Source organism: Mangifera indica, chromosome 10 (genome assembly GCF_011075055.1).
Source record: "Mangifera indica cultivar Alphonso chromosome 10, CATAS_Mindica_2.1, whole genome shotgun sequence".
Classification (NCBI taxonomy): Eukaryota; Viridiplantae; Streptophyta; class Magnoliopsida; order Sapindales; family Anacardiaceae; genus Mangifera; species Mangifera indica.
In genome coordinates this window covers 1,704,170-1,764,487 of record NC_058146.1, presented here as the reverse complement: position 1 = coordinate 1,764,487, position 60,318 = coordinate 1,704,170, and the positions used below count along the sequence as shown (strand labels likewise).

At 35.3% G+C, this 60,318-nt stretch overlaps 13 protein-coding genes and 1 pseudogene across 18 annotated transcripts; 7 read left to right on the top strand and 7 right to left on the bottom strand.

Moving 5' to 3' along the window:
• The first annotated feature begins 3,280 nt into the window (after nucleotides 1-3,280).
• On the top strand, nucleotides 3,281-8,486 carry LOC123227057 (glycerol-3-phosphate acyltransferase 9). The gene is made up of 12 exons (XM_044651682.1): nucleotides 3,281-3,501; nucleotides 3,627-3,684; nucleotides 4,051-4,169; nucleotides 4,733-4,832; nucleotides 5,795-5,890; nucleotides 6,009-6,105; nucleotides 6,953-7,040; nucleotides 7,124-7,220; nucleotides 7,314-7,399; nucleotides 7,737-7,856; nucleotides 7,951-8,049; nucleotides 8,234-8,486. The coding sequence occupies exons 1-12, from the start codon at nucleotides 3,383-3,385 to the stop codon at nucleotides 8,280-8,282; spliced, it is 1,128 nt and encodes a 375-aa protein (XP_044507617.1). The 5' UTR covers nucleotides 3,281-3,382; the 3' UTR covers nucleotides 8,283-8,486.
• Nucleotides 8,487-9,087: 601 nt separating this feature from the next.
• LOC123228383 (protein DETOXIFICATION 45, chloroplastic-like) lies at nucleotides 9,088-14,629 on the top strand. Of its 6 annotated transcripts, none has more exons than XM_044653765.1 (16): nucleotides 9,088-9,245; nucleotides 9,729-10,079; nucleotides 10,336-10,508; nucleotides 10,736-10,879; nucleotides 10,987-11,147; nucleotides 11,389-11,524; nucleotides 12,054-12,150; nucleotides 12,222-12,322; nucleotides 12,473-12,636; nucleotides 12,864-12,935; nucleotides 13,072-13,188; nucleotides 13,315-13,410; nucleotides 13,510-13,631; nucleotides 13,764-13,821; nucleotides 14,293-14,310; nucleotides 14,390-14,629. In XM_044653765.1, the coding sequence occupies exons 2-15, from the start codon at nucleotides 9,748-9,750 to the stop codon at nucleotides 14,299-14,301; spliced, it is 1,782 nt and encodes a 593-aa protein (XP_044509700.1). In that variant the 5' UTR covers nucleotides 9,088-9,245; nucleotides 9,729-9,747; the 3' UTR covers nucleotides 14,302-14,310; nucleotides 14,390-14,629. The 6 variants fall into 6 exon arrangements, 5 of the variants coding, with proteins under 5 accessions (XP_044509700.1, XP_044509699.1, XP_044509701.1 ...); XR_006504675.1 differs by having other exon boundaries at nucleotides 14,194-14,310; XM_044653764.1 differs by lacking the exon at nucleotides 14,293-14,310.
• Nucleotides 14,630-14,699: 70 nt separating this feature from the next.
• LOC123228384 (probable flavin-containing monooxygenase 1) lies at nucleotides 14,700-16,754 on the bottom strand. Its single transcript, XM_044653768.1, has 5 exons — nucleotides 16,294-16,754; nucleotides 15,966-16,203; nucleotides 15,707-15,882; nucleotides 15,258-15,616; nucleotides 14,700-15,170 (listed from the first exon to the last, which is right to left on the bottom strand). Exons 1-5 carry the CDS (start codon nucleotides 16,729-16,731, stop codon nucleotides 14,825-14,827), a joined length of 1,557 nt encoding a protein of 518 aa, XP_044509703.1. The 5' UTR covers nucleotides 16,732-16,754; the 3' UTR covers nucleotides 14,700-14,824.
• Nucleotides 16,755-18,143: 1,389 nt separating this feature from the next.
• Nucleotides 18,144-20,936, bottom strand: LOC123228102 (SEC1 family transport protein SLY1-like). Its single transcript, XM_044653322.1, has 2 exons — nucleotides 20,775-20,936; nucleotides 18,144-20,312 (listed from the first exon to the last, which is right to left on the bottom strand). Exons 1-2 carry the CDS (start codon nucleotides 20,803-20,805, stop codon nucleotides 18,487-18,489), a joined length of 1,857 nt encoding a protein of 618 aa, XP_044509257.1. The 5' UTR covers nucleotides 20,806-20,936; the 3' UTR covers nucleotides 18,144-18,486.
• A 361-nt stretch (nucleotides 20,937-21,297) lies between these two features.
• On the bottom strand, nucleotides 21,298-23,639 carry LOC123227271 (probable cysteine protease RD21B). The gene is given in 7 exon segments (XM_044652006.1): nucleotides 21,298-21,644; nucleotides 21,738-21,938; nucleotides 21,941-22,195; nucleotides 22,285-22,425; nucleotides 22,521-22,756; nucleotides 22,941-23,064; nucleotides 23,067-23,639. Coding segments are annotated over 7 exon segments (1,428 nt in total). The 5' UTR covers nucleotides 23,436-23,639; the 3' UTR covers nucleotides 21,298-21,542.
• Nucleotides 23,640-24,375: 736 nt separating this feature from the next.
• LOC123227270 (scopoletin glucosyltransferase-like) lies at nucleotides 24,376-26,111 on the bottom strand. The gene has a single exon (XM_044652005.1). The coding sequence runs from the start codon at nucleotides 25,871-25,873 to the stop codon at nucleotides 24,434-24,436; it is 1,440 nt and encodes a 479-aa protein (XP_044507940.1). The 5' UTR covers nucleotides 25,874-26,111; the 3' UTR covers nucleotides 24,376-24,433.
• Nucleotides 26,112-27,211: 1,100 nt separating this feature from the next.
• Nucleotides 27,212-29,568, bottom strand: LOC123227272 (annotated as a pseudogene).
• A 1,676-nt stretch (nucleotides 29,569-31,244) lies between these two features.
• LOC123227416 (uncharacterized protein At4g06744-like) lies at nucleotides 31,245-33,208 on the top strand. The gene has a single exon (XM_044652207.1). It carries the CDS (start codon nucleotides 31,597-31,599, stop codon nucleotides 33,049-33,051), a length of 1,455 nt encoding a protein of 484 aa, XP_044508142.1. The 5' UTR covers nucleotides 31,245-31,596; the 3' UTR covers nucleotides 33,052-33,208.
• Nucleotides 33,209-34,860: 1,652 nt separating this feature from the next.
• Nucleotides 34,861-36,084, top strand: LOC123227766 (uncharacterized protein At4g06744-like). Its single transcript, XM_044652884.1, has one exon. It carries the CDS (start codon nucleotides 34,861-34,863, stop codon nucleotides 36,082-36,084), a length of 1,224 nt encoding a protein of 407 aa, XP_044508819.1.
• Nucleotides 36,085-37,734: 1,650 nt separating this feature from the next.
• LOC123227377 (uncharacterized protein At4g06744-like) lies at nucleotides 37,735-39,173 on the top strand. Its single transcript, XM_044652153.1, has one exon. It carries the CDS (start codon nucleotides 37,857-37,859, stop codon nucleotides 39,087-39,089), a length of 1,233 nt encoding a protein of 410 aa, XP_044508088.1. The 5' UTR covers nucleotides 37,735-37,856; the 3' UTR covers nucleotides 39,090-39,173.
• Nucleotides 39,174-42,272: 3,099 nt separating this feature from the next.
• Nucleotides 42,273-43,528, top strand: LOC123227307 (uncharacterized protein At4g06744-like). Its single transcript, XM_044652052.1, has one exon. The coding sequence runs from the start codon at nucleotides 42,349-42,351 to the stop codon at nucleotides 43,504-43,506; it is 1,158 nt and encodes a 385-aa protein (XP_044507987.1). The 5' UTR covers nucleotides 42,273-42,348; the 3' UTR covers nucleotides 43,507-43,528.
• A 2,554-nt stretch (nucleotides 43,529-46,082) lies between these two features.
• On the bottom strand, nucleotides 46,083-47,359 carry LOC123227244 (protein IRX15-LIKE-like). The gene has a single exon (XM_044651959.1). The coding sequence runs from the start codon at nucleotides 47,200-47,202 to the stop codon at nucleotides 46,255-46,257; it is 948 nt and encodes a 315-aa protein (XP_044507894.1). The 5' UTR covers nucleotides 47,203-47,359; the 3' UTR covers nucleotides 46,083-46,254.
• Nucleotides 47,360-48,941: 1,582 nt separating this feature from the next.
• LOC123227390 (CBS domain-containing protein CBSX1, chloroplastic-like) lies at nucleotides 48,942-53,039 on the bottom strand. The gene is made up of 8 exons (XM_044652169.1): nucleotides 52,736-53,039; nucleotides 51,797-51,884; nucleotides 51,650-51,714; nucleotides 50,900-50,948; nucleotides 50,088-50,140; nucleotides 49,698-49,813; nucleotides 49,319-49,376; nucleotides 48,942-49,204 (listed from the first exon to the last, which is right to left on the bottom strand). Exons 1-8 carry the CDS (start codon nucleotides 52,928-52,930, stop codon nucleotides 49,112-49,114), a joined length of 717 nt encoding a protein of 238 aa, XP_044508104.1. The 5' UTR covers nucleotides 52,931-53,039; the 3' UTR covers nucleotides 48,942-49,111.
• A 696-nt stretch (nucleotides 53,040-53,735) lies between these two features.
• Nucleotides 53,736-59,803, top strand: LOC123227389 (polyadenylate-binding protein 2-like). Its single transcript, XM_044652168.1, has 9 exons — nucleotides 53,736-54,393; nucleotides 56,030-56,148; nucleotides 56,857-57,513; nucleotides 57,592-57,669; nucleotides 57,741-57,830; nucleotides 58,176-58,313; nucleotides 58,480-58,653; nucleotides 58,747-58,950; nucleotides 59,373-59,803. Exons 1-9 carry the CDS (start codon nucleotides 54,159-54,161, stop codon nucleotides 59,589-59,591), a joined length of 1,914 nt encoding a protein of 637 aa, XP_044508103.1. The 5' UTR covers nucleotides 53,736-54,158; the 3' UTR covers nucleotides 59,592-59,803.
• The last annotated feature ends 515 nt before the right edge of the window (nucleotides 59,804-60,318 follow it).

Here is a 60,318-nt window from a genome sequence, read left to right as displayed (position 1 = left end):
ACATGTACACTTACAAAATGGCTTTGCTTCATATGCACATCAGTCTGCTTTGATTTTGGGGAGTTAGAAGCTGCCTTGCCTTGAATTTGGAATCCTGGCATATGCAGGAAGTTGGATTTTCATGAAACTCACCGCTGCCGAGCTTCCCCTTTGGTTCCCCTATAAAACCAATTTGATGAGTTCGAACCTCCCATGTCATGGTGTTTTGATCCATGAACAACCGATTGAAGTTTTTTGCATTTGGACGGATTGTTGGGGTGAACACAAAATGTTGGGAATAATTAAACATGTTAAGATCAAATTCTATGAATTCTGTAAACAGAGATTTACATACCCGGAGTAATTTTCGATAAAGTTTCTTTGAATACGGTACAAAGTATCGACGTTAGTTTATTTCCACGACCTAATTTGTACTACGTATTACTTTTTTAAATTAGGGAGACATGTTCTGTGCCAATATTTGTGTGTTGGGTGGAGAAATCTTTTTGGTAAAAGAAATAACGTATATATTTTTTGGGTAGACAGTTAATACTTTATATAAGAGTTCAAATGTCAATTATTAATCACCAATAACTATCCTTTGATAATTAAGAATACCGGGTCAGGTCGACCTGCCATGGATAAACTCAGATCTAATACAAAATATCTTCTGCAATCAATGAACATGTTTCACTTTGTAGCAACAATGGGTAAAATTCAAAAGAAGGAATGATGGAGGATACCTTCTTCCATGTAGAATTCTAGCAGTGTTGCCTTTATTATTTTTTCTTTTTTGGGTAAGTATCTTATTCGGATATTACACAGACCTACAATCACAAAGATTTTATAAGTGTGATAGAGATTCAAATTCAAATATATTTTTTTTAAATTTTAATATTTTATCAATTTTATTAATTTTTATTATATAATAATTATACTATTACAATTTATAGGATTAAAATTGCATTTACACCCCAATAGTATAAGAAACTATTTTACGCACTAATAATATAAGAAAATTACTTTTTTTACAATAGAGACTTTATATTTCTTTCTTTCTCTCATCTTCCTGTTTCCAAGTTGGGCGACAAATCAAGTTTCAGGCCAAATCAAATTGATTGGAATTTGAAAGCACACAATTACAGTTGGGGTACTCTTATAAGAAAATAAAAAACCTAGAAAATGTCAAACTCTTGTGAAGAACTCCGAAAGTCAACTTCCATGAGTTTATCACCATCAATCCAGCTTCAGATTTAATGAGGCAACATACTTCCGATACTACTCTCCTTGTAGAGAAGTCAGAACAGAGACTTAGGAACAAATCAACTTGAACCCCAATGAGAATATGTCATTATACGAATATGTGTTATCTTATCATTAATTTAAAATCATCTAATCTCACAATAACATATTATAATTTATATACATTTTTAGTACATATAATTTCATTATTTACTGAAATGTAAAGATACGGTACTAAGTTATGTTAGTCATACCTTTACCATTAAAATATAATTATGATTAAAATTGATGGAAATTAATAAATCTCATAAAGGGATAAATTAAATAACTAAAATTTTGGGGTAAAAGACTATTTTCCACCCAAATTTTAATGTAATCTCGAAAGCATATCTGTAACAGTTGAAAATTCAAATACCCACTCATAAGTTATTTTTTGTTAAAAGGAATGGTAAAATCATTATTTTTCCCCTAAACCCTAAAAATTTATAATGATTTCTCTTTTTAATTTGGAAAATTAATATTTTTTTGTTAGAATTAAATTTTAAAAAGTAATATTTTCTCTCCTTTCAAATTTCTCGACAAACGACAACTACTCTCTCTCTCCCGATAATGGCTCTCCCTCCGACATCTTCTCTTCATCTAAATCTCTCTCCCTCTAACTAAATTTTGTTTGGATCGAAATAATCTAAACAAAACCCTTCGTTTAAATAATAAAAGATATCGTCCAAACGAATCGTTATTGTTTGGATGACAACGACGAGTTTAGACCAATGATAGATGCCAGAGATGACGAATCCTTGGTCTAGACAAGTCATCATAGTTAAGATGAAATCCAACTAAGGGAAGAGGGCTTCAAATAGAGAGAAGGTGTTAGAAGGAGAGAGCAATGGTCATTCACCAAGAAATTTGAAAAGGGAGAAATATCACTTTTAAAAACTTAATCTTGGGGGGGAGAGGTGAGAATGTTAGTTTACCAAATTAAGGGGAGAATTTTTACAAATTTTTAAGGTTTAAGAGAAAATAACAATTTTACCACTTTCATCTAATAAAAATTTTGAATAAAAATTAGTTAATAAATAAATATTTATATTTTTTAACTGTCGTAAATGTGTTTATAAAATTACGTTAAATTGGAGGGGAAATAACTCTTTTTCCAAGATTTTGCGGGAAAGAGAATGTTGTTGAGCATGCCCAAATTAGGCCAAACACAACCAAAAATCAGTATTCACATGAAGACGTGGACCACGATTCCCATAGGAATCAAACAAAATAATACCATCCAGATTTTACTAGAAGATGTTTGTATTTTGAATAACTGTCACATCCACATCCACAACCACAATATCCCATTGCTCAAACTTTTCATCCATTAATCGAAGGTTCCAATATTAAATTTTCAATTTTATAATACAATTTTAATTTAATTTTAAAACAAATAAATGGCCAAGACACTATTTTTTACTCAAAGTTTGGTGAAATGACAATTTTTACTTTTAAATTTTAAAAAATTGAATCCTCATCCATTATCAAATTATATTAATGAATCTGTTAAAGTTTTTATTTAGAAATAATTATTAACACTTAATATAAATATTAAATTTTTAGTATATTTTTATCAATTTTAATATTTATCACTTTAATTTTTAAAAAATATATAATTTTAATAATCTTTATAATATTTAATTATTTGATGATATAATTAACATTTTTGAATAACTAAAGAATAGATTAAAATTTTAAAAATTGTAGTTTGTACTCTAAACTTTTAAAAATGAATAATAGAAAAATAAAAAAATAAAAAGAATAAGGAAAAGAAAAGAAAGAACAAGAGAAAAAAAGAAATTAAAAAAATTTATGCAAAATTAACTTCTTGTCTTTTCACTTGGCCAATGGAGATAGATGGAAGATGAAAAGTTGAATTTTTAAAATTTAAAAGTAAAAGTTGTCCTTTCAACAAACTTTGGGTAGGAAATAATGTTTAGCCTAAATAAATTCGATTTCGTGCAAAAAGTTATCCTATATTAAAAAGCTGACCACGAAAATCAAAATGCAAAAATTTTAAAAATTACTTTATTTTACTATAAGAAGAAAACTTGCGCCATCAACACGCCAGCCACCAAGTCTTCCACCCAAAAACGGCGCCAACAACTAGAACAAAACGATGGCGAGTCCAGGCGAGCTCAGGTCCTCCAGCTCCGAACTCGATCTGGATCGACCTAATATAGAGGACTATCTCCCTTCTGGATCTTCCATCCACGAGCCTCATGGCAAGCTTCGTCTGTACGTAACCTAACTTCGATTTCCTTCTTCTCCGTTTCGTCTTTCTGTAGCTTATTGGAGATCAATTATTTCAATTGGATTCGATTAAACGCTGTTTATTATCTCTGTTTGGATTTGATTTTCAGGCGAGATTTACTTGACATTTCGCCTACGCTTACAGAGGCTGCTGGCGCCATTGTAGATGTAAGTTTTTTTTTTTTAAATTTTTTTAGTTACCGTCCGGTAACCTTACTGATAACTTTGTTTTAGATTAAAAACAAATATATATTCCATGTAACCTTACTGAAACAATGTTACATGGAATGTAAAGTTACTCTGCTGGTATTTGAAATGATTGGTTTATCGTTACTAGTTGTTATTTTATGGGATTATGCAATATGAATATAGTAAAATTGAAGGTACAATTTATGAACAGAATATAATCTATTGGCAAATTTTACAATTAGTAGTTGATAATTTCTACTGTTTAGAAGAAATTAAACCTTTCTACTTGGTGATCTTTGTGAGAAGAATATAGACATTGATGTTATTATTATAATGACTGAACAGGACTCGTTTACACGATGTTTCAAATCAAATCCACCGGAACCTTGGAACTGGAATATATATTTGTTTCCTCTGTGGTGTTGTGGTGTGGTCATTCGATATTTCATTCTTTTTCCTGTCAGGTAAGTGTTTCTTGTCTATCATTTGTGAGTTCAACTGTTTTATGTGCTAAGAGTATCTATGCTTTTGATTGGATCATATCTAAATGTTGCGCTGTCATTGTAAAGACTTGTAGTGTTTATCTACTTTGCCACCTTTTTTGAAATATTGGTGGTTTTATGGAAAAAAATGATTACTTTCCTTCTTTGACGTTATATATGTTGATATGAGCCCCCTTACTGTTGTGATTCTGTCTTTTGTTGAGCGTGGATTGAATCATTGTTTCTAGTAAAATTTACTTTTCCCAAATAGACTTTAGGTCATTTGGGTTTTTAGTTGTTATAAAAGAATGCTCTGTCTAATTTAGATATGGTTTATAATTTATAAGTTCTTTTTGACAGTAAGTTGATTAGAACGGTTACAGTGATGAGTTTATATACATTCTGCTTAACCATATTTTCGGAATGCTTTGATTGTGATGATAAGTTGTGTTGAAGTGGAATTTTCTGTTGTTTTACTTTTAATGTTAATAAATTTCCTAATCATTGCATTTCCACCTTTCTGACGAGCATGGTTGAATATGCAGGGTCATAGTATTGACAATAGGATGGATAATCTTCCTTTCATCCTTCATTCCAGTGCATTTTCTGCTGAAAGGACATGATAAGTTGAGGAGAAAGCTAGAGGTATGAGTTTTTGCTTGTTTCTATTTCTTATTTTTAGCCATTTATTGTGGTTTATCTAGTAAAACTTTTCTCTACCATTCCCTTTCTCTTCAGTGTATGTTAATAAGTGAATTGATATCTTTATATTGTAATTTGCAATTATTTTCTGGCCCTGAAAATGAACTTATTGGACTGTTGCATCCCCTGCCTGATTTGTGTGATGCTTTACATGAAGGTGCGTCTTCTTCTTTGCAAATTTGTTGACTTTACTTCTTTTTAATCATGTGTGTTTGTTGGTAAGACATACTCTTACAAGGAATCTAGTCATGTGAAGATATATTTGGTAGTTTTTAGTGGTAGGGTGCATATACAGTTGCCAAGGGGGACCTAAATGTAGACACATATACAAGGACATACATGGACCCCTTGTGATGCTTATATTTTAGCACTGTAAAATATTTGTTACTGAATTTTTTACTAAGGTTATATCTTATCAGAAATCCATTGAATAACTCTCATCCCAAATGGACTGTGAATGTTGATGAAGGCTCTTTGTAGACACATTGAGTGCATGTTCGATTTGTGAGGTCTGATGGCATGTGAAGTAAATGAGAAAATTAATTTGGCCCCTATCCCCTTCATCAGCTTCTTGTTAGATTATAGGATTGACAAGCTTTTGTCTCATTTTATAACGTCATTATCCGATTTTTCATTCACCAAAGTTTATATGGTGTTCTCTGGATTGGACTAAAATAACAGCTGTGGAAGTCAGCAGAAAAGGCAAAAATCCTTGTTTATTGTAATATACATTGGATGAAAGATGGTTGTGTAACAGTTATCATATTATTCTTATCATTATATATGCTGCTCAGTTAATTGTTATGTGTACATGATCTTCATTCTTTTTTGTTTTTTCTACTAGGTAGCATCCTGCTAAGCACATTGCTGTGCCTAACTTTTTTCTTGTTGCTTGTTCCTTTTAGAGGTGTTTGGTTGAGTTAATATGCAGCTTCTTTGTTGCATCATGGACTGGAGTTGTCAAGTACCATGGGCCTAGGCCTAGCATGCGGCCTAAGCAGGTTCATTTGGCTACAAATTTTGCTATTTTAGAATTAATTTTCGGTTTCCTTTTATTTAGTTTTGCTTGTGATAATCATTTGCTTAGATGTTTAGATGAGCTCTTGTTTGGTTGAACAGGTTTTTGTGGCCAATCATACATCCATGATTGATTTCATTGTCTTAGAGCAGATGACTGCATTTGCTGTCATTATGCAGAAGCACCCTGGATGGGTTGGTAAGTTATTAATTCAAAATATATGTTAAGCAACTTACACGGAACTTAGAGCTGCCATGTTCTTGTTAATAGATGTTGGATTCTAGGTGGGGTGTGTTTACAATGAAATCTTCTTATGGCAAAACCCTAGACCCTAAACTAAGCGGCTTATGCATCAATTAAAAACAATTAAAAAATGGTATATTGATATTCTTTTTCCAAAATTTATGTCTAGATGCTTAGCAAATACCTAAATTCTCCAGCCACTTTTAGAACCTTAGATTTGACGTGGAAACATTGTATTCAGCTCGAAGGTGTAAAATTGTTGTGTCTTGCAATCACTAGTGAATGAGTCTAGACAATTTTATGAGCTTTGGGTCTTCTCAACTAAGTAGACTTTGAGTGCAGGACATCTGTATGAAGCCCAAAAGTGAATTTGAGGGTGAGGTAAGCTTGTCTGAAGACTATAGTAGGCAATATTTACCATAATGCACTACACTCTTAAATAAATGCTGTTCTGATATTTTCAGCCTTTTATTTTATTCTCTATTTTCCTTTTTTAACCCTTCTCAACTTCCTATACGCTTACACCTTGAAAATTTTATTTCAGTATTTAGATAAGATAAAACATAGCTTTATGATTTGACAGACAATGCCTTATTGTAAAGAAAACAAAGTTTGTCACTTTGTCGGTGGCTGAGGAATCTCTCATTGTAGACTAGTATTAATGTTGTCAATTGAGATTGTACACATAGTTGTACATGTTTTGAACTTTCCCTTCTAATTTACTTGGTTGTCTATTGCAAATGGCTAAATATAATTTTGATTGGAATTGAAGCATTATAATTTATTTCTGATTTTCCTGTAGGACTGTTGCAAAGCACTATATTAGAGAGTGTAGGGTGTATATGGTTTAACCGTGCAGAAGCAAAGGATCGTGAAGTTGTAGCTAAAAAGTAAGTGAAATATGGAATTTTATGTTAGAAGAAATTTCCAATGACAATGAGCATGTTGTGATAACTGAGTTTGTATAATTCAGGTTAAGAGAGCATGTTCAGCGGGCTGACAGTAACCCTCTTCTTATTTTTCCTGAAGGAACTTGTGTAAATAACCACTATACTGTTATGTTCAAGAAGGTATAACAAATTCTTGTCTGGGACCAGATTTTTGGGCTTTGTCTTCTCTTAAGTTGTTCATACTTATAATAATCTTTTTGTGATGATGAATAGGGTGCTTTTGAACTTGGCTGCACTGTTTGCCCTGTTGCAATCAAGTACAACAAAATTTTTGTTGATGCTTTCTGGAACAGTCGAAAGTAAGGAACCGTTTATACAATTACATAAATTATTTAACTATTACAATAATACACCAAAAGTAAGGAAAGAAATTGTAATTTTTGTTTTTCCAAATACTCCACATCCCATGATGAGTGGATGGAGGTGTCCACAATCAACCATTTGAAACATTTGTAAAAAACATTTGATAGATATTACAGGGTATTAGGATTTGCTGCGTGGTAGGGGATCTGATGTATATTTTTTCTGGTTATGTGACAAGGGGCAATACAATGTTTAAAAAAAATTATATTATTGAGGCTTCGCCTTTGTCAAATTTGAGATATGTGAGTCTAGGATTGATTTTGTTATTTGCAGGCAGTCCTTCACAATGCATCTGCTTCAGTTGATGACATCCTGGGCCGTTGTTTGTGATGTATGGTACTTGGAACCCCAGACCCTAAAGCCAGGAGAGACTCCCATTGAATTTGCAGAGAGGTGAATAATCTTCTTTCTGAGTTGCATTCAGTAAGAGGCCTAAAGATCTACTTCTCGTAAGTTCAAATTCTCACTCTATTTTAATTGTGTGCAGGGTGAGGGACATAATATCTGTTCGAGCAGGTCTTAAAAAGGTTCCTTGGGATGGATATCTGAAGTATTCTCGCCCTAGCCCGAAACATAGAGAGCGAAAGTAAATCAAATGCCTTTAATTTTATTTGATTGAAACTAAATATTTGCCAATTTATGCCTGCAACCAAACATCTGGAGAAGAAAACTTATTTTCTCATATATGTTCTATATTTTTGTTTGCTGAACTTTCAAATGCTTTCTTTAATTACAACTCTCAACTTAATTGGTCAAACTTTTGCTTGCAGGCAACAAAGCTTTGCTGAATCAGTGCTTCGGCGCCTGGAGGAGAAGTAATCGAACATTTGCTTTTCGTTGTGTTTATTGTATTTAACCTGGTGCAAAATAATGCTGGTTGTGCACTTAATTTTTTTTTCTTTTAATAGTTAATAGATGCTGACTTTGACCTTGTTAAAGCTTTGGTCCTGATAGGCCCACTCCAATTTTGTTAGAATTCTATCCAGTTGCATAACCAAATAAAGAAATGTTGTTTGTATTAAATGTTCTTCCATGGAAGGACTCAAAATGAATTATGCTAAAACGTCTCCGTTTTCATCTTGGTCATATGTTGAATGATAGCCAGCGAGGTAAGCTTTGCGATCTTTCTTCATCAAATCATATTCTGGCAACCACACAAGTCAAAACCCAATTACAAGGAATTCGGTGGACAAATAAAACCAAATGTGGTAACTAACTAATCTACTTGGGAAAAAGTCAGCTGGAAATTGTCACTGCAAAATGCAAAGAAAATGGTGATATAGACATATTTAACGCTTGTTTTGCCGTTAAAGGATTTACTTAATCTTATGCGATTGATTAACAGGAAACCTTTGCCCTTGTAGCAAAACTGAACACGATCTGAGGACTCTTTTCCTTTGCAGTTACTTTGGATTGACAACTCTATTGGTTGGATGTTAAAAATACATTTGTTAGCGGTGATTTAGATAAAGAAGCGACTTCAGGGTTTCTAATTGGGCCTACTCAAAATTTTTGTCAGAATTTGGGCCAAGCTAGTCTAGCGTGATAGTTGGTTTAATATGAAACACCCTTAGCTTTGAAAGCCCATCACAATAAATCTGTAAAGCGACTGCAGAAACTTGCGAGTAGAGATTTCGAAGTTGCAAAACACAAAATGAGCATCGTGGGTGGAGTCGAGTTGAGTTGGGATTCAACAGACAAATATTAAACTTAAAACTCCGTACGCCGAAGCTCTCGAACTCAACGACCCAACCCTTGCTTTGTCTATTACTTGGAATCCACGTAACGCCTTCTTCTTCCTCTTCCTTTGTAATTTGTTTCTATTGATCTGTTTTTAAAGTTGTAAACGTTTCAGGTTTTTCTTTCCTTTACTTGGTGTCTCTCATTTTTCACAAGAAACAAACACTCGCTATCCTTTGTCTACTATCTCGTTTTTCATCCATTTTAATTCCTGTTTCACTCTTTAAAAGTCTCTTTATTTATTTTTATTTTTGAGGTTTGTCATGTTTTTTAACTCTGTTTTTTTGTTCTGATTTTGTTATCTTAATAACCCATTACAAAGCCACAGTTTAATTCTGATTTTACTCTCTAGGTATCAACCCATTTGATGGTTATTGAAAAAAAAAAATTTTATTTTTGATGCCAAAATATGGGCAAAGACTAGGGCTTTAATTATGTTTGTAACCGATTCTTGATATGATTATTAACGGTTATAATTCAGTTTTGAAATCTGATGTTTTGCTTTTGCATGTTTTTGGTTTACAGTGCTAGTACATTTTAGACAATGACGACTACACAACTTAATGGTGGTAGACTTTCTAGTGGACTTAGAACTAGAAGTAGACAGCAGAATTCAGTATGCAAAGCAATTGCATCAAGGTTTCAATTGCAACAAGGTGGAGTTCGTGATTCTTGTGTAGCGTTAGATAGATATTGCCGCCTGTCCTTGGAGCATAAAAGTAGTGTGCCATTCTTGGTTACTCGCGGTAGAAATTCTAAATCTCCTGTGGTTTATAATCAACTGAATTCTGATTTGGGTGTGGATTCTGCCGATGTGGAGGAGAGGTTTAATTTGAAAGATGAGAGTGGTTTCAATCATTTGTCCATAAAGCATCCGTAAGACTGAAAACACATCATTTGGTTGTTTTTTTAACCTTAGTTTTGGGTTGCATTGTGGATTTGTATGTGAATAACATGCTTGCAATTTTGTATTATATAAATATTCCTTTTGTGCTTGGCTGATTGAGCGTATTTGCTTACTATTGTTGAGCCAGTTCATTTGTATATGAAAACATTATGATTTATTTTTTAATATTGCTTGATGTGAATTCATATACGGCTGTCTCAATTCTTTTTGTAATTTTGTTTGCAGTGAGTTTGAAAGAATTCCTATCAGTGACTATCTAGATTCCAATCGTGAGGTTGACAAAACGCATTTTGTAGATGTCAAGCGTGAGCTTACAATGCTTACTTTGCCTGCAATTGCTGGACAGGCTTTTGATCCCTTAGCACAGCTGATGGAGACTGCTTATATTGGTAAACTAGGTAGGTTGGATGTTTAATTTGTCACATTTTTGTATCAATGAATATGTAACACATATGCTTGTTTTTCAAATTTATGATGTATTAAAAGCGTTATTGTATTTGATCTATTAACAGCCTTTTTCCCCTCTAATATGTGCTTTGTTCTGATTTATTTTAAAGTTGAGCTGGATTGAGGTTCACTGGTTTTTCCTATTCTTTTCTTATGAAAACCTAATTCTATTGGTTAGGTTCTGTTGAGTTGGCTTCTGCTGGTGTTTCTATATCCATCTTTAATATTATCTCGAAGATATTTAATTTTCCTCTGCTCAGTGTTGCTACTTCTTTTGTTGCTGAGGAAGTTTCAAGTAATGCAGTTAAGGATTCAACATCAGGTCAATATAAACTGTCAATCAATTCCATGATGTTCTTTATTGAATATTTGAAGATTTAGCATTTTCACGTTCACCATATCAAACTCAGGGCTATTCTTTTGTATCAGGAGGCAGTGGTAATAGATTACCTTCAACTGAGATAACTGAAAGAAAGCAGTTAGCCTCAGTGTCAACGGCTTTACTGTTAGCAGTTGGGATTGGAATCTTTGAGGCCTTAGCACTATCTTTGGGTTCTGGACCGTTTCTAAACTTGATGGGTGTAACATCAGTAAGTTTCAATCACTAAGTTCGTGTGTAGTTGCTGATAATCTTTGCTTCTCTGTCTCTAGCTGTGTATTTTGTTATGTGTATGTATATCATTTTCTGCATATTCTTTCTCTTTGTTGGTTTAATCATGCAGCTTGACTTATTACTTGTATTATGCTTGGAAGATTTCATTTGATTGTATTTCTCTACTGAGAATTTCATAGTCTATGCTTCTGCAATTCATTTGTTTTTTTCTTTTACAGGCATCTGAGATGTTTGCTCCAGCTCAAAGATTTCTGATGCTCAGAGCCCTTGGAGCTCCAGCAGTAGTGGTTTCCTTGGCTCTTAATGGCATCTTTCGTGGCTTTAAAGATACAAAGACTCCTTTAATATGTCTAGGCAAGTATTTCCTTTAAATTTTGGATGTATATATAATAAGGGTAAACTGGCTTGAGTTTTTTTACTAAACATTTCCAAATTTGGGGATCACATATTTTTAAAGTCAAGATCTTTCGTTTTCCTATCACTAAAATCTCTAAGCTTGGTTTTGTTACATTTGATACCTTTATACTATTCAGGGTGTTAGAATGATTTCTCAATTAAGAATTTAAAAGCTCAATATGTGTGCTCCTGCGAGCATGAATGCATGTAAGTTTCTGCTTTCTGTTTTTGTAAAAGTTGGATGATTGTGGGGTGTGATTTTGTGTCCAAACTTTCACATTGAATACAGCAAACATTTATACTTAACTATGCTATATACATGTATAAACTTTATTGAATGATTACTAGTGTAAGATTGGTTGGCTTGTTTCCCTTTGTAGTCTTAGTTTTTTCTTCATTTTTTTTAGTTCTCTATAATCTGTAATTATTAGTTCATGTTGGTTTCTTTTCATTCTGTTCTGACTATTTTCAGATGTTCCATATGCAGGTCTTGGTAACTCGTTTGCTGTATTCTTGTTTCCCCTATTTATAAATTATTGTCAGTTGGGTATAAGCGGAGCTGCGATGTCAACTGTGGTGTCTCAGTATGTGTTCTTGTACTTCCATCAATATTTTTTATTTTGAATTATATCTTTAAAAAAACATTATGTGTTAGGTACATCATTGCTGCTGTGATGATCTGGTATTTGAACAAGAAAGTTGTGTTACTGCTTCCAAAGATGGGAGATCTGAAATTTGGAGGCTATATAAAATCTGGTATGTTTCTTCCCTAGCTGTCTTTGTTTTTCATTTAGTATCTTTTCCTTTATTTGTTGAAGAAATACCAACTAATTTATAGACGCAAGTATTGCTATGCTGTTGTGGTAGTTGCTTATACGCTTCTTTTACAATCGTTTGCTTCTGCAGGTGGCTTTCTTTTAGGAAGAACTCTTGCTGTTCTGGTAACAATGACGTTGGGGACGTCCATGGCTGCTCGCCAGGGGTCAGATGCTATGGCTGCACATCAAATATGCATGCAAGTCTGGTTGGCTGTATCTCTTCTAACTGATGCTCTAGCTGCATCTGGTCAGGTGCAAAGATTTTATTGATGCCAGTTACTTTTCCAGGTTTAGCAGAATTATTTTTATCACCTGGTTTACCTTTTATCATAAAATTTTATTCTCAGTGTCAGCTTTCTTCAAAGTCAAGTCAAGTTGAACATTGTTTGATCAGAGCTAATGTTCGAAAATTATACCTGTTCAGATATGCTTTAACTTGAGTTGCTGTTTTTTATTGACCTAAAAAATTGCAAATGTAGGCCCTGATTGCAAGTTATGTATCTAAAGGTGACTTCAAGACTGTCCAACAAGTTACTAGTTTTGTGTTAAAGGTAAGCTTTCTGCACAATTACTCATTTTGTTTTTTGGTGAAATTCCTAGGTTTTAGCCGTAGATTTCTAGGTTCATTATGCTGGATGTGCGGGATGAAATGTTAATTTTAAACTTGATGTGCATTTCCTTTTACAGATAGGAGTAGTCACAGGTGTTTCCTTGGCTGCAATTTTGGGGCTATCTTTTGGATCATTGGCCTCTTTGTTCACCAAAGATCCTAAAGTTTTAGGAATAGTTAGAACTGGAATATTGGTATGTATGGAAATCAACACTCAGCTGTTTCTTTAAACTTTATTCTCCCTTTTTTTGACTGTACTTTATGTATTTTTGTGTGCCGTCTTATATATTTTCTATAAAGATTCATTTACTTTCCTACAGTTTATCAGTGCCACTCAACCGATTACTGCACTGGCTTTTATTTTTGATGGCCTCCATTATGGCATTTCTGACTTTCCATATGCTGCTTGTTCTATGGTAAGCCCTACCGAAAACTCAAAACTTTTGATAGACCTTTTTTTTTTTATTGTGAAAACTTCACATATGGCTTAATGACATTTTTTTTGTTACATTTAGATGTTGGTTGGGTCAATTGCTTCTACATTTCTTCTTTATGCTCCTCGGGTTTTTGGTCTTCCTGGGGTGTGGTTAGGCTTGGCACTCTTTATGGCCTTGCGTATGGTGGCTGGATTTGTCAGGTACTTGGAAACAAACCAACATGGCGTTTCTTTACATGCTAGATAGTGTTGTGCTTATGCAGATATAATATTTGCATATTCTGTCATGTGTTTTAACATTTATATTTTCTGATCATTCTTTTATTTTTTCAGGTTACTATCAAAAACTGGTCCGTGGTGGTTCCTCCACACTGATTTAGAGAAAGCCATGGTTGGTGGATATAAATGATTCTGATTTTAGTTCATGGTTTGCGATTCTTTTACATGCATAACATTATTTTTACTGACTAGCAATTTTTTATTGTTTGCCTAATGTCAATTTAATGATATTTTATTTTTGTGATTGGTTCAAACACAATCCATTCTTGAGTTGTTTTTGTTATTTATTTATGTTATAATAAATTTTTAAATACTATATAAACAAAGTAATAACATAGTTATAAATTTTTATATCTTTATTTTAGTTTGGTTTTTATAACAGGTAAAACCCGATTATCATGCATGTAAAAGTATCAATTAACTTCACAAGGGCATCTGTAAGAATCTGTCATCCGGTTAAAGAGACATTTTTCTATTCATGCAGTTTTGAGTAGGAATATATTGGTGCTTACTACCACATTATTTGACTGCAAGCTCATTACTTTTTTGGTTTTTGTTTTCCTTTATTCACCTTTTGTGACAGTTCTGCTGATTCTATCAGGTTTGATTTCATTTGATCTTGGCGTTTATTTTCTTTCCAGGGTTGATAGATTTTCTGAACTTAATCTGCTTCTTTTCAGCTGGCCTGAAATCAGAGCAATCTGGGAATGAATAGAGGACATCAATTGTTGAGTTAGAATAATCTCAAAGATATCTTTCAGTGGATTAGTTTTTTTTTTTGGTTGTTGATAGATCAATTAATTTACAATGCGCAATTCATTGTAGCCTGTAGATATGTTAGGAAACCTTAAACCACAGGTTTTATTGATTTATGTGATTGAACAAATTACTTCTGAATATTAGTTTTGTCATCCCAATTAGTACTGTGCTCCTAATCTAGATGCTTCAATGTTATCAAGCGTTGAAAGTTCGATTATGTGTGCATTGAGAACAAGTTCTATTAAAATAAGTGTAAAAGAAGAATGAGGTGAAAAAAACTGAGAATAACAATCCAAAACAGTCATGGAGCAGAAAATTTCAAAATGCATACAGCAATGGTGAATGGAAAATTTGCTTCATGAAGATGAAACATAGTCCATTGGGGAATAAGGCTGAAAAAATTCAGCCAAAAATCCTTTCTTTCTCTTCGGGTTCCATCCCATGTCTTTGCAGAGTTGATCATTGTACCAAATTTGTTGGACAGCTAAACATGATCTCCTGTAGTACGGGCCAGAGTATTCCTTCATGCATTTATCCCATTCATTTATATCCTTTTCCATTTCTTTTCTGCTTGGTAGCTTGAATGTGCCAGCAAGCAGCTCTGCTAGCCATCGAGATCCCATCTCTGAGACTAGCAAGTTTGAAACACTTTCTGAGAATCCAATCACTGCTAGTTGAGGAATCTGGGGATGAATCATTTCCCTGATCAAATTTGGAAAAATATAGCTATTAGTTACCTTGATAAGTCTGAAGCCTAAAGAATACTTTAGCATCAAGCTTTTTATGTACCTGTAGAGTGGAAGTTTTTCATTTGGAGAGCCAGCTATGCAGTCCTGGAAAGTCGGGGACACAAAAATGTCTTTGAGCTTTTTATCACCTCTGAATCCTGTAGCAAAAATGACCAAATCTGACTTCAGAGGTGTAGTCTCTCCCTTAACCAGAATGCCCTCTTCACAAAAGCTGAAGCTTTGAGATTTCTTCAAAATGATGCTCCCGGCCTCAACTTTGTCGTAGAACTTCTCGGGCACTATTGAGATCAAACATGAGCTTATATCTTGAAGGAAACGGTGTTTTGGCACCATTCCGTGCTTCCCTAGCCTAAGCTTCTTCTGAATGTGACTTTCAACAAATTTTGCATATGCCCATCTCTGTTTTTTGCATACTCAGTATATTAGACACAAGGAGAGAAGTTTATTTTTACTTGAATGTAGTTAAAAAGAGGAAAAAATATATGATACCACTGGTGAAAGTATTGTTGCCAACAGACTTAGAAAGAATCCTTCTCCTGGTTTAAGCAGCAGTAGTTCTGCGAATCTGTTCATGTAAAAGTATGCTAAAGGCACCCCCCAGGGAAAGTAATCAGGAATATGCCAATGTTCAGTCCTGTATAGAATTGTACATGGATGTTCCACCCCTGAAATTCAATGAAAATGAAATAATATGCAGAAAAATATAGATGATTTTTGAGTATGATAAGAACTATTTAAGTAGTCTCACCATTTGCTGCTGTGCATTCCATTGCAATGTCCATTGCTGATTTCTGGAACCCAACAACAGTAACTCTCTTCCCTTTGACAAAGTTTGCAGCAGCTTCATTATCCATGGTGGCATAGTCCAGGGAGTGTATCACCTTGCCATGAAATGCTTCAGGACCCTTGTTTGGAGGAAATTCCGGGAAATTCGGAACATCACTGAATCGACCCACGCAGAGAACTACAAAGTCAACTTGGTGAACCTGCATATTGATTTAACATTCTTAGCAAAAACCTGAAATTATCCCATAGAAATCACATAAAAAGTTTCTCTAAATGATACTTGTATATACCTCAGTTGATTGTGTTCGTGTATCTTCTGTTATAACCTTCCATTTCCCTTGAGAGCTGAAGGGTTCACCGCTGCCATTCCATAAACTCCAAGATCTAATCTCTTCATCCGAAGCGCCTTCATATGCAATGTTGACAACCCTGGTGCTGAATTTGATGTGCTTAAGCAAGTCAAAGTGATGTGCATAAGATTGAAGATAATCAAGGACTTGATGATGGTTGGGAAATAAATCATTGACAGAAGATGGCCATGGAAAATCTGAGAATTGAAATGCTGGTGTAGGAGATTGTAGCTTAGTAGTCTCTATGGTTTTGGTCCAAACACCTCCAACACTGCTTTGAGCTTCAAAAACAACGGGATGGAAACCTTTTGACAAGACATACTTACAGGCAAGAAGGCCACTGATACCAGCTCCAACTATGGCAATTCTTTTCTCCATTGCCAACAAGGATTTCTGCCTCAAAGCACACCTACCTCATGTAATACTTCACTCCTACCAAAGGTTGGCATTATTTTTATACACAACTCCTCCATAAATGAGTTACCTTTTAGGATAGAAGATAAAAAGAACTTTTAAAGTTTTATCTTTTATCATTTATTAAAAACTAAATTGATTATGCTAAAAATAAAATCTCGAATTTAATAATTAAATTGATAATCATTATATTAAATAAGTTAAAATTTTGATATTAATAAATTATTAATGAATTTCAAACATTTGTTTCCATATTTATGCTTAAACTCTTTTACTTTTGTCATTCAAATATACAGTCGAGGACATTCATTATTTTAGTCTTATAGGATGTTGAGTTTAAAGAGTATTTTATTATCAAAATTGAAAGATTGCTATGAGGATTATTTAATATGAATTATTACTATGTTTGATAAAATTTAATAAAAATATATAGGTATAAATAATTATTGTGTTGAGTTAGAGTTAATAAAAGAATACTGATATAATATTTTACTTAAATATTTTTGGGTATAATTATTATAAAGTATTTTTATATTATTTATTATATTAGTTGAAAATAAAATTATTTTTGTTTTGATAATAATTACAAATAAATATATAGTTATAATGAAATTAATATTATCTTGATAATATTTTAATATTTAAGTTAAAGATAAAAATTAAATTATTTATTATATTATTTGTTATATTATCATTGATAATAAATATTACTGAAATATTTTATACTTATAAATCATACAAAGTAACGTAATCTTTTACCCAAAACGCCCATTATCTCCCCTCCCAAATCTCGCAGCTTTTATCATAATCAAATAAAACAATATTTTAAACAACATGAGAGCTGATTTTTTTAAATTTATTTGTTAGATGTGATGTTTATATATAATATTAATAAAATTATATATATAAATAATATGTGCAATTTTATTTATAAATAATAAGATATTATTATATAATTTAATATTATTTTATTTATAATTTAAAATTATCTAATTATATAATAATATGTTAATATTTATGTATAAAATTATACGAATTATTAATAAAGATACTACCACTCATGTAATATATGCCAATCCCAGCCCTACCTCTTAAGAATATAATATTGTCATATCTGAAAATTATTGGAGCATAGTGGGTGGTTGGAGCATGAATAAAATATTTGCACAAAGACAATCGACATTATTATCACCTGCAATTTGATTTAATTGTGCTAATGTCTCACTTAATGAATTGCCTTTTTCAAAAGTGTGAAGTGAAGTGTCCCACTGTAATTTTATTTAAAAGAAATGGACTGTGGTCACATTTTGAGAATACAGCTTTTAAAGATTTCCAATCAACATAAGCAGGAAAAGAAGAATCACAAGAACATCAACTGAATCTGAATAACACTCATATATTGATGGGGGAAGATGTAACACGTGATTCTCTGAGGACATAATTTCAGAAGCTTTCCAATAGCAAATACCTACTTCCTGTAATAAAAGTAAGATGTTCTATATTGTCAAAAACGAGTAGGTTCAAAGCTCATTTGAAAGATCAAGCAGGAGATATCACAAAAACCAAGCACATAGACCAACCATATCGCTTGCCTTCACACATGTATTCCACTTGAAAACCTGTATTTTCTCAACCAGGTAGTGGCCCCTTTTGATGCATCAACCATCAAAGAAAAGGAGCTTTGAATAGCATATGAGCATATGCAAAAACATAAATGTGTTAATGGGTTGAAGGGGCACCTATGTTGCCCAATCCCATCTTCTGACCCAACAACGCAAGCTGATCAACAAACTCAGCTCCAGTGAGAATCTCTGTTGTTCCATATATAACATGCTTAACAGGCTGCTGTCGCTTTGCAAGCTCTTGTAAACTGCCATACTCCATATAGTTACCACCACCAATCATGAAAACAATAGCTTCTTTAAATGGTCCCTTCAAATGGCTGCTACCAGAGCCTGACTTAGGAGCACGAGGATCAAACATGAGGTAAGGATCGATTTCAGGATTTGGTTTCCCCTCCATCAAAGTTTCCACAGTCCTTGTCAATGCTAGCTGCCTGTCGCCAGATAATAGATTCTTCACACCAGCTGTCACAGCACTAATTGACTGCCCGTATAATTTCTCTGCCCAGTCAACAATGTTATTTCTACTTGCAGAATTTACTGATGCCATTGAGACATTCAATGATTTCATCTTCTTCACATACTGAAATGCACTACTATCAACCTCAGACTCCCTAAGTGCTGCTTCCACAGCCTCTACTTCTAATGGATTGATAGTTTCTGTAGAAATTAGATACAAAATTGCAAACCGCAATTTATCCATCCTACTGCCTTTTCCTTTAAGTACAGCCAGCAATTCACTTCGATCTATGCCTCCTCTGACCAGCATATCATTTTCCTTTTTTGCATAAGAATCAAGAGATCTCTCCTTGATCTCACCCAATAATACGGTTGCAATGTTTGTGTGTTTATCAATCACCTGCTTCCTCTCAGTCAATTCAGGCAGCGAGTTCACTGCATTCATCAGATGCTTTGTGTTTCCAATTAAATCAGTCCCGTCAAACTCAGCTCCACCAGTTCCCCCAGTTCTTTTATTCACTTCATCAACATCCTTCTTATACTTATTCAGTTGAGTCTCAATCTCCACTGCCACTTCAGGAAATTCCAACCACCCATTTGCCACCCAAAATGGATCTGAACTATCTAACTCAAACGACTTCATCCCACCCTTTTCACCCTGCACACTAAATCTGTTAAGCCTCAACCCAAGCACATCATGCACAAGTGGTCTGTATCGAAAATCATGTTGTATTCCAACTGAAAGCTCAAAATTCCTGTCAAAAATACACAAAATCGGACGCTGAAATGAGCTCACAAAGTTCCCACCTTCAGAAAACAAATTGTTCTTAGACAACAAATGATCCCTCAATTTCTGATCCAATGCAGATGCAACCATCTCTGCTGGCCCACCACGTGGACACCTTATAATTGGCACCACCCCTAGTGTAGCCAACACACAGAATAATCCACCAACAATCTTCTCAATAATATCCTCAATTTCTCTGTCCCCAGCTTTTGGATCATTCAATTGAACATAAGAACTCTTCTGAGCCAAAGAAAACAAATTATCCTCCAAAGTTACAAACTCCAAATACTGGTCATGGACTTTTGAGATTCTCTGAATAGAATCTGAATTCAAAGTCCCAGATGCCAAATCTTCAAGCAGTGGACGAGGTATTGAGGCCGAAAAATTCAGGTGAAAATTATCATAAAGTGAAGCTGAAGAATCAGCTATAATTCTTTGTATATTCTGTTGGTTTGCTTGAACAAAATACACTGCAGGCACATCATGAACAGGCTTACGATCTTTATCAATCAGAAAATAAAGGGTCACCCCATGTTTGCGTAGATCTTTAACATGGATCAACGGTGACAAAATGTTTTGACAAAACCTATCATATATCAAGATCTTGTAAACCTCTTCATTTGCCATCCCAGTCGCATTCACAGGTTGATTCAGATTCAACATTCTAGCTATACATTCTGTACAGAAAAAATATCAAATTACCAGATCGGATTCAACAAAATTTTCCAGAAATCAAAAACCCACAATGGGTTTTAATTAAACAACTAAACTTTTGGTATTTATATTAAAAATTTCAGTTCTGCATTAAAAATTAAAAACACCTAAAGAGTTCTGGTTAAATACTGTGAATAATAATATTAATTTAACAGATCAGATTGAAAAACATCTCAATTAAAACAGCCAACCAACAACAATATCAGATCACAGAAACACAATATATAAAAACCAAGCTTCTTTTATTTCCTATTAAAACTTCCAATTATGCATTAAAAACTAAACTTTCAAAAAATTTTCTCGTTAAATAACAAAACTAACATGGGAAAAGAATTAAAAATACCAACCGGGTTCAAGTTAACACAGTTTCATTCGCGATCAGTTTCATGATTAACTAAGAGATCTAAAAAGAACAAGAGAGTTACCCGTTTGTTTTTGGCGAAGACTGAGAGCCATGGCAACTTAAAATCTGAATTTAGTCAAGTTTTTAATTCAGTTTTTGCTGAGAGTAGATGCAGAGGCTCGAGAGGGGCAAAAACGTTGGAGATGTGAATATTGTTTTCGTGCGGTGCGTTTCGCACAATTTTTATTTTTTCCCCTTTTTTTAATAACTAGGGTGACACGTCATCAGTTGATTCACATTACTGCTTACAGGTAAATATCACGGAGACAGCAGAAGAGAAGCTAAAGGCAGAAGCAAGCATGGCAACGACACCGTTTCTTTAAAACAAGTTATTCGGCTTGATTTGTCAGCCTTTTATGCATTAAATCACTATTAAGTGTATTTTTCATCTTCGTTAATCTCATCACTAATAATAATAGTATGATTCGAAAAACAAGTAGATCAGTATTACAGGTAAGATCTGACATCAAATTCATTCAAGTATTCCTTCCATCTAAAAGAATTGGTACACAGAGGCAAGAGTAGAGAAAACATTAGACTTGAAATGAAGTGCTGACAGTTTATTAGATTAATGATTGAAACAATGTAAATGTATTCACAAACTGAGCCAATAAGAAAGTTATTCATGGCTTCCCAGTTCCCATTTGAGAGTTGTTTCTAGCTTTCTATTTGACAATATATATTGAAACTTCTGTACAACAATTATATCACCAAATTCAATACTCTGCTCTTAACAAAGTTTGCACCATTTTTCAGGTTTCCTTCAGTCCCAGAATGTATTCCGGGATTCTCAGTTGCTCTTATTGTTCTTCTTGGCAGCCATGGGATGAGCTTTAATAACTGTAGCAGCAATTTGCTTCATGGATTTCACTGCCAATGGATTTTTGGCACTCTGCATCATAAAACAACAAGGATAATGAGTATAATGTTTATGTTCTCTTTTTAAATGTACTGAGAAAACAAGAAGGGTTGTAATAATTTCTACCATTAGGCAAGTTCCAGCATTGGTGTCACAGACCGGGTAGTCATGGGGGCAGCAGCTCATATGGTCATTGCAGCAGACTGCGGATTCATAAGGGCAGCAGCCCCAGCCGAAGCAGAAGTCGCCATACTGATACAGGCAGCAACAAGTGCTTCCCTCTGGGCACGAGTAGTAGTCGTCACAGACATGAGTGGGGCGGGGGGATTTACAGGAGATGGTGGAGAGGGACCAGGATTTGGGGGATTTTGGCCTTTCTTGGTGGGATAAGAAGCCTCCATTGCTATGCCACACTTGCCGGTTGAAGTGTTAACATTGCGCTCCATCTTGATGTAGCCATCCTCTCCCCAGCTTGACCCCCAGGAGTTCCTCACAAGCCAGTAGTCCTTGCCATTTTCTGTGCCGTAGCCAACAGCAACCACCCCATGATCCAATTGGGTTCCACAGCGTCCAGTGAATACACCCTGTATAAACATTGAAGACGAATTAGAAAATTTTGTTTCTTTGCAACACCCTTGGCTTTCATTGATGAAAATTAATTTAGAAGCTTTACGGATTCGTAGAGTTGGAAAGCCCTGCCACCAGCTTCAATGGCGACGCTAACAGATTGATGTGCCACAGCCTTCTTCAACGATTTCTCATCATTTTCTGGAACATCTTCGTATCCATCAATGGTAACAACACGAGCATTTCTCTGCAAACAGAAGATAATAAAAAATCAGCATCATCGATCTCATGTTTTTCTAGTTTCAACTTGACTGAAGATTCAATTTTGACTCAGACTCTGACCCTGTTAGGATCACAGCTTCTGTCGGTAGCCTTGTAAGGATAATCCTGTTCTGTGTCAATACCGCCATTGTTGATAATAAATTCGAAGGCATAATCCATGAGACCTCCATTGCAACCCTGGTTATATGCTCGGTCACAATCCACTAGCTCCTGCTCTGACAAAGAGATCAAATCTCCTGTCACAATCTGGTTGATTCCTTCTACTGCAGCCACCGTCGAGAAGGCCCAACAACTCCCTGCATTTTCGATTGCCATCCAAAAATTTGATAAAATCATGTCAACCTCATCATAAAAACACATAAACAAGTCAAAACATATATTGGTGAACACGGAAAATTAGCCCTCTAACCCAGTGTCAAGGTCTAAAATTTACCAAATCAGAAACAAACAAAAAGCACAACCAGAAAGAAAATCACTCACCACATGGGCCTTGATCCTTAACAGGAACGACAGCACCTTTCTCCCTCCAATCCACAGACTCCGGCAACTCATCTCCTACTTTATGCAAATACCTATCACTCTTGGCCTTCCTTTCAACCCTCATATTTTCTTGGCCCCCAAATAGATCTTCCTGAATTCATCATTACTCAAATCCGCAAACTTGTTCAACCCCACTTTGTACGTCTTCTCCACGGCGTTATGTTCATCAACAAACCTTAAATTATCCTTAAATATCTCGAAACGCCTATCCATCTCACCCAACGCATTGTACTGCTTCCCATGCTTCATCACCCACCTCTCGTATATCATCCTCATCTCGGCTTCCGATCTGTTGACCGGCTGTCCATGCCTGCGATCGTAGTCAATGATGGACATGTCCAGGGCCAAAGATAACGTAAACACCATGCTCAAAAGAGCAAAACCCATAACTTTTTTGGAGCCAGCCATTGAAAGACCAAGAGTTGAAAGAGACATAAAAGAGAGACTGCTTTGTTCGTTTATATCTAACGATTAATGACTGTCAAACAGCCTCAGGTTGTTATTGAAGGCGTTGAGAGTGGTAAATTTAGAGAAGTGTCTGCTTGTGATTTGACTAAACTTAGAAGATTTGGAAATTTGACAGGAATTATGCAGGATAACAGAAGATTAGATACTAAATTATGGGAAAATGGTTGTACAATTTTGTTTGATTTCTATCAGTTTAACCAGATTTACGTATAATGCCATTATCTTATCAGATTAGGGAAGCTTTTTGAAACCGAGTTGTCCATATTGTTAGATAAGAATTGAACAATTTTCGGTTTTCAATTTTTTTTTTAATTTTTAAGAGAAATTCCTGCCGAATTAGATTGTCTGAATTTCAAATCTCTTCTTTTTGATATAATATTAAAGTGGACATTGCCATACAAGATTCTCAAAGTTCAATGCACCTCAAATCTCTTAAAGTATCTTCTTCTTCTATATTATATTCAATAATCAATCTGTAAAATAATTCATGATCTTCTACCTGTTTAATATTATTGTTTTCATAAGGGTATTGATAAGCAAAATTTACTTCTTAATAAACTTTTTCATGCTTCGAGGCCAAGATATGCATGCTTCGAGGCCAATCTTATCTTGATTTTGATTTGATATAATTCAATTTTATTCTGGTTTGATATAATTTTAATTTTAATTTAATAAAATTTATTATATATTATTTTTTTAATTTCATATAATTATATTTGAGACTATATTATAATATTATATCTTATATAATATTTTATAAATAATATTACAAATTATTCCATATTGAGCAGATATTACATTGAAAATGTGATGCATGCAAGAGACACAACGCAACACCATCCATACTGACTAGGCAGATTTTTAAGGTGGTTTGGTTGTCGAAACAAAACCTACAATTAATCCTTTATCTACGTGCATCAAGGCTAACTTTTTTCTTGCTCATCAATTTCTGGTTGCTGATTATTTTATCCAAAGTTTGCCCTCATTTCTTCCAAGAAATCCCGTATATCAGAGTAAGATGATCCACCTTCTTCAACAGCTCGCCTAGCCATCTCTTTCAGCTCCTTAGCTCGCCTTTTTATCTCTTCACCTTCTTCACCAACCATCAACCGTTTCATAGACTTCTCTATATCTTCCTTCTTCACTGAAATTTTTTTAGCATCAATCGATCTGCTGCATTCCTTTGCACCAACACTCACTCCCGCTTTCAGAATTTGCGTGACTAGCTTTTCGTTATAAAACTGTTCCGCATAGAGTGGCCATATGATCATCGGAACTCCATTGCTGATACTTTCCAGGACAGAGTTCCATCCACAGTGAGTCATAAACCCTCCAACCGCTTCATTTTCAAGAATGAGTACTTGAGGAGCCCACCCTTTTATTATTAAACCCTTTTTGTTTTTCGTTATTCTCTGTTCAAATTCTTCAAGAAGTTCGTCCTTGTCTTCGTTTTTGATTACCCAAATGAAATCCTGTCCGGCTGCTTCCAGACCCTTAGCAATCTCGAGTAGCTGAGCATGGGGAAACTTATACTTGCTTCCGAAACTTATGTAGAGAACCGAGTTTGGCTGCTTTGAGTCTAGCCATTTTAAGCACTCATGTGTGTCAATGGAGGCTGCTTTTCCTCTCAGAGATTTTTCTTCTATTTCTTTGTTGCAGAGAGAAACCGGCCCAACATTCCATGCTTTTCTTCCAAGAACGTTCCTGTAGTGTTCCGAGTAAGCTGGCTCCAGCTCCTTGAAACTATTTCCAAGGACTCCATAGCTAGTCACCTCTGATTGAACTGATAAATCTGCCATCTTCTTTTGTTCATCATCGACTCCGTTGAAATAACTTGGCTGCTGAAGTTTTGTCATCTGTATGTGGTCTGGAAGACCTAGCAGAGTAAAATATTCAGAATCAGAAACTGTATTTTTGTGGGGTTCATAGCGAAGTATACAGAGAAAGGCACAAATAGCAAAGTAACTTGTTCCATGGAAAATCAACCTTGGAATTCCAAACTTGGCGGCAACTTCTGTAGCCCAAGGAAATGCAGTATCCGCGACAAGGCAATTGGGTCGGCATTCTTCCAGGATCTCCTCCAGCGGTTGTTGAAGCAAAGAAAGTGCCTTGAAGAAATTATTGAACATTTGTGGTGAAGTTGTCGAAGCCAGATTTTCACATCCTTCTGGCAACCCTGCCTCGGCTGAAGGGAATTTTATAATCCGAATTCCAATTTCAAGACCAATTTGCTTATCTTTTTCGAGTATTTCAGAGATCAAGGGAGCATTGAGAGGAGAGGAAATGATGGTTACCTTAACACCATGCCTGGCAAATACTCTTGCCATGTCTATGGTTGGAATCATGTGTCCATGAGACAGATGTGGAAAGAACATTATGTGAAGCTGCTGCACCCTTGATTCCATGTCGCTTTTTCCAGGGAAATGGATACAGAAGGGCTACTAGTTTAATTAACTGGAATATGCTCTTATGATTTTGATATTCTTATACTTTAGTTTCTTGCAGACTATCAATGTTTTCTTCAGAAGGAGAAAAGCATGTAAATCATTTTTTTGTCTGTCGGTTATATGAAAATCTTTTCCATTTTTCTTGGGTGCCAAGGAAATTCTCTCATTCTCTATAAAATATTATGACCTGACATTATCTCTCATTCTCTCATCCCATCTGCCACACCTATTATTTTGAATTGTTGGTTTCAGAAGTCGTATTGTAAATTATAATCTTCCAGGCATATATAAAATTCAAAAAAAAATATATTTTTAATTTTTGTTTGACTATGACTTGAATAATTCCTCCCATTTTGCTTGGTGGGCAAGGTTTTCATAGCTAAATCTGGCATGATCTTGTAGTTTTTGACTGGCAATTATTGACTGACTTCGTTATTTTGAATCAAATTACAATATTTTTAAATTATATTTACTCTTGTGGTTGACTGTATGAATGTTTCGACTGATTTACAATAGATGGAAAATACAAAATTCATAGGTTTATATGGCATGGTGAGTTTATGTAACATCTCATTCAGGAAACCAATAGTTATATGTTATAATTTTTGGAGTAAATTTCATTTTCCCTCCCAAGGTTTGACCCAAAGCACTTTTCACCCCTTGATAGTGTACATAACTTTTCTTTTTAACCACAAAATAATCTGATTAATAAAATTACAAATAATTATTTTACATCTTAGACTTTGACATTTTAGATATGAGAATTTAGCTTTTAAAAAAATTTGAGACTCATACATAAGTTCTTAAAATTCTTTGGAAATTTTAACTATTGGTGTCATTTCTTCACCATTATAATGATTTTATTGTTGTCATAAAGTTCAATCTTATTATCTCTTTTTTGTTAAGATTTGATTTATCATCAACAGCATATTAAGCCAAAGTTGTTGTTGATGACAACATGAAATCACCACAATAAAAAGGTGGTGGGGGCCGATAATATGTGCGAGTGAGATGCAAAAAATGGTGGCACAAGTGAGAATGTGGATTGATGGGTTAGTAGTGTGGGATGGATTAGTAAAGAAAGAGAGGTGGTGGGGGTCAGTCGAGAACAAAGGAACGATACTCAACAAAAATGTGATTTACTCAAAATTTTATTATCGGAAAAATAAACAAAAATCACACAAGTTTTTTGAAAAAATATATATATATTTATCAACAAGAACACTCAAGCTGTTTATGACTTGTTTGTATACATTAATGACGATTTCATTAACAAAGTTCAAATTGCTTCTCATTCTACAGGCAATTTACCCTTTGATCTTCTACTAAAGCTTTCAGATCATTGTTTGATGATCCTCCTTCTTCTGTAGCTTTCATTGCCATCGCTTTCAATGCCTTGGCTCGGTTTCTCATTTCTTCTGCTTCTTCACCAACCATTGAACGTCTCACTGCCTTCATTATATCCTCCCTCTTCACTATCTTCTTCTTAGCTTCGAACCATCTCGACCATTCCTGGGCTCCAACTGCCACGTCTATTTTCAGAACATCCGTAACCAGCTTTTCATTGTAAAATTGCTCCGCTGTGAGTGGCCATGTCACCATTGGCAACCCAGCGGTCACACTCTCCAGAGTTGAGTTCCATCCACAGTGAGTCATAAACCCTCCAATGGCTTCATGATCAAGAATCACCATCTGGGGCGCCCATCTCCTTATTATCAAACATTTTCCCTCCATTCTCTTCTCAAATTCTTCAAGACTCCATTCATTCTTTTCTTCATTACTCTTCTTCGCTTCCTCTCTCACAACCCAAATGAACTGCTGTCCCGAAGCTTCAAGCCCCATAGCCATCTCAAGAATTTGTGTTTCTGAAAAGCGTGCCATGCTTCCAAAACATATATAGAGAACTGAGTTGGGCTCTTTCGAGTCCAGCCATTTTAGACATTGTTGTTCACTAATGGAAGCTATTTCTCCTCGCTCCGCTTTGTCTTTGAGGTCTTTGTTGCAAACTGAAACCGGGCCGATGTGCCATGCCTTTCTTCCCATAACCTCCCTGTAGTGGTCTGAGTAAGCTGGTTCAAGCTCATGGAAACTGTTCACCACAATTCCATAGCTTGAAATATCTGCTTGTATACCTTGTTCCACCATCTTTTTCAACAATTCGTTATCTATTTCTTCTTCTACATTAATTAAAAGTTGTTGTCTTGTAAACTTTATCGGGTCTGGAAGACCTGGTACCGTGAAGGGTTCATCGTCAGATGTTATGTTTTTGTAAGGTTGATTCTCATTTAAGCTATAGTAGAGGCATAAAGCGAAAAAACCAGTTCCATGGAAACAAAGCCTTGGAATCCCAAATTTAGACGCAGCCTCTGAAGCCCAAGCTAAGAAGCACGGAAAGAATCCGTAACGTTTCGGTTTCTGAAACGGGTACGAAACGTTTCAGGGCTGTTTCAGTAATTTTAGATAAAAGGGAAACGCATTGCTTTAACAGAAAGAGTTTCCTATACATACCAAGATTATAAAAGTGTATCATAAATGGATTCTGAAAAGATTTTGAAAGTAAATAACAAAAATAGTTTCTTGTGCGTAATAGTCTTTTGGGCATCTTCTCTTCTTTGCTGTCAATCTCCTTTGTCGTCAATCTGTTGGACGTCTTCTTCTTCTGTTGGGCGTCTTCTTCTTTGCTATCTTAGGCGTCTTCTTCTCTTCTTTGCTGTCCTGGGCGTCTTCTTCTTCTCTGAACAGTGGCTGGAAGAAAGAAAACTCTATGAAAAAAGTGTGCGTTTTCTTGCCCTTCTATGATATAAATTAGTTTATATATATTTGAATTTAATGCATCTCTATCCCCAAGATTATAATTCTGCATGCCTCTTCCAGATTTGTTAGCTTTCCAAGACTTTTATTTTATTATAAAACATATATTAAATTATTATATATATACTCCAATAACCTGCATTTTACTCAAAATTTTATTTTCTATTTTAAAAGATGAATATATAAGTATTGATTTAATTTATACATATATGTTTCAAGAATTTGAATTTGTAATTTATTTTTAGTATAAAATTATTTTGTTATATGTTATTTTAAATTGGTTGAAAAAAATCAATTGTTGTATTTTTTTAATTAAAATATAGATTATTGTATTTTTTATAAAAATTTCATATTTATAAAAAAAAAACCCTATATTTTTTATATTTACACATTTCCCCATGTTTGCGTTTCCTACTTTTTTAAGAAAATAAGTTTTCACATTTCCGTTCCCGTTTCCGTGCTACCTAGGGCCCAAGTAAACATCATGTCCACCACGATGCAGTTGGGGTGGCATTCATGAATAAGCTGTTCAAATGGCTGATGGCCATATAGAAATTCATTTCCATTTCAGAAGAAGTGACTGAATTTACATGCTCACATGCTTCTGGCAACCCTGCCTCAACTGAAGGAAATTTGATGGTGCGAATACTGATATCAACTCCTTGTTGCCTCTCTCTCTCGATTGTTTTGGAGAAGAGAGCTGCATTTAAAGGTGTTGTGACAATGGTTGCCTTCACACCTTGCCTGGCAAATAGCCTCGCCATATCCACTGCTGGAATCATGTGGCCTTAAGCCAAGTAAGGAAGGAACATCATATGAAGCTGGCGTGACTCTGAATCCATGTAGCCTTGTGAGGTGCCAAAGGAGAAACTGAATAGTTAATAGGAAGATCTCTGTTTCTCTTTTGTCACCGATTTCGATGTTTATATAGCAACGATTTGAAGAGAACACCTGTCAAAAACGTGTCCTATTTTATTCTCCATCTGTACCGACTGGTCTCTAGTATGGCTGGTTTTCATAAGTCGTAAATGGTTGGCTTCAAAAGCCGTATTGCAATCAAGTCTCTTGTCCTTGAGAAAGTTCAAAGTTGTTACTAGTGTTTTAATGTAGACTGCATAATATTTGGTGCATTGACTGACTCGTTAAGCTGTTCAAATATTACTTGGGCAAAGTTTGTGTGGATTCATTACTAGTTTTTTTAAATATCACATACACATGTTTCAAAACCGGACCACTCCAAGGGTTATACTTTGATGACCAATTGCCTATTTCTTGAAATTTTCGTATGTCGGTTTGACCATCTCCAAACTCACATGCACGTATTTACAAAGCATTTTGCTGCACAAACCAAGTTTTCTGTCAAGTTTTCACATAAAAAAATGCACAAAAAAGGTTATCAAATTGTTAATGTTCATCTTTTGTTGCTTAAAACATAGAGATTTACTTGAGTTGGATTCAAAATGGAGATGTCATAGATGTAATGTTTGAAACTTTTTTATTGTAATGTTTTTGTGAAATCGAATGAATTGATTATGCTTTTATTGGGTTTTGTATTGAATTCAGTTAGAATCAATTAATTGTGGAATCATGCATGAAAAATAAGTTTTTGTTGTATTTTCCAACGTACATGATTTGCTTTCACTATGCAAGTACTCACTATTGGTGGGAGCAAATGAGAGAAGAGGGTTTAGTAATAATTGCCGTAAGATAGAAGATAACTGATTTTTTTATGTGTAATTTTTATACAAAAGGGTCTAAAGGTATATAATGTATAATTTTGGGTTTTGATATATTCGTATAATCTCTGAAAAAAAAAAAAACTAGTCAATTGTTATGCACCCCTTAATTTTGGTCATTTTTATTTATAACCCTATATATCTAATAAAATTTTAATTTAATAATTTTTTTTTCTAAAATTTATATAAATTTCTTACCCAAATCATTTGTCATCATATGTGACATTGAAATACAGATAAAATGATTATACATTAAATGAGCCTTGAATAATTTGACGGTATCCACAAGGTGACACATAATTTCATGATGGGTGATATTACTCTTTCTAAATACCAAACATTCCCTCATTGGCAGGACAATGAGTGTCAAGTTCCTTCATCTTTTTGCAGAGATTTGTATCCTAGAAAATTTTGTGTGGCATATGATATTTTTAGGTCATGATAAGCCTCATTTTGTCTTGTCTGCAGAGATTGATGTTACCGTATACTCATAATCTGAATATTCAATTAAGTATTCAAAATTAGATGTACATATCATTGAAAAGTATGTATAACTATATTTGTTCTTGGACTACGAATATCGATCCTTCTAATTCAAAGATATTTTTATAATGAATTTCTTTTATGGATTTTGTATTAATAAGTTAAAAAAAAAGTTTGATTTATCTGTACATTTGTTATTTGTTGTTTGTTGTTAATTAGTTTGTTAGTGGTTAGTAGTTGAAGCCTATGGTTTAATACACATATATTCCATACAAGGAACATGTTAATTAAGACGCAAACAATCAGCTCAAACTTTTAGATAATTAATTGATTTCTTGAACCTTTGATTCAAAAAGCTTTCTCAATGGGTTGGCAAGATCTCATGCTTTCCTTCCTTTTTTCTCATCCTCGCATCTTCCGGGCTGGCACTAGCACTGTATTATTGCCATTCTCATTTTGTAAGCTGAAGGCTAGCCATGCATGGAAGCTGCAGTGAAGGGTTGCAGCAGTGAGAAGGAGCAACGGCCGTTAACGCCTCTGTGTTTACTTGTGCGTTTTGGACTGCCCTCCTCTCTTTGTCTACTGTTCTCGGTTCTTTCTTTTATATATATTTGATATCTACCAGTCTGAGAAATCCTGTACAGATAAATTATGGCCTCCATTTCTCAGGTTTCTTCTCCGTTTGTGCTATTTGCTCTCATTTTATGTTATTGTTCAAATCATAATGTAGCGGGTTTTCATCCAAGAAGAAGAGAAGGTTTCGAGATAATTACAGTTGGAGGTGCAGTTGGCCCTGCTCCCTCTCCTGCATATCAAGATTGTCCTCCTCCTACTCCGGAGCCGATTTGCCCCCCTCCAAAACCCCCTCCACCACCGCCATCGCCACCTCCACGGCCACGAGCACCACACCCACCAAAGCCAAGACTAACGCCACCTCCACCTCCAATACCAACCCCCACCCCAACCCCGTACCGCCCGAATGCAAGACTCCTACGTGCTCGTGAAGTGATTCAAAGATTCAGGAGTAGAATTGTTGATGATCCACAACATATCACAGATTCATGGAACGGGAAAAATGTTTGCAAATACAAAGGCTTTGTATGTGATACTCGTCCTGACGTAAAACAGGAGGCAGTTGCAGGAGTAGACTTCAATGGCTATAATTTCAACGGCCCCAGATTTAACCTCTCTGATTTTCTTGAGAAGTTGGATGATTTAGCAATCTTTCATGTAAATTCCAACTTTTTCACCCTTTCAATCCCGAAATTTACTTCCAGGATTTCGTTCTTGTACGAGCTAGATGTCAGCAACAACAAGCTATCCGGTGATTTCCCAATGGAAGTTCTTAACTGTAAGAATTTAACCTTCCTGGACCTGCGGTTCAACTCATTTTCCGGAAAGGTTCCACCGGAAGTGTTCGACCTGGATCTTGATGTCCTCTTCATCAATAACAACAAGTTCTCGGAAAATCTTCCTTCAAATCTTGGCTCCACACCAGCCCTTTATCTCACTTTCGCCAACAATGAATTCACCGGGCCAATTCCAAGCAGCATTGGCAAGGCAAAAAACCTGCTAGAAGTGCTTTTCCTGAACAACAAGTTCTCAGGTTGCTTGCCGTATGAAATCGGCTTCTTGACAAATGCCACCGTATTCGACGTGAGCAGCAATATGTTGACCGGCACCATTCCACGGTCTTTCGGATGCTTGGCTAGTATGCAGAACCTCAACCTGGCGAACAACCAGTTTTACGGGACAGTTCCGGCGACTGTCTGCAAACTGCCGCAGCTCGTGAACTTGTCTTTGTCATATAACTATTTTACCTACGTTGGACGTGAATGCAGGGAGTTGATTTGGAGAAACAAGCTTGATATTCAGATGAACTGCATTTGGGATCTTCCGTTTCAAAGATCGCCCGAAGAATGCCGCAAGTTCTTCTCCAAGCCAAGGCTCTGTCCAAACGAGACGTCATTGAATTTGATTCCTTGTTTGAAGAATGGCTATTCCAATCACACTGATTCTTTGACGTCTGATAGAAAATCAACGGTTGGACTTGCACCTGCTCCGTCGCCTCGGACTTATGCTGCACTTAAACCCCGCCGCCTGTAATTTGTTAAGCCAGCGTATCCTGAAGATGTTCATGTTTAGGCTTTGCTATATATGTTTTTATGTATACATATTTCTTTCCCTTTTTCATATATTATAAGAATCAATGTAACTAGGTAATTTATAATCCAATCAATCAACCTGTGATTTCTTTTTGAAAGTTGAGACGAGAAGAGACCAAAATTGACCAAGGTCGTAGATGAAGAACTAGGGCAAATCTTTCCAGCTTCAATAAAGCAAGACGAGAAACAGAAATTTGTTCACAGGCTACAGCTATAGATTTGGACAGAGTCGTAAAACTCTTGTAGGGCTGGGTCAATAAAATAGGCCTTCTCTTTAGCCTTTACAAATGGACAGACTAACATTTGCTGGAGAAAACTCTTTAGTCAAGACTCCAAATAAAGTATGCCATACGTACCTTGTACGTAGGTGAAAATTTTCTTTACTCGACATTCCCCCTGCCTCAATATCATACAAACAAATACATTAATCTTGTAATTTTCTTTTTTTCCCTTAGGCAGTTCTGCATCGGAAACACGTTTTTGTTAATAAAAAAATTTTATTGAAAGTAAAATTTTAGATTTAATAATCAATCTTATAATTAAATAATTAAAAATTTAATTTAAATATATTGTCATTCAATCTCTAACATATATTCTAACACTTAAGTTATCCCTTAAAGGATTAATATATATATTCAGCTTCTAGTAACTATAAGAAGTAAGAAATAACAAAAACATAAAAGAAATGTTACACGAGATTTTTAATCTGATTTGGATATCTTAAATAAAATACATGCAAAATAAAGGAGATATTCTAATCGAATCTACTAGAAAAATAAAATATTATAATTTATAATACAAAATACTTTCTACTTATACAAAAGAAACAACGAATTTTATCATAAAAGAAAAGGATAAACAATCTGTGTATTTTCTCTAATTCGACTTATTAAAATAATCCAATGTTTTTAATACCCAAAATTAATAAAATATCTAAATCATCAAAAGACTATTTTGCCCCTATCAAAAAATAACTTATAAATCTGTGCTATAATGAATTACAATTCTACCTTCCAACCAAAAGTTTAAGACACTAAAATCCCACTTAAAGTAATTGATATTTGGCTAAGACTTGTGTGCTAGGGCATATTCAGCAAAGATAAGACGTAGGCGTTGTGATGTCATAAAGATTATGTTGTCATCTTCCAACGCCTACCACATATTAGGTCTTGAAGTACTAATCAGCATTGTTTGGAAAACCAAAGGCAGGTCAACGGGGGCAAAATCATCTAAGGCTTTCTGTTCCCTCGCCAGAACAGAACCAGCATCTATCTATCATGGGACTTACCCAGCCCCCAACCCAATCTTCCTCCCTGACGCATTAGGTTTGGGATTTGACTTGTTTACTGTAAATTGTTTTATATAATTATATAATTAAGTCTTTAATTTAAAATTATATAATTATATAATAATATATTATATGGACAAATACTCCAACTATATATATATATATATATATATTGTTAAGTTGTGTGCTGGCTTGAATTAAGTCAACGCAATATGCAATTTAATAATAAAAGGGGCTTTAAACCACCTTATTTTCAATGAAACTCGCGTAAAAAATAATGTGATTAAATTAAAGCATGTATTTATACAAAAATGAAATGATGATAATTGATAAGATGGACCCTTATAAAATAAGTATTTTTATACCGAAATAATAATAAATAATAGAAAATAATTATCAAAATTAATCTTATAATACTCAGCTTCATCCTCTTCCGTTATCTCTTTCTTCATCATATATCAAATGAAAGGCTTCATCACTTTCATCTTCCTTTTTCCATTTTCTCTCTGCGCATATTGCCCCAATAATTCCACAATCTCACCACCAGTATCACCGCCTTTACATTTACCCCCCATACCAAAATTCCTAGACCACAGGCTAAGAGAAATCTACCCCATTATCCAAACCTTCAAGAACTTAATCACATCAGATCCCTTAAATGTCACAAGCACTTGGGTTGGATCAGATATATGCAACTACACAGGCTTCTACTGCGGTCACCCACCTGACAATAAATCTGCCACAGCCCTTGCTTCCATCGATTTCAATGGCTTCGGCCTCGTAGCCCCAACTCTCGATGGCTTCATCAATCAACTTCCCGATGTTGCCATCTTCCATGCCAATTCTAATAATTTTTCTGGCACTATACCTCCAGAACTTGCAACTCTCCCATTTTTATATGAACTTGACTTAAGTAACAACAACTTTTCAGGAAGTTTCCCTCTGCGAATTCTCCACATGAAGCAACTGTCATTTTTAGATATTCGATATAATTTCTTCTCAGGGTCTGTTCCGCCGCAACTTTTCTCGAAAAACCTTGATGTTCTCTTTCTTAACAACAATAAATTCTCACTAAAACTCCCAGAAAATCTTGGTTCAACGCCAGCCCTTTATCTCAGCTTGGCTAACAATGAATTCTCTGGCTCAATCCCAAGCAGTATCGGCAAAGCTTCTTCCACTTTAACTGAAGTTTTGTTGTTGAATAACTGGCTCACCGGCTGTCTTCCATATGAACTTGGGTTTCTGAAAGATCTTAAGGTTTTTGACGCTAGTGACAATCATTTGACCGGTCCATTGCCGCGCTCGCTGGGGTGCCTGGGGAAGCTGGAGCTGTTGAACCTCGCCGGGAATCTGCTTTACGGGAAGGTGCCGGAAGTGCTGTGTGCTCTAGGTAATCTGGTGAAATTAACACTTTCAAATAATTATTTTACAGAAGTTGGGAGACTGTGTGGGAAGCTGATCGAGAGTGGGGTTCTTGACTTGAGAAGAAACTGTATTCGTGAGCTTCCTGATCAGAGATCATGGGCGGACTGTATAATGTTTTTCTCAGAACCAAGGTCGTGCCCCCGGCCGTCGACGTTCGATATAATTCCTTGCAATGTGACGCCGACAAGCAATCATACTCCGGCGAGACCCAAGAGAATTTCATTAGCTTACACAGCTCTTGTTAAACATAGATTTTTATGAGGACTTCTGTTATTATATTAATGAATTTTGTGTGTGTCTCTATATATATATATATATAGAATGATAGCTTTATGTTTGGCCTTAAAATGGCCCCAAAAAAAAAAAGTTTATACATTACATGCAAATATAAGAGATTTGTGGTGTTAGAAGGCACAAAATAATAACACTGAAAGATAAAAATCTTAGATTGTATCATTTTATCTAAATAAATAAAAATAGTTTTAATGTAATTAATGATATCTTCTTTTGAAAAACAAAAAAAAAATTATTATTTGCATAATTAATTGGTTAAGTTGTTTCAAATTAGAACTATCATAATAAAAAATAAATAAAATTATGTATATAACTTTTTAATGATATATTATTATATAATTTAATATTATTTAATTTTTAATTATTTAATTATATAATAATACACCGTTATTAATACATGTTATCTATAAAATTAGCATTAGTTGGAATTAAGGGGATTGTATTTAAATTATCTATGGCCTACCTGAAATGACCTCATGCATTCCAGCAAACAAAATAATAACAAATAGTCAGAAAAAGTAAGTAATGAGCCCATAAATGAACCACCACAGACTTGTCTAGGCTAGTAAAGGGTTTGAGCCCATGACACTATCTTCATCGTTTTGCTCTGTTCCATTTAGTTATCATCAATCATGTTGGGTGGATATTTAAGTTTTAGATTCCTCTGTTCAATCTTTGTTTCTGAATTCCTCCTTTCTCTGATATCAGAAAAAAAAAATCTGAATGAAATTAGACATAGCCTGCCTGAAGTCGGCAGCTGACAATGGTGAGATCGTTGCAGTGGTGGAGAGGTAAACCAAAAAGAGGCATAATTTTTCTATGCAGCCCTAAATTTTCTAACTGTGAAAACGAAACACTGAGGACCAGGAAGAACCAAACAATTTCTAACTGAATGACAGAGACCAGGAACAAGTTACTAACGAGTAACGACCGAGGCTTGTTTTACTGGACACGTAAACAAGTTAGATTCAAATATCGGACCAAACACATGGATAATCTTGCAGAAGAAAAGAGATAATTCTACTCAGTTGACTGTATCTAGCTTTAATGTTAAAAAAAACAATAATAATTCCTGGGATAAATAAATAGCCACCTTTTCAAAGATAAGAAACGTATATTGAAACAATTCTGATTTAAATTCTTCCATATTCATGAACCCAGCACCTGCAAAGAGAATTTGGTCTTTACAATAATCATTTTAAGTAGTTACTGTGTCTCAATATTGCAATGGGAATTTTATCTCCCAGTCCTTCTGAATGTACAGCACTACTTTGAAATCGATCGATAAAAAGGAGGGAAGCACTAAGCCCAGCAAATTATTACTAAGGTTCCCAAAAGGAGTTATTCTCCCACTACTCGTTGGTTGGCGCACTGATTTTTTTAATGGTTTTGGAAGATTATGCATGTCAGCACGCCTCAACTATGGACTGTGCGAACATAATTAGATATTAGACGATGTAGAATTCCTTTTGCAAGCAACATTTGTCACTCAGAGTAGGAGTTTGAGTGATCAAGAGAAAAGATTTTATGTGTAATAAATGTGATTTAATTTATTAAGACATGTAGGAATTTCCCATTCTTGTTTTTGACCGACCATAATTTCTAACTACACACATGTTATTTTCTCAGTGAGACTTCAACAACCGCACATTGTGGCAAGTGCTATTAAAGACAGAGATCAAAATATTTTCACACTCACCTTCTTCTTCTCTAATCTCTATCACTTTTTCATTCATCAAATGGATATCATCTTCAACTTCCACTTCAAGTGCTTTACCAAAACTCTCATCTTCCTCCTTCCTTGCTTTCTTTGTGTATATTCTCAAACCTCTCTATTGCCCCCACTACCATTAATACCAGATCTCTTATCCTTCTTAGACATCAGACTCGCCCTTATTTACCCCATTATCCAAACCTTCAAGGACACCATCACATCTGATCCCTTAGGCATCACCAGCACTTGGGTTGGATCCGATGTATGCAACTACACAGGCTTTTACTGTGATCACCCGCCTGACAATGAATCTGCCATCGCCCTCGCCTCCATCGACCTCAACGGATTCCGCCTTGAAGCCCCGACTCTGGACGGCTTCCTCGATCGGCTACCGGATCTTGCTCTCTTCCATGCCAATACCAATCAATTTGCTGGCTCTTTACCAGAAAAACTTTCAAAGCTCCCATTTTTGTATGAGCTAGACGTAAGTAACAATAAACTTTCTGGTTCTTTTCCGCAGGAAATTCTTCAGATGAGTTCCCTGTCGTTTTTGGATCTTCGTTATAATTTCTTTTCAGGGCCAGTCCCTCCAGGAATTTTCTTGTTAAAGCTAGAAATACTCTTCCTCAATAACAATAATTTCTGGGGAAATCTCCCGGATTCTCTCGGCTCTACACCGGCGAGATATCTCACCTTAGCTAACAACAAATTCACCGGCCCAATACCAAGGACCATCGGCAGTGCAGCTTCAACGTTACAGGAAGTTTTGTTCTTGAATAATCTACTCTCAGGCTGTCTCCCTTATGAACTAGGGTTCCTGAAAGAAGCTACAGTTATTGATGCAAGTCATAATTTATTAACTGGTCCATTGCCATTGTCGTTGGGGTGTTTGCGGAAGATAGAGCAGCTCAACTTCGCCGGAAATTTACTCTACGGAGAGGTGCCTGAAGTGCTGTGTACAGTGGGAAATTTGTTGAATTTATCTTTGTCAAATAATTATTTCACTAAAGTTGGACCGTCGTGCAAGAAGCTGATCAATAGTGGGATTCTAGACGTGACAAGCAATTGTATTGCTGATCTTCCTAATCAGAGATCGGCGAAGGAATGTGCAGCGTTCACTTCGCGGCCTAGGAATTGCTCGCGCCCTGAAACGTTTAAAGCGATTCCTTGCAATGTTACGCCAGTGAGCAATCCTCAAACAAGAGGGAAGAAAAATTCAGTAGCTTATGGCGCTCTCGTAAGACACAGAGTACCTTGAGGTTTCTTTTTATTAGACTGTAATTTTTAACCAAAAAATTTAGTAGTATATAGAGAAAAAAAATAATAGAAGCATGTTAATCTTTTTCTCTTTTGTTTACTCCTTTATTTTGAGTCTTTAGTGTTGCCTGGATAGATTTTGAGACGAAATGGACCCAAATAAAGATTAATCTAAACTCAGCCGGCTCAAATTTAAACTATAAAATCATAATGTAAAGAAGGTAAACAATAATATCAAAGGAAAAAAATCTTTAGAAGAAAAGAAAAATATTAGAGAAATAAAATATAAATCACCTATAGAATGAGTTTTGGTGCTAACACTAGTCTAGAGTTGAGTTTGAGTTCAATTCGAATCTCTCTGTTCACATTCATGGCAAGTTGAAAGCGGGCTGTCACGTATTCAATATCAACCGATGATTGTGGAAGGAAAATGAGCATCATTTTGTTGATTAATGGTATTCACTTATTAATTATCAAGAATTCAACCAAGATCAATATTGGCCTCACGTCAATCTTTCAAAGTCTAATATCCAATTTTTGTCTTGATTATAAGATCAAGAGTTAATTTGGTTTACTTAATTCCTCAATTTCTTTATTTTCTCTTACTTCTTTAAAACTTTTGTAACTATGAATCCTGTCCGGGGAAAACTTAAGAGCGAGCCAAGTCCTAGATCACGATCATTTTAAGTGGGTGTTTGGTTAGGAGGCATTCAAGATTATTTTAGTAATATATTTTTTATTACTTACATTACTTTATTTAGTTTATAAATAATAAAATATTTTGATAATATTATATTATTAATGGTAATATGACAGATAATATAAAGGTAATCTGATTACTATCTTACCTTAAGTATTAAAAAATTATCAAGTTAATCTTTATCTTTATTATAATTATCTCATTCCATTAATTGTTTAAGATTTCATGTCTGAACTAGTTAGTGTATCGGTGATAAATTAAATGAAACACTTTGGATTTTAAACCTTACGGATTCATGAACCCACCAAATTGGATTATAAACAAGATAGCATCTTAATTATTTTCTCTCTATATATATTCTTTAATGTAATTATATGTGCAATTTTAAAAAAAAAATTCTTTATGTAATTTCATGTTGCACTATTCATGTAGTCGACATAGAAGCTGCTTTCACAATAAGTTGTTTCTGTAAACAGCTAACGGCAGCTAGAGAGTTTGGTCTTTACACTATTCATGCAGTCGACATCGAAAGTGCTTTCATCATAAGTGCTTTCTGTATTTTCATATTGCATATTGGAAATTTTCTGTCCACCACTATAAAAATTCAATGAAAGCTGGTCAGCAAATAATGTGTCACCGAAATTGCAGATGTTTGAGCGTTGAAAGGTGAGACAAACTTGGAATTCAGCCGTCTGATTTTGCCACTCATATACACAAAACAAGAGCTCCCGGATTTGGTTTATTAATAAGCCAAAAAATCAGTTCCCACTCACGGTTTGATAGAATGACAAATTACTATATTTAAGTTTCAAAAAGTTAAATTCTCACACGTTATCCATTTTTATAGTTGAATTGGTATGGTTTTGCTGGAAATGATTATTTTTCTATTTTATTAAAATTATAAAATTTATCATTAACATTTAATGTAAATATCAAATTACTAATATATCATTATCAATTTAAAAATTTATCACTTAAACTTTAACTAATTTTAAAATATTGCATTTTAGTCTTTTTTTTTTTTTTAAATTATCATTTTTTTAAAGTATTGAGTTATATATTAAAATTTTTAAAAATTTCCTCAAGCTTTTTTTAAATTTTCAAAAAATCCATTAACACCCATAATATTTTAAAAATTATAATTTGCTCTAAAGAATAGTAAAAAAATAAATAAATAAAGGGAAAAAGAGAAATCGAAAGAATAAGAGAGAAAAACTGAAAATGAAAATAATCTTCATGTACTCACTTAAATGGATTTACTAATAAAATGGATGAAAGGTGAAAGCTTGGTTTTTTGAAACTTAATATGGGAATTTGTTCTTTTAGCAAATCTTAGGTGGGAAACAGCTTTTGGCCATATTAATATATGTGATTCAGCTAACAATAAAACTATGTGTACCTACTTTAGGTACACAAATGTGTATATATTTATATGTGTCATCATGTGATTGGATGATTTTGAATTAAGAATAAAACAAGGCCAAACGACTATTTCCCACCCAAGGTTTAGTGTTTTCTCAAAAGTCTCCCTTTTAACTATGGAAACACCAAACACCCACCCATGGCCGGTTAGATTTAACCAAACCCTAACGGTGGTAGGGGTAAAATCGTCATTTTTGCTATAATATTAAAAATAAACTAAAATAGAATCGAATTTTGCCCCCCTAAACTTTAAAAACTAAAATTTTCCCCCACCCTAAGTTTTAAAAAATCACAGTTTCACCCTAGGGTTTGGTTTTGAAATCTCCGGCGACCTCTCCGGCTCCGTTGCCGACGGTCGCTCCCTCCCGAAGCAACCTCTCATTCCGGCGATCTCTTTCCTCCCATTTGGAGGTCCGATCGACGCCCGGAGACGCCGTGGGAGACGAAGAACTTCGTCTTCCTAGACGAAGCCGACGCCGTCGTCTTCGTCTGGGAAGACGGTCGTCTTCCCAGAGGTCTTCTTCTGGGAAGACGACGGCGTCGTCTTTCCAGACGAAGAACTTCGTCTTCCCGACGAAGTTCTTCGTCTCCCACGGCGTCTCCGGGTGCCGATCGGACCTCCAAATGGGAGGAAAGAGATCGCCGGAAGGAAAGGTTGCTTCAGGAGGGAGCGGCCGTCGGCAACGGAGCCGGAGAGGTCGCCGGAGATTTCAAAACCAAACCCTAGGGTGAAAATGCAATTTTTTAAAACTTAGGCGGGGGGAAAATTTCAGTTTTTAAAGTTTAGGGGGGCAAAAGGAGATAAAATTTTCAGACGTTAGGGTTTGGTTAAATCTAACCGACCATGGGTGGGTATTTGGTGTTTCCATAGTTAAAGGGGGGACTTTTGAGAATATATCAAACCTTGGGTGGGAAATAGTCGTTTGGCCATAAAACAATAACCAATCACATGATGACATATATGAGTGTATATACATTTGTGTACCCAAAATGAGTACACATAGTATTACTCTTCAGCTAAACCATGCAGCATTTCACATTATATATTGTTTATCAGTGAGCCTTCAACAACACTAATCATAAATCACCATTAAAATACAGACCAAATCTTCTGATATTCACCCTTTTCATTTATCAAATGGATATTATCATCAGTTTCAAACAATTTACAAAAACCTTCATCTTCCTCCTTCCATGCTTTCTCTGTGTCTATGGCGAAAAAAATTCTCAAATCTCTCAGTCCTTTGCAGACCAAAGACTTGCCCTTGTTTACCCCATTATTCAAAACTTCAAGAACTCTATCACATCAGACCCCTTGAACATCACCCACACTTGGGTTGGCTCAGATATATGCAACTACACAGGCTTTTACTGCGACCACCCACCTTACAATGAATCTGTCACCGCCGTCGCCTCCATCGACTTCAACGGCTTCGGCCTCGAAGCCCCGACTCTCGAAGGCTTCATCGATCAACTACCAGACCTCGCTCTCTTTCATGCCAATTCCAACAAATTTTCCGGCGCCTTACCAGAAAAACTTGCAACACTTCCATTTTTATACGAGCTAGACATGAGTAACAATAAATTTTCCGGTCCTTTTCCCCAGGAAATTCTTCGGATGAGTGGCCTATCATTTTTAGATATTCGATATAATTTCTTTTCTGGGTCTATCCCTCCCCAAATTTTCTTGCTAAACCTTGACGTACTCTTCCTGAATAACGATGACTTCATTCGAACTCTTCCTGATACTCTCGGCTCCACGCCGTCACATTATCTCTCTTTGGCTAACAGCCATTTCACCGGCCCAATTCCGAGCAGCATCGGCAACGCTTCTTCAACGTTACAGGAAGTTTTGTTCATGAACAATTTGCTAACAAGCTGTCTCCCATATGAACTAGGGCTTCTGAAAGAAGCTACAGTTATTGATGCTAGTGACAATTTTTTGACGGGTCCATTGCCATTCTCCCTGGGTTGCTTGGAGAAGATAGAGCAGCTCAACTTTGCAGGAAATTTACTGCACGGGCAGGTGCCTGAAGTGCTGTGTGCAGTGGGAAATTTGCAGAATTTATCTCTGTCAAATAATTTTTTCAGAGAGGTTGGAGAGTTGTGTATGAAGCTGATCGAGAATGGAGTTCTTGATGTAAGAAGAAATTGTATTCCTAATCTTCCTTATCAAAGATCATCAGCTGAGTGTGCATCGTTCTTCATGCGCCCTAGGGATTGCCCACGACCCTCAACGTTTAATATAGTTCCTTGCAATGTTACACCAATGGACAATCTTCAACGTCTGATATAATTTCTTTTTTCCTTTGAATTTACTTTAAGTCTCTAGTTCTGACTTCGCATCCTGGGAGCTGGAAATTGATTTTCCAGGAAAATCCTAACTTCTGTTTGTGACTTTCGAAACATATTAATTTTAGAAGTTTAAAGGGCCGAAGAGTCGAAATATGTCATGTAAATTCATGCAGTTTAATCAACCAAAGAACACAAACATGGCTGAAAGATGGCAGAAAAACGAAAAATATTGGCCAAGCAAGAGAGCATGTGTTCGAAACACTAGCAATTAAACTCTTGCCTTACAGTTAGTGAGGAAAATCGAAGAGATCAGGAGCAGGAGTGAAGATTAAATCAAATGATCCTGTTGGCCAAGCTAGCAAACCAAGTTTTTTCTCTTTTCTACAAGTTTCTCTATTTGAACGATGGGTGAGAAAATATGGTTTTTAGAGATCGAGAGCGAGAAAAGCAATAATTCTGAAAATCAAGTTAAGAGCTAGGCCAGAAAATATTCAAAAAAGCACCTAATCTGAGTGATGAAACATGAGACAACAGGGAAGAAGTTTGGCCTAGAAACTGATGATCGTGGAAGGAAAATGTATCACTTAGTTTGGCCTTCAACAAAGATCAAAATTTGCCTGCTTTTATTAATAGCCAGGCCAGAAAATATTCAGAAAAGCACCTAATCTGAGTGATGAAATATGAGCCAACAGGGAAGAAAGTTTGGCCTAGAAACTGATGATCGTGGAAGGAAAATGTATCATCTAGTTTGGCCTTCAACAAAGATCAAAATTTGCCTGCTTTTATCTTTTAGGATTGTTGCGGATTAGAATTGACTTGCCTGCTTCATGAATGTTGCTCCTAAATAGCTGCTTTGTTGCCATTCTTATTTATACGTTAGGTTGGGGTATGATTCAGCATTATATTTTTCAATGGTGATAGGTTTAATTTTTAAAAGAGTGATTTATATTTTCCCTCTGTAGCTTTGGCCAAAAATAGTATCATAAACTCAATAAAAATCTCTTTGCAATTGCATTGGAATCGTTACCATGGCCACCATTTCTCTGGGCATCTTCCCCCACATCTTCCCTCAATCATAGGACCACCCCAATTTCTCCCAATTATAGCACAATCTCCCCGGTGCAGAAGTCTCCCCATCCTTGTAGCCTTACACACCTCTATTGTGATATCCCTCAGATCAACAGGTCTCGCCCGTATCAATTTATCACTTCATTTTCCATAATCATCGACCCTCTCCCCTCTCTCACCCTCACCTACAGCTACCATCTTCCTCGATTATTGGCCTTCTCCCCTCTCTCGCCCATAATTGCCAATAATACTCCTCAATTTGGATTTGGTTTCGTTGAGTTATATATATCTCTTCTCTGTCGCTACAAAGACACAGAATTGATTAATTCTCAGGCAAAGGGTCGAGAGACACAATGACACTATTCTTGAACAACCCCAAGTCAATCCTTCCCTTTGCACTATTACATATATAGTATTAACGGGTAAAATCAGATTCAATCGTCAACGGTCTCTATAAATAAGGTTGAAAACGGATTCAATTTCAAACCTTAACCTTTCATATCGTACATTTTTTGGATCTAAATCAAGCACATTTTACATAAAATGGTAAAGTGTTGTGAGATAAATGCAAAAATGGAGCAAGTGTCACGACAAGAGAGAAAAAATGTAGGCGGTAAAGGAAGAAAATACCGATAATGTCTTTATTTATAAAATTTTAATTTATTTAATATAATAACCATAAATTCAATCAATTTATCTTAGATTTTCTTGTCTGACAAATACGAACGATAATAACAAATGACACCAATATGATTATTATGACTCACCAAAGAAGAAGATGATGAAAACTCTGCTACAAATTCTCAAAGCCAAACGGGCAAATGCCATTTGCCTTTTCCACCAAACTCATAATTTTTTTGGGTCCTGTTGGTGAGAGTGAAATGCGATGGAGAGTGATGCCATTTGCCATCCCCACGAAACTCGGATGTTTTTTGGTGGTGTGGGTGAGGAGGATTTGTTGGTGAAAGTGAAATGAGATGGAGAGTTTTTTGAATGATTTAAGTAATTTTAATTAATAATCCAAAAAAGAAAACTGCATCATAAATTAAATGAGATATTTCTAATAAAGAAAAAGGCGGGGAAATCAAAGGAGCCTGCAGAATCAATGCCTGTGACTGTGAATGTAATCACCGACCAGCCAAACAGAGCCGGTCAAAACGTACCCTTTTACTCGCGTGATCTTAAATTAAAGCCGGATTTAAATATTATCCACACAAAATCCTGCCTCGCATCTTCCCCACATTCACAAATCCCACGATTTCTAAGAATCCCCGTTTCTTTATCTACAAGGGCGCTTCTATTCCAATAACAGAACGCGTCCCTTTTCATACACTATAAAGCGCGTAACAGAAGATCACAAACAGTTTTCCCGATTCGAAATCTAAAAAATATTTGAAAGATATGCTTGAGTTACCGCGCGTTCACTTCATGTTTCTCTAACAACCATCTTCATCGTTCCCGTCATCGTCACCGACATTTTGTTTGGTAGCTGGGAAAGTCCAAAGAAAATTACGAATTTTGAATCTTCAATACTAGATTTTCCTTTTGGGTCTCTAAAGATTCAAATTTTAAATTTCGAAACTAGAAAATTTCGACATGTTACATGTAGAAAAAGCAAAAAGACATTAAAGGTAAATCGGGCATGTAATTATACAATAAATAATCACAGTTCTTATCTGAATCATTTGTCGTCATCATCATCGCCATCTTCTGATGATGATGAATATGGTAAAGACGACGATGATGATGAATTTCTACAGAACTCAAACTTGATCTCCTCCATTTTCTCCAGCACAAAATGCCCCAACAAATCCACACTCTCCACCAAGTTCTCTGTACACAGAAACTCGTCACTGTAAACTCTCTCAACTTCCCTATCGAAATCGTGTACGAATACATGCGTCTTCTTCTCCTTCCCCCTCTTGCTTCTCCCCATTACAGCAGCCGAAAATATCGGAGCCATCCTCCCTGGAGCGGCCGAGTTGTAGCCACGTGGACCGTCCACTAAAATCACATCCCAGTCAATGTCGTATATATGATTCGGCAAGTCGTTGATTCCCAATTTGCAGTCAGAAAAGAGAAGATTTTGCACTGGCCGGCAATCGCCTCTCACGTGACTTTTCGCCAACGACAAAAGTTCTCTCATTTCCTTGACCTTGGTGACGTATTGAACATCGTAAATCTCGATATCCGGATGAAGTTTCTCAAAAGATTGGACTAAGAACTCGCTTTCGTCGAGAAAGATAGTGCGGCCTTGGAAATTTAGCGACTTCCAAAGGAGAGACTCGTGGGTGAGACCGAAAATGAGGAAGTTACAAGAGGGAGAACAGGTTGAGAGAGTGTTGGCGATGGAGGTAAGCTCAGCTGGAGTCATGGTGGAGTTAGAGGTGGAGGTGTAGTGAAGGAGAGCAGCGGTAATGGTGGACGGAAGGCTGCCGGAGCTCGAGGCGGACGTGAATGTGTTAGTGAAGGCGACGGGATTGATGGCGGAGTTGAAGAAAGTGAGAGTAAAGACTAAGGTGAAGAAAGTGAGGAAGAAGAGAAGGTAAAAGCAGTGGTGGTGAGCGGAGGAGGGTTTATGGATAGAAGAGTGGAGGAGAATGAGCTTCGTGTTCGCGCTGCTTTTCATGATCGATATTGAAAACGAACAGTGAGAGTGAGAGCACAGAGAGAAATGAGAGAGGAAATTCAGAGAGGTAGAACGAAAAGGATGTGGGGAGGAGATGTTAAAGAATGGGGATATGAGGGGCCCCGAATTCTTCTGTAAATACTGGGGACTACTTTTGTATTTTATTATAGAGAAAATCTTCTCCAACCTTTATAGTAGATTTACTTCTGTAGTAAGAAGAAATTATTTCTTATTATTAGTTTTTGTATTTAATTTATAATTTTAAATTAAAAATAAAATAATAAAAAATTATAAATTTATTTATTAATTAATGATAATTTTTTATTTTTTACTAAAATTTAATATAACTTTTCCCAAACACAATGTGCTTTATTCTTAATCAAGGTTTCCCATAATGTTATATGTCTAGTGTAACAAATTATTAAAATTAATTTTTTTTATCATATATTATTATTCTTCAAACTCTAGGCTAGGTCCACATATATTTTTCATGTTGATTAGGATTTTCGGTATGGTACATAATTATGATTTCCAGTTTCAAAAAATACCAAATTTGTTAAAGTTTGTCCCTGCCCATGTGCATGCTTAATTTTAGCCAAATGTCTCTATTTTTCACTCTAACTTTGACAGAAATGTCAATTTCCCATCCTTTAATTTCACTGTAAAGTATAAATTATTTTTAAATTACGAAATATCAATTGTCATTTACCTTAAAGTGCACGCCAGTCTATTTCTTTCCCTTCTCTGTTTTCTTTTGTCTGTATTCATGGAGTCAATATCTTCTTCTCCAGTTGCGATGTTTACCTTCCCTTGTGCGGGAGGAGGCCATCAAATTCCCATGATTGACATAGCTAGAATCTTTGCTTCTCATGGTGACAAATCCACCATCATCACAGCCTCAAAACACGCTCTTTCTTTCCAAAAATCCATCAACAATCCGGCCTCTCCATTTCCATCAGGACTCTGCACTTACCGGACACAGACGTGTCCGGTTTTCCACACACCGACACTTCTATGCCTTAAGAACCACTCAAATAATACGACAATTTCACACATCACCACCAGATTTGTCAGCATACATCACCAGATTTCTCAGAAGTCCATAACAGCATGATTTAACAACTGTCCTATCAATGTAGTGTAAAAATTGCCAAGACATTTTGGCAACATTGAGTTCTGATTAGGAGCCTTTTGTTGTTCCTGATCTTCCTGATCGGGTGGAACTCAGCAAATCTCAGCTTCCGCTTAAGAGAATAGCTAGAGAGCTTGGAAAGAAGGCCAAGAGAGCTGTTGAAGAAGGTGGCTCATCTTATATGGATGCTGATGCTTTGATTCAAGAGCTCAAGTCTCTGCTGAAGTCAGAATCTTTCATGGCTTGAACAATTATAAGTTGATTTAAATAGCTTTAATCCTTAGAAAAACATGATATCCCTATCCTTAGAGATGTGAAATGATTTGAAAGACATGGATTTGTTTGTTGTGATATATTTTGGAATTGCAGCCTTGTAATACTTGTTTCTCTGGGTGGAAATCTTTTGTTAGTATAGGAAGTCCAGTCTTTATTGTAGTTGGAATTAAACATGTCCAATAAATAACCAGAAGATAGCTATTTATAAATTATATTACAAGAAACATATCATTTTAATCTTAGCTAATAATTCAATATCCATCAAGCCTGTATATTACCAATTTTACTAAAATTTCAAAGGCATAATCACAAGTCGCTATAAAGCATCATAGATCAGGCGGGCAAGAGACCTGGTACCTGGTAGCCTCAGTTGTTAAACCATGGCAAATTGTATAATCTAGGACAATGAAAACTACCCCAGCACTATGCGTAAACCAGTAAAGTTAAATCTAGAATGGAATGCATACCAGATGTGGGTAAAAGAATGGCAACATCAAGGTCTTACAGGCGATTTGATAATCTTGTCCACCTTTCACCTGAACGTTTTATCAGCACAGCAGCTCTTACAACATGTCCCCTCGTGATAATTCCAACCTTCAAAATTTAAGAAAATAGACCCCATCATAGAGTCTGAGATTGCCTACTTTTGATGAGCACATCCAAAAAGTTGAAATTTTCAGTAAGAGATATTAATATCAAAATTCTTACCAGCTTGCCATCACCATCTACTACTGGCAGTCTATGGTATTTTGTTTCTAGAAACAACCTGCCGTCAAAGATTTTACTTAGTGCAATCAAAGTGTGACCACAAGTTTTTATTTTATTATGCAGAATGTTTATAACAAAAGATGTTCAGCATCACATCTTATATTTATGTTAGAGAATCACATCCACACGATTTTGAAAGGCATAAATTAACGAAGAGTTAGTTCCATTTTACAGAAGTCCAAAGAAAGGCATCCTAAAATAAACACTTGTTTCATTAGATTCTCAAATGAAAAGAATAGGGAACATGCATATGTAAACAGTTGAGAAAAATTGTTAACGAAAAACAAAACAGATGTTATAAAACAGGTAAATTCAATACCTAGCAGCATCTTCTAATTTGGTGTTTTCATAAACAACGATTGGGGTAGGTGTCATCAAGTCACCAACAACTTTTCCATTAGTCTTACTAAGCAGTCTCTGTATCATTTTGAATGTCTGCCAGAATGATGAAAAAATAAGAAAGGGCGATTTTCATAGTTAAAATAAACTACATAAATGAATTATCCAATACTGTATCTCAATGGAAGTATTAATTGATTTGTTTATCCTTCATGAATGATAGGATGAAATGTATGTAACCATGTCAAATCAGAACCACATCACTTAACATAAAAAATTGAGATACCACATAAGGGCAGCATTTCTCAAACAGTAGCAACTTTTGAACAAAGCTTAAGACAAGAAAATGAGATATAATAGTCATACATACTTTCCAAGAACTGTTGACATTAGGAAACAGGTTTGCATCATTTTGATAGAAACCTAACGGCCATTAAAAATAAAGCAATCAATAACAGTTTCATTCAAAATCACACCAAGTATCAAATATAACACAAAATGTTAATCAACAGGAGAACCAGTACCATGTGGAGCAGAGCGATATCTAGTGAAAATAAATTAGAACCTGTTAGGTCAAGCCAGTGAAAAGGATACTGGGTTGGGGCCTAGGCTAGGGTTATAGGCTATAGCCACCCAGTGAAAAACTCCCACATCAGATTTATTCAAGAAAAGTATATTTACAAGTTATTGTTTGCAATTGTCAAATATTAAAGCAGTTGAACCCTCCAAAGTGAGTAATAAGCATCATGAAACAGAGAAAAAGAAAACGATCGCCAATCATAATCACAAGAAATCCATTGCTAGCAAGCTCACTAGCAACAGTTCCATGAAACTCCTCCAAAGTTTCCAACACAGTTGATCTTATTCCAATAAAAATCCTAAGAGTTTCGGAACTCAGACTTTGGATAATTTAACAAATCTACATGTTTACATTTGTAGAAGTGTACATTTCCCAATATTCCTGGTAGCTTTAAAATTTCCTTACAACGCTAATAGGCCAAGGACCAAAGACAAATGTCAAATGAATTGCCATGTCAATAAGGAACATATCATTGGCAGCTATGTTCTCTTCAAAATCTTCTCCCCATTAACAAATGAAAAGTAAAATATGAACAGATTCCCCAATTCAAAAACTTCAAAAAAAATAAAAAAAACTAAACTCTGGCTTTATTCTTACACTACCTGATATGTAGTCGATTGCTAACACGTCATAATCTGAAACAACACCAACCTGCACAGAAAATCAACACAGTGTTAATTAGAAAAAACAAACTACAAGCTCGCTGACATTATCCATATCAATAAAAATTAAGGTGTGGTTTCCCAATAATATTTAGCAAATGTAAGGATTTCATAAGCAATAAGCAATAGTCACACAGGATTCTTTTAGAAGAAGATAGGAATGTTTTCAATAACTTGATACCTCAATCTACTTGTTGCCAGGTTGAATGAGTTGTGGTTCACTATCAAAATATCTTATGGGAAAAACAATGTTCTTATCACTTTGCTCAAAACCGGGTATCCTCAAAAATTAAAGAGGGGGGCAGATTGTCAACCTAATTCTTATAAATGGACCCTTTACAGCAGGAAAACTATTTGAGGCAGAAATCTAGGCCACATGCACTAAGATAACTAAAACCTAAGCTTCATTTTATTCCATAGCGAGAAACATATCTATATTGAAGTATAGAGCGATACACATTCAAATATAGACTTCAAAAACTTTTATTTTCTCTAAATCATTCTCTATCATTTGAAGGATAAGAGTTTCTAGAGATTGTAAATATTGTAATTAAATGATCATTTCCTATACAACATCCAATATATGTCGACATTATATTAACAATAAGCTAAAATTCTTGCAACTACAGAAAGAAGAAACTAGAAATAATGTTCAAATGCAAACAGAAAATTTGAAGTAAATGAAATTACCAGTTTCCAGTCGTCATCTATCACAGGAAAACCAGTTATTCTCTTCTCAGCAAGACCCTCAAGTGCTGTAACAACAATATCTTGTCAAGGAAAAAATAACCAAAAAAAAAAAAATTACCAAAGTTCTCCTCCATGTATCAGAAATACCTTCATCAACTGTTGTGGTAGTCTTCACAATATGTAAATCCTCCTTTCTTGTCATAAAGTCACCAACTGTGTACATTCCACTCCTTGGCTGAAAAAAAAAATTCAAATTAGATATATTAAGAGGGTTTTTTTGTGTGTATAATAAAATAAACATATATTATGAATAATTAAAACGTTTGATCTTGTTGTTATTTCAAATAAGGGTCATTTAAGATATTTTTATTTAAATCAAATAAATCATTTCTTTGTACTTTTATCCTCAAAAAAATATAATCTTTTCATTCTAAAATATTTATATTCAAACATCGCAGTCTACATAAACAAGGACCGAAGTTATTTGATTTGATAGAAGAAAACAAAAACTTTGAAGCCATGTAGAACCACTCTAGTACCATGCAAATTTTACAGCAACTCCACACAGGAAAACATCTAAGAAAAGCACATGTTTTCGATTAATGTAAATGTGTCACATGCATATTGTAAGTTGTAACATCTATTCATGTACCTTTATAACGAAATATAAAAACAGAACACTTTTATGGAAGGCCTGTTTGCCTTAGGCCTTCCCTAAAAATGCTCTGTTTTCTAACAAATTACGCTTATCAAATACTTCTCCAATAGTCCAACAAATACTTTGTCGGTTCTTTTTCGTCTAAAATCACTTTAAATCTAAATTTTTTTAAAAAAATTAATAATAATATTTTTATCAATAGTGTTTTTATTACATCCACTTCACGTAGCAACATAACGGTATTTTAGCTTACAGTTATATAACGTCCATCCTATTATAGGTCTTTTTTTTTGTTATATGTCTGTACCTGAGTGAAAACGATAGCTTAATTTATTCCACGATATATATATATATATATATATATATATAAATATAAAAGGTCTCATTAAAAAAAATACACATAAACAATAAAAGAAAAACAGATTTACCGGAAAGGAGTTGGTGATCCCGGCGCCGTTAGGAGCGAGAGCCGCCGAATCGCTAGAGAAACTGCAACGTCGCTGCCTAGAAAGAAACGTTGATCTTGCCGCTACTACGGTGCAGGGGAACTGACGATGGGAAGCCGAGTGAACGCTGGAGAGTCGAGCGACTGTGAGACAACTCGACATAGAAATCAAGCTCATTCTTCTTATTTAAAAACGATAACAAATTAAATGAAGCAATTAATGAATGATCCATTTATAAATAGGTTCAAATAAATAGAAGTTCAGACGGAATTGGAGTTGAGTTGCGTGTGAGAAGAAAGCGGAAAACGGTAATTGGTCGGTTGGTTACGCTTTTTAAGTTCGTACACGCGCCAATTACGGAATACGGAACCACAACTCTGTCAGCTTAATTTGTGGTAATAAGTAATAAGAAGCTTTGACTCTCATTTTTTTTTTTTTTTCAAACGACTATTTTCCAACCAAAGTGATGTGACCAAAAAGCAAATTTTCACTTTAAATTGACCAAAAATAATAATATAATGTGTAAAGATATTCAAGAGTAAAATTTATTTAATTATTAAAATAATATATATTTTATATATAATTTAAATATATAAATAATATGATATTATAAAATTAAATAATTTTAAATTAAATATAAAATAATATTTAATTATATAATAATATTTTTAATATACTTAAATTATATATAAATGATTGTTCACATAGTATTTATATTTATTTAAGAGCCTTAAATTTTTTTTTTTTAACTGTCTTTGTCCAATTTACTTCAGACATCACGCGCATTAACAGCGAATGAATTCACTCAACTTTCACCAAATCAAGCCCCGAACCTATCTTATCTTTATCAGTTATTTTACCATATTTTGAACTCTTCATCTGGGCCCTACTTAAAAATCCGACGGTGGAGATCTCATTATTCACCATCCTAGGGTTTACAATTTTCTTTAGGACAAGTATAAGAGGCAGACAGCCTCAAACAGTAATTTTCGGTGCAGTTTAGCTGCTCTCTTTAAGAAACATTAAAAGGCTCTCTTACAAAGTCTTACTAGCTTCACACTCTCTCACGCGCCGCCACCCCCTACCGGCGGCAACCATCTATTCATCTCCCTTTCACTTCCCTCTCCTCTTCTATCTATCTATCTATCTATCTATCTATCTATCTATCTATCATATTTAAAAAAAAAAAAACAAAAACAAAAAAGCAAGACACTGTAACTGAACAGAAATTCTTTGGGGTTTTGTGTTGAGTGGTGCTGTGTTTCTCTTTGGTTCTATCTCTTGTTTGTCTATGTTGTTTAGGGCTGGGTTTTCTGTTGAAGAATAACAAGAGGAGAGGGAAGAGAAAATTAAAAAAAAAAAAGAAAAACTAGGGTATTAGTTTTCGTTGTTTTTGTTTTAGGAGATGGCTCAGGTGCAAGCTCAGCCGGCTGTCCAGGGGCAGAACGTGAATGGCGGGGCCAATCAATTCGTGACGACGTCGCTTTATGTGGGCGATCTGGAGGTGAACGTCACGGATGCGCAGCTCTACGATCTGTTTATCCAGATCGGTCAGGTGGTTTCAGTTCGGGTTTGTCGGGACTTGTCAACCCGGCGATCACTTGGTTATGGTTACGTTAATTACAGCAATCCACAGGATGGTAAGTTCCTTGCCTTTTAGTACATATTGGATGTTTTCCAGTTCATATGAGTATTGTTGTTTTCTTGTATTTTATTGTTTGTTTATGGTCAGAAATGGATTTTCTTCTTTAAATAACTTTATCCCTTGCATGGAGAAACTTTAAATCGGGAAAAGTTATTTTGCTCAATATTCCTTTAGGTTGATAAGAATAGGCCCCAAGTGTGTTAAAAAAGTAGCCAAGGGGTTAGTGGAATGGTCTGTCTTTTTGTTTACTCTTGCAAGGTTTCAGTTTCATTCTTTGGTGCTTGTGAAAAGCTCAGATTGTTCTTTTCGCTGAAGATTTTAGGGTTTTGAGAGCACCATTCTTGATCTCAACTTTCCTTGTTGGGAACTTTTAGGTTGTCAAAATAAATCTGAAGATGTAAGCTGGATAAGGTTTCCCGGGTTTTCCCTGCTTTTGAGTTAGATTCACATTGCCAGGGTAGTCTGTGTCCTTAGTTTTAGCTTTTTAATAAGTTTCTAATTGTACCTGTGAAATTCAAATTGGCAGTTTACGTTTATGATTAGAATTTTGTATGCATTCGACTTGTTTAAGTAGAGCTTTATTAGTTTACGAATAGTGATAGAAAATGGTTATGGAGTTTGATGAGAATTGAAGTGGAAGTTTGCTTAGGAAAAAAGAAATATAAGAAGAGAAAGGAAAAGCGATGTGCTGCTTGCAAGTGTTGTTTTAAGTTTAGTAGAAAATATACGGAACAGGGGCATTTCTTTAATGCTTCCATTATTGAGAGGTATGTATACATCTTTATACCTCTTTCCTGAAAAGCTTAAGTTAGCAAATTACCCTTTATTTATTAATTTATAGGAAGTACATATGTAATTCGATTATCAGGGTATTACTTCCTGTACAGTTTTCAGAACCTATTTTTATAGGATATAATACTTTCTTTGTTGGTGTAGGAAACAGATGCATTAGTTTTGGGTTGTTGCAGTGTAATAGCCATTTCAGAGTAAATTCTCAGTAATCAGTTCTCTACTTTTTTCTTTTTGAAATTTTTTAGATTTTAAATACAAAAATGCATCTACAATCCCTTGAATTTTGTTTCCTTTTTCATAAAAGGAAGATGGGGTTTAGAGAGAAATTAGCTCTTACTTCCATTCCTCTACAAAAGAGTTGGTTTCTTTCTGCTGAATTTTTATCTCCTCCCTTATTAAGCTTTGTTGCCTTTTTTCTTTTTAATTTTTTTGATAGTCAGTTTTTGACCTTTTGTGTTCATTGAATTTTAAATTGGAATTTCTTCCACAACCTTTAAACTTGGTCGGGACAAAACTTTTTGGGTACTCAAACTTCTAGATTTATCTAAGAACATATTGGCCTTTGATGGAGAAGAATGATAAACTTTGCTGTGTTGGGAAGGCCATCTATATATAAAATGATGTGCTTAATTTATTGTAGATATTTTGAGTTATTAATCCATAAAATGTCCTACGGTATCTGTTTTGGGTACTCAAACTTCATGAGCTTATGATTTTTTGTACACAATTAACCCCATACTTCAGCTTGACTATCAACATACAAGTCTATTAGTGATTCACACATTTTCTCTATTTAAATGTCCTATATTTGTGTGGACATTTGTTGAAATTCTTAACAGCTGCAAGGGCATTGGATATGCTGAACTTCACTCTTGTGAATGGAAAGCCCATTAGGATTATGTACTCTCATCGTGACCCAACTCTTCGCAAAAGTGGGGCAGGGAATATATTTATCAAGGTATTGATGTGACAAGTTTTTGTGCATTTTTATGCTGCCCTATGTATAGTTCTGAAATTTTGGTTTTCTGAGTCCTCTCTTTTTGTTTTCTTTTGCTGGGTGACTTTGCACAAGTCTTATAACAACATATTAATTTTGTTCTGGGAAAGAAAAGAAAATGGAGAGGGAAAAATGCAAGCAATTTCATATTCTCTTGATTTTTTTTTTTTTTTTGGTGGGAAATAGAGTAATGGCTTTGAAATCAATGGCTCTCCTTTCAAAATATTAAAAAAAGAAGTGGAGGCAGATATTTATTGATGTAATGGAAGAGCAATACCATATTATTACTAGCAAGACACAGATAACATTGTGGATTTTAACTTTGATGCAGTTGTGCTGTATGGCTTTTGTTGAGCCCCAAGGATTTTTTTTTATAATAAAGAAGTTGGTCTTGCAAGTGCCAGCGTGTGTGTGCCCATAATTTTGGAAGTAAATCATGAAGTCAAATGATAAGCCACCATAGTGGTGGCATCATCATCTTTATTTGGCAATTAGCACGCCAATCGTTCTGGGTGCTTTATGATTTTCATTCTGTCTCGAAAGCTTTTATAAATTGTAGTTATTGCTTCACATATATCATTTTATTTCTTTTTTTGTTCCTTTCCTTAACATTTTTCTAGAAACAAATAATGTTAATTTACCAACTTCCTAATTCTTTAAACTTGACAGAATCTGGATAAGGCTATTGATCACAAGGCATTACATGAAACATTTTCTGCATTTGGGAGCATCCTCTCTTGCAAGGTGGCAACAGATTTGAATGGTCAGTCAAAAGGCTATGGCTTTGTACAATTTGAAAAAGAGGAGTCTGCCCAAAAAGCTATAGAGAAGCTGAATGGTATGCTATTGAATGATAAGCAAGTTTATGTGGGGCCATTCCTCCGCAAACAGGAGAGAGAAACTGAAATCAACAAGAATAAATTCAACAATGTTTATGTAAAGAATCTCTCAGAAGCAACAACTGAAGAAGATTTGCAGAAAACTTTTGGTGAATTTGGCACAATCACTAGTGTTGTGGTGATGAGGGACGCAGATGGCAAATCAAAGTGCTTTGGTTTTGTCAATTTTGAGAATGCTGATGATGCTGCAAATGCTGTCGAGACCCTAAATGGAAAGAAAGTTGATGATAAGGAATGGTATGTTGGAAAAGCCCAGAGGAAATCTGAAAGGGAACTTGAACTAAAAAATCGATTTGAGCAGAACATGAAGGAAGTAGCAGATAAATTTCAGGGTGCAAACTTGTACATCAAAAATTTAGATGATAGCATTGATGATGATAAGCTTAAGCAGTTATTCTCTCAATTTGGTTCCATCACATCATGCAAGGTATGTAGCATTTGAAACTATCCACCTAATTTGGCCGTATTAATCTGATGGCTGAAGCCTCAAGGTAAAGTTGAACAGGTAATGCGAGACCCTAATGGAATTAGTAGAGGATCAGGATTTGTTGCATACTCCACTCCTGAAGAGGCATCTAGAGCTGTAAGTTGTTATGTCTGTGCACATTAATTAGGAACTTAACAGAAGCTGATAGGTCTTTTTAACTTTGACAGCTCCTGGAAATGAATGGAAAAATGGTTGTTAGCAAGCCGCTGTATGTTGCACTTGCCCAGCGTAAGGAAGATAGAAGAGCCAGGCTGCAGGTTTGTTCCCTCTGACAATTTTATGTTCCTTCTGATATTTGTTTTGAGCTTTCAGTCAACTTTAGTAGAATTAAAGGCTGGTTTGCTATTGATTAGTGCCTTGTTACCACTGTGATGGAATTAAGAGTTTCTTCGGTTATGGGTTATTCTTAGGAGCACAGCTTGATGAAAGATGTTTGTAGTTTGAACTTTTTAAAACATTTTTTCCCTTCATTTGGTTGGACATAAGTTTTATCTTTTGTTCTGATATTTAACCTTTTAGACCTCTCATATTTTGTGCTTTTTAATGCCTGATTGTCATATTGTTATATCATTTTTCTGTGTTGTTGTCTACTATTTATACAGGCTCAGTTTTCTCAAATGAGGCCAGTTGCAATGGCACCTTCTGTTGCTCCTCGCATGCCAATTTACCCTCCTGGTGGTCCTGGTCTTGGGCAACAGCTATTCTACGGTCAAGCTCCACCTGCCATGATTCCTCCTCAGGTGAGCTTCTACCTCTCATGAAAATTTTCCTGTTATGCAGTCCTCTTTGTTGGATATTTTTAGTATTTTTACTGCTGATTGATTGATTTCTGTATTTCTTCAGCAGTTAGATATAAACTACAATATTTTATGACTTCTCTCTCATTATGCATTTGTATTTGTTCAGCCTGGATTTGGTTATCAGCAGCAACTTGTTCCTGGTATGAGGCCTGGTGGAGCCCCAATGCAGAACTTCTATGTTCCAGTGGTTCCACCAGGGCAACAGGGTCAGCGACCTAGTAACAGACGGGCAGGAGCCATTCAGCAAACCCAACAACATGTTCCTGTAATGCAGCCACAGGTTTGTGATATTCTGTCAGGGGCTCAATTACTGTATATCTTGTATATGTGATCACATCTATAACCATACTTTTATAAATTGGCTTGTTCGAAGATGCTTCTTCCTAGGGGACGTGTTTACCGCTACCCACCTGGCCGTGGACTGCCTGATGTTCCCATGCCTAGTGTTGGGGGCATGCTATCTGTTCCATATGACATGGGTGGTATGCCTTTGCGCGATGCAGCAATTTCTCAGCCGGTTCCGATTGGGGCTTTGGCTTCTGCCCTTGCAAATGCTTCTCCAGAGCAGCAGAGGACAGTAAGTGTTTAGTTCCATGTAATTATGTTTATTTGTTGAATTGGTAGCCTATGCTTTTGAGTATAAACATTTTTAGCTGATTGAAATTAGTTTAGGACTCCAATTGTTTGGTGACGTTATAAAAGTTCTGACGGCAATTAAAAAGGTGGGATTAATTTTTTTTCTGAATAATCCTTTGTGGCCCTAATTACTTGTGGAATTTAGGTTGCCTTTTAGATAAAAAGTTCTGGGACGGTTTCAGATAACCATACCAAAAGATTTTTTCTTTTTTTTTCACATTTAATGTTGTTGCAGTCTTGAGAATAACAGCCATTCTAACATCATATAGTGATCTTCAGAAGTTCACTGCATATAATTTCTCTATGGTTGATTTATGTATTGACAGAATAACTTCAACTTTCTTTGTCACATTAATTTGATAGATGCTGGGGGAGAATCTTTACCCACTTGTGGAACAGCTGGAGCCCGACGCACCAGCTAAGGTTACGGGAATGCTCTTGGAGATGGACCAGACGGAGGTTCTGCACTTGCTTGAGTCACCTGAAGCTCTGAAAGCAAAGGTGGCCGAGGCGATGGAGGTTTTAAGGAATGTTCAGGGCAACACAGCTGATCATCTAGCCTCGCTGTCATTGACTGATTAACTTGGTTTCCTAAGCTGGTTTTGAAAAAACATTTTATGTATTTTGGCTTGGAGATAGTCAAGACCTACAAAAGCAAACGATTTGATAGACTAGGCACCACTACGTACCCGTATGTTGGCCTTATTGTTTTGAACTGATTGGAGAGTTTCAGGATCAGATTTGAGGGTTGTGACTGTTGATGGTTTATGTTTGATGTCTGATTTTGCATTTAATTGCCTTTTTCGTTTTCGTTATTAGATTGGATAAAATATTATATAAAAATTCCTTGTAAGGTGTTGTTTTGCAAATCACTTACTATAACAAACCACCACAATTAATCATCCATAAACCCCTGCGTTTTATGTAGCATGGTTATGTGTATAGATGCATGTTGACAATAAGGTTGGATTTGATTTAAACTTAGATTTGAACTTAAAAATTAAATATTTTCAAATTTAAACTCAAATTCGAACTTTAAGAATGATCAAATTGTTAAGTTTGTAAACTTAAAAAATTTAATATAAAACAATATATGCATTAAAACGAAATCAAACTTAAAATTTGATGTAAACTCAGACTTGAATTGAACTGAAACTCAATTTTTTGGAAATAAGCCAAACTCAGGTTTTCTTAAAAGGGGATCCATCAAGCTCAAGTTTAATTTTATATAACCCGAGACAAACTTGGATTCGGATTTATTCAAATCAAACCTTAATTTAGAAATAGTGGACAAACCTTTCCACACTTC

Excerpts from the sequence above, each read along its gene's own strand:
- LOC123227057 (XM_044651682.1), top strand. The coding sequence starts at position 3,383 with ATGGCGAGTCCAGGCGAGCTCAGGTCCTCCAGCTCCGAACTCGATCTG. Across the intron at positions 3,502-3,626 it reads CCTCATGGCAAGCTTCGTCT|GCGAGATTTACTTGACATTT; the intron begins GTACGTAACCTA and ends TTTGATTTTCAG. Across the intron at positions 7,857-7,950 it reads CCCATTGAATTTGCAGAGAG|GGTGAGGGACATAATATCTG; the intron begins GTGAATAATCTT and ends AATTGTGTGCAG.
- LOC123228383 (XM_044653763.1), top strand. The coding sequence starts at position 9,748 with ATGACGACTACACAACTTAATGGTGGTAGACTTTCTAGTGGACTTAGA. Across the intron at positions 11,525-12,053 it reads GACTCCTTTAATATGTCTAG|GTCTTGGTAACTCGTTTGCT; the intron begins GCAAGTATTTCC and ends TTCCATATGCAG. Across the intron at positions 12,637-12,863 it reads CTCTAGCTGCATCTGGTCAG|GCCCTGATTGCAAGTTATGT; the intron begins GTGCAAAGATTT and ends TTGCAAATGTAG.
- LOC123228384 (XM_044653768.1), bottom strand. The coding sequence starts at position 16,731 with ATGGAGAAAAGAATTGCCATAGTTGGAGCTGGTATCAGTGGCCTTCTT. Across the intron at positions 15,883-15,965 it reads GGAATGCACAGCAGCAAATG|GGGTGGAACATCCATGTACA; the intron begins GTGAGACTACTT and ends ATTGAATTTCAG. Across the intron at positions 15,617-15,706 it reads CAACAATACTTTCACCAGTG|AGATGGGCATATGCAAAATT; the intron begins GTATCATATATT and ends TGCAAAAAACAG.
- LOC123228102 (XM_044653322.1), bottom strand. The coding sequence starts at position 20,805 with ATGGCTCTCAGTCTTCGCCAAAAACAAACGG. Across the intron at positions 20,313-20,774 it reads TCTTCGCCAAAAACAAACGG|AATGTATAGCTAGAATGTTG; the intron begins GTAACTCTCTTG and ends TTTTCTGTACAG.
- LOC123227270 (XM_044652005.1), bottom strand. The coding sequence starts at position 25,873 with ATGGAATCAAGGGTGCAGCAGCTTCACATAATGTTCTTTCCACATCTG.
- LOC123227416 (XM_044652207.1), top strand. The coding sequence starts at position 31,597 with ATGGCCTCCATTTCTCAGGTTTCTTCTCCGTTTGTGCTATTTGCTCTC.
- LOC123227766 (XM_044652884.1), top strand. The coding sequence starts at position 34,861 with ATGAAAGGCTTCATCACTTTCATCTTCCTTTTTCCATTTTCTCTCTGC.
- LOC123227377 (XM_044652153.1), top strand. The coding sequence starts at position 37,857 with ATGGATATCATCTTCAACTTCCACTTCAAGTGCTTTACCAAAACTCTC.
- LOC123227307 (XM_044652052.1), top strand. The coding sequence starts at position 42,349 with ATGGATATTATCATCAGTTTCAAACAATTTACAAAAACCTTCATCTTC.
- LOC123227244 (XM_044651959.1), bottom strand. The coding sequence starts at position 47,202 with ATGAAAAGCAGCGCGAACACGAAGCTCATTCTCCTCCACTCTTCTATC.
- LOC123227390 (XM_044652169.1), bottom strand. The coding sequence starts at position 52,930 with ATGAGCTTGATTTCTATGTCGAGTTGTCTCACAGTCGCTCGACTCTCC. Across the intron at positions 51,715-51,796 it reads TACCACAACAGTTGATGAAG|CACTTGAGGGTCTTGCTGAG; the intron begins GTATTTCTGATA and ends TTGTTGTTACAG. Across the intron at positions 50,141-50,899 it reads AGCAATCGACTACATATCAG|GTTTCTATCAAAATGATGCA; the intron begins GTAGTGTAAGAA and ends AATGGCCGTTAG.
- LOC123227389 (XM_044652168.1), top strand. The coding sequence starts at position 54,159 with ATGGCTCAGGTGCAAGCTCAGCCGGCTGTCCAGGGGCAGAACGTGAAT. Across the intron at positions 54,394-56,029 it reads TTACAGCAATCCACAGGATG|CTGCAAGGGCATTGGATATG; the intron begins GTAAGTTCCTTG and ends AATTCTTAACAG. Across the intron at positions 57,831-58,175 it reads ATAGAAGAGCCAGGCTGCAG|GCTCAGTTTTCTCAAATGAG; the intron begins GTTTGTTCCCTC and ends CTATTTATACAG.